The 72,089-nt window shown below is 37.7% G+C and overlaps 1 long non-coding RNA gene across 2 annotated transcripts; it reads right to left on the minus strand.

Annotated features, from left to right (window-relative positions):
* Window positions 1-673: 673 nt before the first annotated feature.
* On the minus strand, window positions 674-24,034 carry LOC116993354. Of its 2 annotated transcripts, none has more exons than XR_004417274.1 (4): window positions 23,952-24,034; window positions 19,754-19,895; window positions 7,099-7,175; window positions 674-1,141 (listed from the first exon to the last, which is right to left on the minus strand). It is a non-coding gene; the product is annotated as an uncharacterized LOC116993354 (long non-coding RNA). The 2 variants fall into 2 exon arrangements; XR_004417275.1 differs by lacking the exon at window positions 674-1,141 and adding an exon at window positions 6,269-6,356.
* Between the last annotated feature and the right edge of the window lie 48,055 nt (window positions 24,035-72,089).

Genomic DNA, 72,089 nt, shown 5'->3' on the forward strand with positions numbered 1-72,089 from the left:
ACTATTAGCCATAATATTTTCAGATTGGTAAATCAACTTAGTATCAAGAAATATAAGTCAAAGTATTGTACAGGTGAATGAATTTAAGAGTTTAGGGATCTGTGAGAACAATACAGGTAATCTAAGCACTTGGAATGGCAGAACATTCTATTTTAAACTCAGCTAATTTTCACATAATTTGATGGGATCTGAAAGAAATGCACTTATGCTGGTATACCCAAGATTTTGGTGACAGGGAAGTAACCCCTGGATTATTTTGCATGATGCTGTACCATAATTCCTACTGAAGCATTTAGGATCAGCCCTTGGATCAGAGCAGCTGCTCACTGGAGCAGGGCATCTGAGCTGGAAGCTATGGAAGATTGGTGAAGGGTAGGCTGATATATTGCTTAGGTTTTACTGATAGTTCACAAGCTGTAGCAATGTTCTGTTTAGCTCTTTTGGTTTTTTTGGTTTTTTTTTTTTTTTTTTTTTCACTGTACTTTTGTCCATTCCCCTTGAAGAAGCTGATGTGTCCTGTTCTCTCTATTGATAAATGTGTGCACATATCACAAAATTCCTCACCATTCTTGTTTAATGAAGTTTGGCCATTTTATAGATGCTTTACATATTGCATCCCAGATGGTTGGTTTTCAAGGGCTATCAGAATGAGGCATTTTTGACATTGGCCAGATGTGCAAAGTAACAGTGACATTGCAAATATAAAACATATGCTAGCAGGAAATTTTCTGTTATTTGTGCAGTATGGCAGCTGTTAAATTCTACACAATCCTTGGAGCAAATGGCAGGTGTCCCTTATTTCCTAAAAGACCTCAAATAAAAAAGTGCAAACATATTTTTTGGCATTGTTACAAAGGTAAGGTGTTTCAATTGTGGAATCAAACCCTGTTTGGTTTCTCTTTCCCAAATAGCCTTCTTTATTTAAAAAACAATTAGAATTTCCTGCATGAACATCTGGAAATACATTTGGTAAAGGATGCTGGCAATTAGGCTTCTTTTAAAATTTCTGATGGATAGAATATGTCTTCTTTTTTTTTTTCTTCTTTGACCCTTTTCTTTTTCCTTAGGTTCTTGATGATGTATTTGTTGCTGTTTTAGGTTTTTTTGTTTGGTTTGGCTTTTTTTATATTCCACATGCTTCCTGAAGGAAAAGGAAGAGGATGTTAGGGACATAGAATAATTTGGCATGCTAATAAAAAGTAAGAATAGGCCCAGAGGTCAAATGACACAGACTTAGAAAAGGCAATAGAGTTTGCTGAGGAATGAGACTTTTTATATATATATGGTAGAAATTTCTTTGTTTAGGAAAGAGCTCATGCAAGACTGCCTCTGTTGCTTACAGCATCACTTCAGGAGTTCAACAATACCAGATACTTATTGCATAGATGTTCTTTGAGTTAATTGTGGCTATAGTGGTTGGGATTTCCAGTGAAAAAAGACCAGGTGGAAATGCTGTTCAAAACTTTCCTCAGAGTGTAAGAGGACTGAATGAGAAGAAAGGTTAGGTTATCTGGGAAACACATAGTTGACCAGATACATTTTTTTTTTTTTTACTGAAAACCAGAAAGAATTCCTTCTGTATGCAAGCCCAAATTCCTCCTTTACCCATTAGTGTTTCTGTGTTTGATGAGAAATAGTCAAGCAAATTCTTGCTTAGCTATTGCAAATACTTGCTAGCAGAAAGGTTTTTTCTTTACATACTGCACAGTCCAAATTTGTTAATTTTCTATCTTCACTTATGATAATACTCCTTGTACTGCACTTAATTCTCTCCTATATAAATATTATCTTGTAATTAGGTTTTTCTACAAAAATCTCAACTATGTTTAACTAGATATGGGCCAGCTGTATCATATTTGAGCTTTTTGGGTATTTCAAGTAAATGTTAATCTATCAACCTTAACTAAATAGGTGAATATTTTGTTTTTCTGCTTTCATTTAAACTAGCTAACTTTGTTTTGAATTGACTGCACTAAGCAAAACAATAATTATTTGAAGAGCAAGATTAACTTAAGCAAAAATTTTACCACTGAATGTCTTTATGATCCGTGAATTAAGTCTTTGCCAAAAAAGCTGGTTCAGTTCGATTTAGAGGCTTACTACATGTGGGAATAAAAATGCTAAATAAAACCAAAAGATCTCTGGACTTCAGAAAAGCTTCAGAGGACATGAAGAAAAGAGTGCATGATATTTGAGGCAAAAAGTATGGCATTGTGAAAAGTAAGATCAAAGTTAAAATTCTTTCTCTCTCTCTTTTCAAGCCTTTTTCCTAAGCCAGGAAAAATAAAATGTATCTAAAATGGCAGAAAATTTAACATAACTAAAGAGATTGCGTCTAACCAATGTGAGGTTGAGTGCAGTGGTCAAGAATATAAACAAAACAAGGCATTTATGTTCTTTTCATAGTTTTCTATCTAGATTTATTAGTATTAGTACCTAACACATTTTTATTCTGCTGTCAGCTTTTGACAGTACTGAAATAAATAAAGCTACACTGATCTCACTACTGGAAGATTCTGAGCACTTTTTGACTTGGAAAGTGAAAGGCACAGTCATATATTTCAGAAAATGTATGCATTTTTTACAACGTAAGATAAAATAACTTTTAAACTATGAGTTTCTCACCAAAATGTGTATACTCTTGGCTTGAAAATACTGAAGATAATTTAAACCCTTGAACAACAAGATATAAATAGATTTTCCAGATATCATTCATTTTCAATGCTGGCAATGACACTGTCTCTTCTTTTTGCACATCTTTCTCTCTTCTTTCTGTTTTCTTTTTAGAGGCACTATTTCTTCTGTCATTTTTTTATCTTCAGTGTGCACCATGCAAAGTAGGAAAAAATCTAATTAACCAAGTATTGAAACACATTGCTCAAGGGAGAAAAAAAAAATTACCCATTACTGCTAAGAAGAAATCATCAAGTTCCAAAAGTTTTGTAAAGGAAAAGCAAATACTGCAAAGAAGGCATCCAAAACAATGCAACCCTGTTCTTCAGTGTTCACCTGATGCCAATCACCTGCCTTGCCTGTGAATGTCTCTGTCAGCAGCTCTCCTCTGCTGCCTGCCAGCTCATGCCCTGCCAGCCCTCTGCCATTTCTCACCCCCTACCTGCAGTCACTGCAGCCCCTGCCTCTGCTGGGACACGTGCTCTGGGCTTGCCATGGTCAGACTCACCAAGAGATGCTGAACATGCAGCAGAGCAGTCTGATGTATTTTGTGCAAATACGTCTATGTATGTTCCTCTACCTATGATGATCTTTGGCACACAAACCACTGATTTCCCACCACCTTTCTCTTTATAATAGTATTTCTTTCTATTTTTCATAAATAGTAGTTTTTTGATAAATACTATTGCTTTAGATTATGTGATACCTTATATTAAAGTTTCATTTATATACATATATATGAATTTATAGTCTCATCTTTACAGATTTGAAGAACGTAGAAAGTAGATCTGATGCCTGGCCTAGCAGATTAGATCACTTGGGACCTGAACTATGTCTTACTTTCTTAGTTCTTCTGGTATACATGTCAACTTGGTTGGTGAAGGCTTAGTGAAACATTTTGCCATAGCAATGCAAGAAAAGTAGATGTTTTTTGACTTTCAGATCTACAGCACTAGCAAATATGGCAGAACTGTCACATTTCTTTTTAATTCCTTGTAAAAAAAGTTTCATAAGTTAGATCTGTGAAAGATTTAAAAAAAAAAAAATTAGGTCTTAATTCAGATCTTAAAAAGACCCAGCAGCCAGAATAGGCTTTTTAGATTTAAAAAAACCAAAAATACAACTCTGTAATTTTCAAACTTACTTTCTGTTTTGTTTGTTGTCATGCAGGTTTTTTATAACAAGTTAGAAGCAATATTATCTGTATAAAATCAAACATTTGTGATGAAAGTTAGGGATAAGGGAGAGAAGAGATTTGTACAGTTTTGCAGTCATTTACACAAGCAGATGTCACAGAAACTAGTTCTGGAGTTTCTCCCAGTCCAAAATGTGCTCAAGAATCCGAAATAAACATTCTAAGACTGGTCCAAAGTGTACAAACTTCTTCCTTTCATAATTCTTCACTGTCAAGAATTTATTGTACAACATGGTATTTAAGTTTTTGGACATTCAAGTTCACAGCCAAGCCTGCAGTAAAGGGCAAGGCTATATCCTGCTGGCTTGTATTATGGTATGTCTTTGCAACATTTGCAAAGGCTGGGTGATCAGGTAAGTCTGAACATGAATAAAATAAGCCAAGAAGTAGTAAAAAACCCTCCAATTATTTCTACAGAATTTAGATGTGTGTCTTTTCTAGGTGTGTATGCTTAAGAATAAACAGAATTAGTGGTAAAAGTTCTTGGGAAATGTAACATACAATCCATGGTTGAAAGAATTCTACCAAGTGTTACAAGCTTTAGATGGATATATTTTGAAAGCTGGGAATGAAAATGGTAATTAAGCTTTACTTAGCCTCATTGCTTCTATCCTTATCCTGGTTTTAGGTGGATTGCTGCCTGGGAAGAAGAAGGGAAAGTTGGTTATTTGGGAATGATTCAGCTCTTTTTTACCTCTTTGGTTATCTGCTGGTGCCAGAGGTGCTGCCAGACACCTCCTGAGAGCAGCTGAATTGTCAGTGCAGACACAGGCTTAGCTGGGCTGGGGCAGGCAGAGCAGGTCCAGTGCTCCATGGGAATCTGGCATTTACCACCTGTTCTTTTCCATGGTGTACCTGCTCCTATTTCTGCCCAGGAGATCACGCTAAGGTGGGAGCCTGGATACAGTTTATCACTTAGTCCAAAAAAGGCATATCCCCAGGTTCAGAGTGCTCTCAGCTTTATCTTGCTTTGGATCTGTCTTTGAAACATCCCCAATTTCAGCCCTCAGGAAAGCCTGGTGAAAACAGATCCCCTTGGCTTTGCCTCAAGACAGAAACAGTGTGCTGCAGTCTTAGCTGGTGAAAACAACTTTTTTTTTTTTTTTAAACTCTGGGCTTTATTATTAGAAAGGACCTTTTCTTTGCTGTCTCTTCTCCATTCTCTGAGTCTACTAAGGAACTCTTTAGTTTTTATTCCTCTTTTCTGAACTTGGCAATTTTCTGTTCAAGCAAATCATAACCCAGCTGACTTGAAAGAAAAAGCAATTTATAGGCTTGAAACTGTGACTCTCTCCAGCCCTCAGGTGCTTGCAAAACAGCCAGGAGGTATATTGGGACATGTGATGAAATAGAAAATGCTCTAATAAATTTAGTGGTGATTACTAAAAAGAAATCCTGTGCTTATGCCTGCAGAGGCATTTTGTTTTCAGAGATAGTTCTCTATTAAAAAAAGGAGACATTTTCTTTGTCTGAAAGAATGGGATTTGCCCAAGTAAGAGGATTTGCTAAAGACTATGTTAATTTATTTGTTTTCACTCAGTGGTGGCATTGTATTGCCTGCCATATTTGCATATTTCTGTTGCATACCTTTCAGGGAATTTTGCACAGATTAAAGGGGAGCTATGTGTATGCTATTATTTTGGAAGTTCTGGGAATGAGAACACTGTATAAATTGGAATTCATTTGGATATGAGCGGATATTGTTATTATATTCTCCAGTATGAATACAGCAAACTGTGGCCATCCACCTGTAATCCTTCTCAGTTAAAGCTGGGACTGCAGAATGAACACAAACTGGATTTAGCATATCATTAAAAATGAGCTGGGATAGGGGTTTGTGGCCCTGCTTCATTCCACTAATTCAAAACCAAACTACTTCCCCCCTCAAAATCTTCATGCAGAAACTCCTGAAACTGAAATTAAAACAAGTCTCTAACTCTTAAAGTTTTGTGTAGCATATGTTGTAGATGTATCTCTAACTCTGCAGGATTGCCCCTGGAGTAATTTTTGAGTTTGGGAACTATGGGAGTTTCCCAGCAGTAAGGTGAGGCCATATGGGGCTAGGGTGTACGCAGAGATCTTCAGGCTAGAGTATTTTACTTCTGCTTTTTGTATTTTATTTCTTTTTTTCATTCAGGAGAAAATTTTCTCTCTCTGGCATGATTGTTCCCACCAAGTATCTGGGATACTGAGGAGAAATTCACTGTAGGAACTCTAAATACTTTCAGTGTACCCCTGGAATTACCTGAGGCTCTCCAGCAACTGCGGGAAAACCCAGGAGACACCAGCAAGGTAATAAGTTCATGGCTTTTCTTTGTTCTCCCATCTTGTACTGCATCCCCAGGGGCTCACCTTCATGTCTGAATATCACCTTTACATTTCTGTTTACCTCTTAATAATTTATAGGTTCCAACCTGTTCCCAATCAAGAAAGATGCTTGGCTTCTGATCATTACCTCAGATTTCTGCAAAACAAGGTGCCATAGAAACTACAGCAAAAAAGAAAGGAGAAAACAAGTCACCCAGAGCTGAGAAATACCTGTGAAATACCTGGGATTTTTCAGAGTTCATTGGGTTTTTTTGGTTTTTTTGGTTTGTGGTTTATTTTATTTTATTTTGTTTGTTTTGTTTGTTTTTTTCGGTTTTTGGGGGTTTTTTGTGTGTTGGTTTGTGGCTTTTAAATTTGTCTTTTTGGTGGTGGTTTTTTGTTGTTGGTTTTGGGGTTTTTTAAAAAACTTTGCCTCTGTATCTTGGCGTGATAGTGTCTAATCACTATAGCTCATAGTTTATGTGAAATCTATCCCAACGAGCAGTGCTGAAATGCTTGCTCCAATTTAAGACCACTATTGGTTGCTACTTTCTGCCAGTGGTAGAAGTAATTTTCTGTGCACAGGAACACATAGCATTTTTCTATCAGCTTTCTTTATTTTTTTCTCCCTGTCTGGAAGCACCATTATGCTAAGGAGGAGGTGATGCCTTATCTCACTTTGCAGCCTCAAAAGCTGTGCTCTTGTGGACCCACAGCCAGCAGCAGCCCCTATTCCAACCAATGAATCTCTCCTTCTACAGTGCATTGCAGTCACTGAGGGCTTGACTCTCATCCTGTGGTTATGAATATCATCATCCTTGGGTGTAGGGCGGGGAGTAATGGCTATCCTCCTGGAATTTTATGGACTTAAAAACCATGACAAAATAACTTTTGGTTATGGAAGACAAAGAATGGTGACTCACTTGGTCATTTGAAGGTCTATTTTCCCAGTTAATTCTCATGGTTTTCTAATTTCTGGTCAGCAGTGCAAAGAGATAACCTAAAAACAATGTATCAGTGAGTCAGAGAGGAGATAAAATAGTTTCTGAATTTAGAGGGGTTTATTCTCTTGCTGTTATTAGTCACTATGGTTTTCTGTTGTCTTGATATGGAGTCATTGACCTGTTCTGACATTGCTATTTTGATTTCATTCCCTTTTTGAGCAGAAAGTTTTTTTTAAAGTATAGAAAGCTCTGTCTGTTATGTTGTGGCTAATAGCAGAGCTGCCTTTGAGCTGTGAATGGCCATACAGTTGGTAGACAGAAGTATCATTAATTGAGGTTATATTTTGAATGCAAATATTAAGAAAAAAATCTGCCATCTGGTGAGCAGATATTTACCCTATCTCTCCTATCTCAATTGACTTTTAGGGAATGGATTTGGACCATTTTAATTCTGTACATTCCAATCAGTCTTCAGGCTGGTCATATGAAGTATAGCACAGGAGAGAAAGCTGGACCATCCTCCCACTCCAAAAAAAGAAATACCATTGAAGCAGAAAATTGCATCTGTAGAAAAATAGGTAAGAATTTAACTACTGGTTAAGTCATGAAATGGCAGTAAATATAACATTAGTTTATTCTTTTAAATACAAAGAGGCTTAACTAGCCTTCCGTATGTAAATCAGGGACAATCTTTTGGTATGTAACTTCCTAGGATGGAGGAGGTTGAAACCCACCCAAACTTGAAATCAGACTAAAGCACTTCCTCAGGATTGCTGCTTCATTTCGTGTGTGGGTGCTTGCTGTATCCAGGTCAAAACAATACAGCCCATTTTGTCTCTTGCCTCCCTCCTCTCCCTAATACACTCCTGCATTTCTGTGTCACCAAAGCACTCTGCAGCGATGAAATTCTTCCACAGACAGGAAGGTCCTGTGCATATGCAATGAGGCACCTGGGGATGGGAAGGAATGGGGTCAGGGAGCGTAAGCATGCTGAGGAACTTCATCCCAAATGTACATTAAAGGGCAGAAAATATTTATGGTTTTGTTGATCCTTGAGAAAAATCAGGCATGGTAATGGTGTAAAAGCTTTTTAAAGTGGCAATAAATAATAATTATTATAAATAAGCCTTGGAGTCATAAAAATCCCTCCTTGGCCACCTGAAATATTTCTATATAAATAACAGTGCTTTTCTTAGACCAAAATAAATCATACAAATGAGTGCTTTCATCCAAGTCCTCTTATTTTCCTAAAGGGTAATGAGTGATACATTATTTATTGCAGGAATCAGGTTAATCCAAGTTTTTCCCAGTTTCTGAAGAGAAGTTTAGGTCAATCTCCAGCTTTTAGCAGATGCTTATAAGCACAAAGAAATACTAGTGCAATCAATGGCATTAGAATGTGTATCAAGTTTTTAAAATCAGACTTTTTTTTTTTTCCCAGAAAGTAGGTAGACACTGTGAAACACTTCAAAGCAGAACAGAGTTGTCCATGAAAGGACAGGGTGTCTGTCCCTCTCTAGCAGAACAATTGATACTGAATAGTGCGGAAAACAGCTACCAGAGAGCAAAGCCTTTCAAGGCTTAAAGCTTTGATGAGGAGGAGCAAAATTGTAGCTCTTATATGTACATATACACTGCAGCATACTCCAGCCTTTTATCAATATTTATCAAAATACCTCTAAAGATATTCATTTAGATGTGGCAGCATCAGGCCACAGCTACTCCTATCATTACTGGTGGTTGTAGTTGGTCAACAACTGTATAAAAGGGTGCATGTATTAGAAGCAAGTATTGCAGTGACCTGGTAGGCATTTCTAGCTTAGTAGAGCATGAGGGTTTATTGTGACCTGACTCTTGGGAGGTGCCTCTGCATCCTTTTTCCCATCTTTGTAAACCTCCTCCTAGGCCTGAGATAACATCTGGACAATAATACCACCTTTACCTTATCTCAAGTTCCCACTGGGGATGAGCTTCAGTGGTGCTCACAGATGCCCTCTGTCCTATAATTTGGGGTGATCTTTCTTTGACTGGTGATATGCACATGAGCAGTTGCCTCTTTACACAGATTTCCATGGGGGAATTTTTGTAGGGATGCATTACACAGGATGTACTGACCAGATCTCACCTCTGCCAGGCCAGGGCTAGTGCCATCCTGTTGCTCCATTCTGTGCTTGTCTTACTGCAAAGTTCTTCTAGCCTTAAGAGTGTTTGAGATGGGCAGCTGTGCTCTTTAAATCCTTACAGGACTGTGTCTCCATGTTGACAGAAAAGACAACAGCAAACTTTGAGTCATATGCTGGCTGCCAGCACAAACACTTTCAGGATTCAGTTTTCAAATCTCCTGTTTTCTTTTGGCATCTCAGTGCATGAAAAGCTTCCAGGAGTTTCTCAGTCCTTAAGATCATTTTTCCTAGGAACATTCTTGACAAGTGAAATCCCCAGCATACTGCCTGTCCATGTGACTGTCAGTATAGGGAAAGAGAGTAAAACACACACTAAATTGTACCATAATTTTCTAGGCAAAGCTAAATGATATAGTGTATTTTTCTCTCAACATATTTATGTATGCATTACAGTATTTACAGAACTGCAACACGTCAGCTGTTGAGCAACTGAATGTATCATATTACTACCCACATCACATTTCAAAATGACAACTTTAGCCACCAGTAGGAAGTTTGCCTACTTTAGACTTCTGTTAAGAAAAAGCAAAATTGCTAGTAGCAAGACTGCTATTCATCCCAGAATGGATACATCTGGAATAGAATGCCGAACAGCATCAGAACCCATTCTTCGCCATTGAAACCAACCAGAATGTTTTGACTGTGCCTATATCTTTGAAAGATTCAAAACAGAGGGGCTGGAAATGGTCCCTGACTCATCAGAAATCCCAGATTTTCTTCCAGTGGTTATGCAGTGATTATATATGAAGATGCTGACATTAATGAACTTGCTCATTTGATATGAGTATGACTCTGAAAATTCAGTTTTGTAGATGAATAAAACATGCAAATCATATCTGAGTGTAACAGCACTTGTGTGCTGTTATGTGACAAAGAGTGACCATTTGCTGTGATTATACGTTTTTCCTGGTTTGACTGCTCCTATAAAGGACAGAATAGCTTCCCAGGCTCTTTTCTAGTTGTCAGATCCTGCTGGCTGGACTACTGTAACAGACATTGTGGCCTTCCTCTACAGTCCTTCAGATAATGATTGAGTAGAGGGACTCTCAACCCATTTCTCATTGACTCTTTGGGGTTCCAGGAAGCTTCTGTGATCTTGGTGTTGCAGGACTGCAGCACGTTGACCACACATGCTTGGCCAAGGGGGCATCTTGAAGGAATTTAGCACCCGCTATTGACTCCTGAGCTTGGATTGGACTGAAGCTGTGACTTGCCAGCACATCACTAGGACAGGGACAATCAGTGTGTTACTGGGGTGGTTCTCCATCCAGACACCTTTAGATAGCTTTCTCTGTGTCCCTTTTCTGACTGTTGGATGTTCATCCTGGATGATCTGGAAAATAAACTGCAGGCTTCCCTCCCAGCTGGCAATGTCTGGGAGACTGTCTATTTTGAATATACAGGTATTTAGGTATCTAAGTTTAGACAGATGAATTTCAGGATGTGTGCTCGCCTCTACTTTCTGGTGATCCAGCTTAGTGGTGTATAACCATAATCAAGAGTACCTGGTCTCCTTAACCCTTCCTTCTACTTCCTTTCTGCTCACTGAGAACAGCACCACATTTCTTGGATATCAGAATTGTCTTCAACAGAGCCCCTGCCCAGGGCTGACTTGAACTTCAGTTTCCTCTTACCTAGTAGCTTTAAAACACAGATACTGCTCCATACCTTCCACTAGCTCTATCCTTCAGTCTTTTGTAACTTGGTTATTGCAGCCTCCTCTCTTCTTGCGTCCCACATTACTCACATTTATTTACAGCACTGCTAGCTCTCTTCTTTCCCAGCTAAGAATTTTGGCCCTATCTTCCTTCCATCTCCATGTGCCATTCTTCTTTGTTCATCCTTTGTCCATTCTTTGTTTGCCCATTACACCTGATAAGCAGGTTTTTTTTTTTTATTTTTTTTTTTTTTTCCTAGGAGGTCATTATTTGCTCTGTTTTATCTGCTAAATAGTGCCTGGGAGAGGCACAGAATTAGGCTGCCTGCACAGTTAAACTGTTCAAAAGTCCCATGCACAGCCATGGTGCATAAGCGGTCTTCCAGGTAATTCCTGAAATAGTTTGAGAATTAATACAGGACAAACTACTAATTCTGGGCAGTTTGGATACTATTTCCAGGGCAAGTTTACCATTCCAGGGTGGACATGATTATAGTGTGCCACCTGGTCTCAGGACCAGAGAAGAGCCTCAGAACATCCACGGAGTGCTTCAGACTTCAGGTCTGAAATAGTGGTAGATTTCTGCTGCAAAAAGCTCAAGTGTATAGTAAGAAGTAATTGAGATATATAATAAAAATTGTAATAGGTTTTCTCTTGGGATTCCCACTCCCACTGTGTTGCTTAATTACTGCTGTTTAATATCCCTGCTCTAAACAAGCTCTTGGTTCCCCTGACATTATTTCAGTCACCTTTGCCAAAGTTTAATAGTCCAGGCAGTGACTATACTTTTGTTATCTAGTAATTACTCTGTAAAGAAATTGAATGTCCAGGCTTTAAAAGTGAGTAGACATCTGCCTGCAAGTTACCTTCTAATGAAGAGAGGAAAGAAATTTTTCCAAAGGTTTCATCAGAGCTATATTCAAAATCATACTGCTGTTATAATCTCTTCTCGGAGAGTCTCAGATTTGCCTTCTCAATTTAATTTATATATTTCACACAGATGTTTCATTTGTCGAATCTGTTTTTGCACGTAAAGTATTATTGAATTAAAATGTTGCCTATGAAAGAATAGCTAGATAACTAAGCCTCATGAGAATAAGCCTCCAGAGTGCAAACATCAAAACCATATTAATATGTAGGAAAGCATCTGAGTGGCAAATTTTATTACAACTAATTATGGAGGCCAGCCATTTCTCTCTTGGTCATCACTAATTTTCATTAAAAATGTCTTTACAAACACTTGAAGTGTCAGACACTGCAGAGACCACAGAACTGTAACTACCTTGTGTTTTCCAGAGGGCCTTTGGTTTCAGAGACGTGTGAATGATTGGGTAAAGGTGTCCTTTGGCACCTAAAATATCCAGTCATTTACTGCTAATGACAGAACATTGGGCTGGGATTCAGGAAACTTGGATTTATTTCCAAATCTGTGTCGGCCTGATGGATCACTCTGGGCAGACACTCCACCTTTTGTGCCTTATTTTCTCCTCTGGAAAAGCAAGGCTGACCCTGAAACCTCTTGATGGAAAGTGAAATAAAATAAATAGCCATTTTTATTACTACTCAGAATATCTTACATAATCCTTTTCCTTTTTAATTTTTTTGATAAATAAGGAATTTTGTGTCTATTTCACAAAGTAAATGTGATGCCATAGTGAGAACAGCTGATTTTCTTCTGTTCCTTATTCTGCTTTAGAGAAAGCCTGTGCCTTTGAAGACAAGCATATGGAACAAATCCTTCATTAGTATGGGTTAGTTTATGTATGAAAATTTGTAACAATTACTATTTCATTACAGATTTCAGTTACTTAGTACTTTTCCATTCTCTTTAGTCATCTACCTTAGAAATAGCACTTATATCTAAGGACTGCTCACTGTATTCAAAAAGAAAGTACTTATACTATATATAGCATTAATTAAGCTACAGAAGTAAAGTTAGAAGGTTATTGATTACTGAAAATTATTTGCACTTGTATGGAGAGGAAGGGGGAGAGGAATCTGGGAAGTCTGTTGCAGTCTGGGCTCTCTGTATGGTCCATCTTCCTCTTCCTTCTGAAGCTGCAGAAATGGAAAACAAAGGGAACTCTGGATTGTGACTGCTGAAGTGAGTTGTGCAAACAATGGGGCAGATATTGTCACCTTCTCACCTCCTCACAGTACATAGGGCTGTTTCACTTGAAAAAGACCATCATATACAACCACCGACCCAGCAATGACAAGTCCCCAAGTGCCACACCTACACACCTTTTAAGTACCTTCAGAGATGATGATTCAACCACTTCCCTGGGCAGCCTGTTTTAATGCTTGATAACTCTTTTGGTGAAGGAATATTTCTAATATCCAATATATACCTCTTCCGGTGCAACCTGGGGGAAAGGGACTCTGTCAACCAGTTTCTTACACAGACCAGTCTGCTCTATAGAAGTCCAAGTGAGCAGTTCTGCTGACTCTTCTTTCTTTTCCAAGAATCTCTTACCATTTCATGGTAGCTGTGCCCAAGACAGCCTCCAACTGTCCCGTCTCCTGCCAGTCCTTCTCTCCTCACAAGCAACAGGTCCAGTGGGACACCTTCTCTTGTCTCACTCACTGGCTGTGCCAAGGATGTTGTCTTTCACTCACTCCAGGAATGCCCTAAGCTGTTTCCTCTCTGCTGTGTGATATTCCACCACACATCTGGTAAGTCCCCCACAAGAAAAATGGCAATTGTGAGACTTATTGCAGCTTCTTAGAGAGCATTTCATCTACCTGTTGACCTGGTTGAGTGGTCTATGACAGACTCTTACCATGACATCTGCATTGCTGCCTTGCTCCTATCTGTAAACAATGATATAAAGTTCCAGCTTTCTAACAAACAGGGCTAACCTGCCACTTCTCCTTCCTTGCATATCTCTTCTGAAATGTTTATAGTAATTTGTTGCGGAATCCTTAGGAGCTGGATCCTTCAGAGGCTGTGTCCCAAAACCTGAAGGACATCTTTTTAAGTGGAAATGATCTGCAGATTTCTTGTGATGACTCACAGATGAGAACTGGAAGGGAGGAGAGAATATATTTTTCATGTCCTGGCTCTAACACATAAAAACTTTGAGGCTCAGGAGAGGAATGTGTCTCATTCAAAATGCACAAGTTGAAAGTTGTTTTTAGTTTCTAAATGCATTTTTTTCTCTCCCACTTAGGATCTTTCCCCTTTATCTTCATGACCTTACCCTAGAATATTTTCTTAGCCAGCAGCAAATCCTTAAGGCTTAGGCAGTGGAACGATTGATGGAATTTTTCAGAGAAATGTGAGAAGTGCCGGCACTGTTGTGTTTCCTATGTTTTGCTGTTTTCCAGATTAGTGTAGGTTCTGCACTGCTCTGAAAGATACAGCTGAGTTTGCCATGGGAAAATCCACAGCCACGTTTTGGCTTTGTGCTGAGATTCAGTTTGCTGGAGTGCGGATTTTGTGTGTGTTACAGTGGTGTCTAGGAGCCCTTGTTGCTGACCCAGGTGCTGCTGTAGTTGGTGTTGCAGAGACTCAGCTCTTGTAGTCACCTGGCTCTTCTCTGGTGGCTGTGAAACATCTTTTACAGGTTACACAAAACCTCGTGTAGCAAAATCTTTCCTTCCCTGGGTGCATCCATGGGTGAAGCTCGTTTGGCACCATGCAGGGCTACAGAGGGATCTGCAGAGCCTTGGAACTTCATTGCTTTTTCCCACGCATGTGGTATCTCGTTTTGAGTCAGGAACCCTTCTGAGAGAGAAGGATAGGAGTTCAAATATGTATCCTTTACCTCCTGTTTCCTCCTGGCTGTGCCTAAGAGCCGTGGATTCATCCTTGCCAGCTGAGAAGGCAATGTCTATGTACTTCCAAGCATGAAGTCACAACTCCTGAATTCTCAGGGCACTCACATAGCTATTTATATCTTCCAGTAGTTCCTTTAGACCCAGACAATGGCTTGTGCTCAAAGTTATGCTTGTGCTTAAATGATCTGCTATCTATTTAATGTTCCATAAGAGTAGTAAGTTGCAATTACTCAGAAAAACAAACAAACAAACAAACAGGACTTCTAAACTCCTTAATAATTTGTTAAAGTTAGGTCATTGTGGTGTTTTAAAGAGCAAATAACATGGAAGATAAGGAGTAAAGTCTCTTCCCATGGAGGAGATCTGAGAAAAGAAATCTGGAAACTACTGATCCAAGACTGGCTGCCTGGGTCTTGACTCATTGTGAAGGCACAGATACAAGTTGCAGCAGTGACTGAAGAGTGAGCATTCTCCTCAGGTGCTGGCTTCAGTACATTGGCTATTTCCCTAATAGATTGATCCAGATTTTTCTCAGGATATACATATAAGGTATTCATGTGAGAGAACTCCATTTCAGTTAGAATAAACACCACAGGAAATCTTGTAACACTCCAACAAAGTACTACAAGTGACTAGTTAAGAAAAATGAAACCAAAACAAAACCAAATGAAAAAACTATAAAATTATGTATTTGAAACTTCTGTATTTAGCTATATTTTTGTGATAGCCAACTACCTTCTCTCTTTGTGTCTTTAGCCTTGCTAACATATCTGTCAAAAGACACTGAAGACCCTATTGATTGATCCTTCTAACACAGTTGTCCATGAAAACAAGACAATCAAGTAGCCTTTAATTCACACCACTCAAGTTCAAATGAGATGTCCATTACAGCATATGAGGAAACAAAAATAAAAGAAGACTGAAGGCTCCTTTGACTAATATTTCTACTCTAACAGCTCTGGAAAATTCTATAGGGAACTACATGTTTCCATAGCATAGCAAAGTCATCAGGCATTACATGTTAGAGCAGATGAAGCATGTTTCAGTGAGTCAGAAGCCAGTTGACATGAAATAAATTCAGTCTGAGACTAAAGAAAAGATTTGGTTCTCTTGTTGGAAAGTGAAGGTTATTATTATTATCATTTTATCTAAGACCTTTTAAGAACTCAATATATTGTGAGTCACTTTCCCTATTTTGTGTTACTTTTCATTTTCATAGTACCACCCTTCCTGGTTTTAGCAAAGCGAGTTCCTAAGTACTGTGAGAAAGGCTGTGCTCCTAATGATAACACTGATGATGTTTTCAGAGCTGGGAACTGAATGAGGAAACTTGTTATGCAGATTCAGGAGGATCAGATAAGCTTCTCCTTCAATGAGATCAAAAGTGGGGTTGTATTTTAAGAAAGCATTCAAGGTGTGTTTTCAGATTTTTGAGTCTGTTTTAAGCGCACATGAAGAGAGGGTCAGCTGAGATGAATCATGGTGGGGAGCTCTGCCAGTCTACATCTGCTTAATACCCGCTGCTGCAAACTTCTCCCAGAGCTTTTTAGATAATAATCCAGCATATGAATAAACTTGGGACTAATTCAGTGGAATGGCTTAAATGATATATATAAAGGTGACTTAACAAATATATCTGTTTCCTATTTGGTGTGAAGTCGTTAGAGGGTATAAAGGCAAACAAGTGAGGTAAAAACAACACATTGCCTAGAAGCATATTTGAGAAATAAAATTAATGGGATTTTGTAGAATTCACAGTTCAGGACTTGTTTAATCAAGAATGACATGTTTAATCAAGTTGTGATGGATACCTAATCAAGAGGGATTTCAAAATTATCTAACAATTTTGGTGTAGCTTTTGCTTTATAATAGACAGCATGACACACACAATGCACATTCCCCTTCCTTGTTTTTTTATTTTTTTACCCCATTACATATAAGACTGTTTCAGCAGTTTTAAAATCAGAATGGATAGCATTTGCCAGCAAAAGAGATTATAGATTTTCCCCTTTAGTGTTTTAGACTGAATACTTTCAATTCTTCTAGCCATTAATTTCCTCTGTTAATGGGCTTTGCAGCAGATGGACAAGTCTATTATTTAGTGAACATGTTTGATTAGCAGCTAAGTAATTTCTGTCATTTTCTTAACACTCATGATGTCTGCTTTCAGTACTATATATATACCCTTAAGTCATTTTTTAGTATATATGCCAGATTTCCTGCTTTTTGTGGTAACCTATTTATTGCACAGTAATTTAGTTTATGATGGAAACACAGGAATCCCAACCAGGGTTGATAACAAGATGGGTGCCCTGATTTACAGTGTTCTGACTATTTGCATTCCTGTAGGCTTTTCATGGGCAGCAAATCCAAAACTCCACATGGTCCATGAAGTTAGGCTGCATACCCCTGAGCCAAAGAAGGTACTTTTTAATTCTGTTATTCTGTGATACTGTGTAATCCTATGTATTATTAATAACGTTTGCTTATATAATAAGCTCTGCTTAATGAGCTATTATTTATGATTACATAGAGAGTTGTGATAATTCTATGGGGCTTTCACTGTAGTTCTTATCAACTGCAATTTCCTGAGCCTAACAGACGTTTTGATGCCGTATCTTACCTGTGAACACACTTTATATTATTCCTGTTTTCATTCTGGGCTTCACATTCTAGTGCTTTTACTGAAGCAAAGTTCATGTATACTATTGTGTTGCAGTTCTATACCATAAGTTTTTGCTTTGCTTACACATCAGAACAAAACACACAGGAAGGAACTCAAAACTGTTCTCCTTTTAACTGTAACTATAGAATTTTTCCTTCTTTCAGGAAGTACTTTGTGGTCATCTCATGGAAGGTACTATCTGTGTCACAACAGTAGGCAGTAGGTAAGTAAGGAGCATTTGATACATCTTTTGAAATTCTTGAGCCATTCTTAAAAGCGGACATGTACCCAGTTTTTCAAAAGTGTTAAAGACAGAGGGAAGTATAATAAGCCTTTGTAATTCTTTTTGTAACAAATTCAGTGTTCTGTACATTATCAAATATATGCTGAAGACTAAGTACAGAATAAACCTAAAGGAAAGGATCAGAGAGGGGATGGGGCAAGTGTCTCAAGTGGCTTTTGAAGCTCATTGTTTGGAGCTCTGAGGCAGGAAGGGCTGTCTGAGCGCTGGGGATAGGGTTGTAGGTGCTTGGAGGAGGTGGGAGCCCTTGGCTCTGTCTGTCCCTTCGTTGTCAGGTGGAAATTGTGGTGATTATTCACTAAGGAGGAACCTGCAGCTTGCATGGCCTCCCTCACATGCTGCTTTCTGTTACACCCAGGCCCTTTCCAGCCATAACAAATCCAACCTATGACCATCCCAGCTCCTCCTACTGTGTTTTGCCCCAATATATTTTACAGTATTGTAATTTTTCCTATCTACTGATGGACTCTGATCTCCTGGTTATATATTGGAGTGAGATGCAGGGTGATCTAAACCAAAGCAAGCTTCCCTGATGCTCAGGAAGGTATATTTGGAGTCCAGAGCCAATGGAGCTGGTTTTATTTATCTTTTTGAAATAATAAGAAGCCAATCACACAGAAAAGCACATCTACTGCTCCTTTGCTGCCAAAGACATTCAGGAGGTTGAGAAGACATTCAATGTAGAAATGTGTGTTCTCTTGTGGAACTTACTGAGTTATTTTCATAAATATATTAATTTACCATAATGGTAACACAACACCTTGGGGAAATGGCAGTACACATACATTAGTCCTGCTAACTTGGCTGGACATATCTAAGGGGAGAGTAGCTGAGGAATGCAACCCAGCCAGTAGAAGATCACAGGTATTGGTATGAATCAATATTTTTTTATAATATAAAGCCATCAGATTGCATTTTACTGTTAATGAAACATGTTCAGATATGTTTGATAGAGTAATAGAAACCCAAATTTTAGTTCAGGGCCATTTAAAAAATTGCCATGTTCTTGTGTTGCCCTCATTTTACTGCTGTGCCCTACTTTTGTCCTTTTATCACTTTGATTTATTATTATTCTACACCCACTCTAATCTAAATAGAGACAAAAAATACTGAATCTGTGTAAAAATTCCCATTTTTAAATTTTTCTACCAGAAAAGTTGGCAATAACTGCAAGAACATTCATCAATTTTGTAACTTCTTTTGTAATTTGAAATGTCATCCAAAATAGTTTATTTTTAGAAGCGTGAGGAATTTGGAGAAAACTTCTGTTATTTTCTTCTCTCAAATGTAGGAAATTGAAAAGTGAAACAGAAAAAAAAAGTTATTTTTGTTCAGTATAAAAATTAACTGTTGCAACTGTCTTAACTACTTGGCAATGCATGTGGATATAAGCTAGAAGTCATTAAAATGTAGAAGTACTTTTAGCAATTTCATAAAAATAACATTTTTTAAACAAACAAGTTTTTTAAAATAACACATTTGTATGACTTTAGGCAGGAAATGACAGGGAGTAAGAATTTGTACCAGAGGAAGTTGAGGGCCATAAATGTACTTCTGTTGTTAACAGGTGAAGATTAAGTTTTATTGCAATGTCTCCAACTGGAAAAACAGAATATCAAGTCCACACATAATTTGAAGAGCTTAAAGATCACAAATAGCACTGCCTAAATGATTAAAGGATGTTTGCAATACTATACATCTTACAATGTGTGTTCTAGGGTGAGAACATGCAGTGAAATTCTCCTTCCAAATTTCATCTGTTGAAGTTAGATCTAGCAGAGGACCAGTATTGTGAAAAGACAGGTCTGATCTAGAAACCCAGGTGTTAGTTGATGTGTTGTTAAGTTGCGTAAGCTGTTTTGAGATATCTACTTTCCTTCTGACTCTGTCTGAAAACTGGCACATAGTCCTAATTTCTCATTCTCACAGAAAGCTAAATTTGTAAGGTGAATCACCCGATTCAGGAACAAGTAATTGTTTATTAGAGACTGTGAATATTTCTTGAGATAGAGCTGGATGCTTCATATTAATTTAAAAGCATTTACCCATGAAAGTATCTGCAGTGCTTCTGCCTGTCAGAATGTAGTGGAAAGTACCTTTCCTTCTTCAAGCTCAATAATGTTCCATGGGAAGTGGTAGAAACTTCCTGTAATTTCTGTTTTCCCCAGTGGGAAGGATTTGCTGAACCTGGTGAAAAGTGAGACTCAGAAACCACAACAGCAACATGTGATGATGATGAACAAACACGACACCAAGTATTCTGCATCTAACAGATACATGCACTAAAAAAATGGTAATGGACAATACAGGAGAAATTAAAATGGAACAACAACAAAAAATCAACTTGCTTTTTATCTAGTCAAAAACTCCCTACCTAGAGCAGTCAAAGCTTTCAAGTGCAGCTTGGAGTTTGGGGACTGACAGGTTGTTTGTAGACCTCTCACTGACTGGAGCAGGTGCCCTCAGATTTAAGCCTTTCTTTTGTTTTTGCTCACAACACAGGAAATAACTGGTATATTCATAGGCACAATAACAATAGTCATTAAAATGGTGAAAAAAATAGAATTGTGCTCTAAAAATATGGTTAATGGAGGTGAATGAGCTCTTTATCACAGAGACCAAATTTTTCTAGCACATTGTTTGTACAAACACTTCTGGATGAAGCTGAATGCTTAACTTACATTGCTTTTTCATGGCACTTTTTAAGATGTCAAATGAGAAAATAAAGGGCAATTTTAAAATATGTTAGTCTTTAAATGTTCTACTGCAGGGTTCTACTCCTCCTAACGAAATTGAATGTCCAAATATAGGTAGAAAGAAAGTAAAGATTGTTACTCTATCTCTTAAAAATAAAGACAGAAAATGAAGCTACTGTTTTGCTAAAGTCTAGGCCTTTATACTGAGAAAATAAAAAGACTTGTTTTGTTTCAACCCAGTTCCAAAAGCTTTGAATTGGTTAGCTAATTGGAAATGCTTAAATTAAATGGTATTTCCTAGCAATTGCCAGGGTGTTGTTTGGGAGTCCATTCTTCCCTGTGAGCTGAATTGCTCAAGGGACTACACAGCCCAGAACATAATGAAGAATTCCCCGCTGAACAATGTTGTGCTATATGCTCTGAGATGAGCATAAAAATGGAGAGTTTGATGAGCTGGCTTGCACTTCATCTCCTGAAAACCATTGCAATTTAACATACTTAAAATGAAATCCTCTGCATCTGCCCTAGACTGAATTGGAAGCTTTCTTTTGCTCAGCACTTTTGAAATGAAAATTTTCAACATATTTGAAATAAAACTATTGGATTTTTTTTATTGTGTGCAAACATTTGGTATTCTAGATCCTGTCCATGCAAAGAGCAAGTGCTGAAATACAGGTTTCCTGGACTGGAAATTTGAAATTTGTTGATGTAAGGTTGGCATGTAGTCTGAGCTATAGTGATCCTATAGGGGGAGTAAAATGTCTGCTGAAATATGTGTTTATTTCTACTTCTCACTGTTGTACAGGGCAAGGGAGACTGCATTCCTCTGGAAAAGGAATTGCTAGCTAAATGATGGGACTAAATGAGCATTTCTTTAGGCCCATCCACAGAAGGGCAAAAAGTCAAGTTTTCAGTATCAACAATTAGACTTGTAATGAATATTCCCTGCGATATGCAGGACATCCCTCAGATCTCTCCTTTGGGGCAACCCTGAGAGGACAAGGTAGTTTCAGAAATGAAAAATCTGAGCCAGCACCTGAATGAAGGACTCACCCCTTGGGCATCAGACTCCTGTTGGCTGCAGCTGCTGCTAAACTGTGCACTTGCCTTGTTAGAAGATTATAGGAAGTGTATACTCTGTGTAACCAGGTGGTGCAATAGAAATGAGCTCAACTAAACACTCACTAAATGTTGAAACAAGCAGAGCCATCCCAATGAATGCTGAGTATTGACAGAGTCACAGGCACTACAGGAACTGAGATTATGGCAAACATTTTCTTGCCTCTATAAACGTAAGCAATTATATTTAAACTGCCAAGAAAATTAAACTTATTTAAGTTTACCTCAGTAAACCACTGTATTCTTGATTTGTGTTCCATATAACCAAGAAGGAGTGTTCTGATTTATGTGAAGAAAACATATGAATAAAATTATTCTTTTCCTGCATACTTAGCTGCTTCCAATGCATTGCCAGCTTCTTCAGTCTCAAATGATGCAATGAGCATAAGAACATTAATTTCAATGAAGTTATGATAATTTATATCAGTTTAGTACTTTAAACCCCTATGTTCCATAATCAGAGAAAAACCTCACAGATTCGTGGAATTATTTTCTTTCACATCTCCTCAATTTCTCATTGCTGGATTTATGAGTACAGTAATTTCACGACCATAAGGCACGCAGGATGTAAGGCGCACCCCCGAGAGTCAGCAAATTTTTCAACTTTGTACATTATGTAAGGCACACTGGACTATAAGGCGTACTTTTTTTTTGCCATGAAGATCCATGCCGCGCACAACAAAGTAACAAATTAGTAGTGGAATCCCACGATCGTGGAGTTTACTGGCTGGTGCTCAATTTGCAAACATTTTTCATGGATTGGTGTAGCCTTTAAACGCAGCCCCAAGTGCCCTCCCCATGCACAGGGCCCGGCACTCCCGCTCGCCCCCGGCTGGCGAGGTGGGGCTTGGGGCTGCTGTGGTTCAGGGCGGCTCAGGGCCACCACGGCTCCCGGTGGTTTGGGGCGGCTCGGGGCCGCCTGCGGCTCGAGACCATCTGTGGCTCGGGGCGGCGCGGCACTGCCTGCTCCCTCTCTCCCTGTGCGGCTCCGGCTGGCCAGGGGCCAGCCGGTGCCCCCCCTTCCCTCATGGCTTGGCACTCCTGTGGCACCTCCCGGCCTTGTGGCTCTGCTCACGGCTTGCAATTTTTTTTGCAGCGAGAAGCTGCGCCGCGTGCAGCAAAGTAACAAATTACTGGCAGGTGCTCAATTTGCAAACATTTTTCACAGATTGGTGTAGCCTTTAAACGCAGCCCCAGGTGCTCTCCCCGTGTGTGTGCCCCTGCACTCCCGTCTGCCCTTGGTGCCGGCTGGTGAGGCAGGGCTCAGGGCTGCCGCGGCTCGCCCCCTCCCTCCCCATGCCTCCCCGGCGCTCCAGCAGCCCTTTGCAGCTCTGGGAGTCCCGCGCTGCCCTGGCGCTCCGGGTACCCCGTGCCGAGCCAGGAGCCCCGCTCCCCCCAGGGCTTTTCTCCGCGCCGTTGCAGCCTTGATGTTGGCGGGCTCGCCCTGGCCTGGCGCTGCTCCGATGCCGCTGCCAGGCAGGCTCTGCTCAGCTCGGGACTGTTGCGGGCTCGCACTTCCAGGTTGGCAAATTTCGCAACTTTGTACATTATATAAGGTGCACCGGACTATAAGGTGCATTTCCAGGTTCGGGGGAAAATTTTAGTCAAAAGGGTGCGCCTTGTAGTCGTGAAATTACTGTAATTGACTCATTAACCTGTCTGAATTGAATTAAATGTAATTATGAGTCCTACCTTTACATCTCCAGCTCAGAGATTGCTTTAAGGGAATCCTCCACTGGGCTTTTGTTCAGTGTAAATCTACCAGATGCATCATCATCTGTAAATCTCCCTGTTTCTTCACACACATGAGCGAAAGGAATTGGGAACACTTTGTTGTATTATGTGGCCCTTAAACCCTCAAATTCTCCACTGCAAGACATGTACAACCAGCTACACTGTTCACCAGGAAAATTATTGGAACTTTCTATAACTGACTTAGAAAGAACTGCCCCAAAATGAGTAGAAGGAATAATCCTGTTCTGGTAAACACAAACTTCAAATGCAATAACTATTATTTATTTGCGATAATTGCTTTCTCTTTTCCTTCTGTGCATATAAAAACCACTGTAATCAGAAGCTGAATCTTGGATACAGGCTGAAGTAATTTTTTTTTATTATATGTTCACTGCAAAAAAAGGCTATAAAAAAGATTAGACACTATAAATCTCTGCCAAGAACTTTTTTTCACGAGCTATATATTCAGTCATTCACTATTTGGAAAACTTCAGAATAGACTTCATCCTATCTTATTTAGTTAAAATATGCCATAAGGCAGACCTGCATTCTCCAAGCTTCATCCTAATTTTTTGGTTTATAATTACAAATATTGAAATCTTAAATATTTGATTACAACTCAGATTTTAAAACTAAAATGAAAATAGGATAAATAACTGAATTTAAAAATATGAGGTTCTGAAAATGTACTTACGTTTTTTCATGATTGGATCTTAGATATTCAAGGACTCAAATCAGTTTTTTACAGGTTTTCTCCCTGTGTTACCATGGTAGCTTGTCATACTCTATGCTGCAGAGTTTTACCTTTCCTTCTTTGTGAGCTGGGCTGCACTTTCAAGCCCCTACAGAATTTGTATCCTAGTATAAAAACTAGGCTACACTTAAATTATAGTATCATTTGGACTGACCAAGAGTAGCCTATCAAATAATTGCCTTTAAGCCAACAAGATTTGTACAATGATATTGTAAAAATCTACAGCAAACAAAAGGCTTATGGCATTTTTTAAATGGATAAGCTGTTCAGCAGAACCATTTATTTGGGTAAAGAGTCTGACCTCTATGAGTTTCTGAGCTTCAGAAAATAATTGCTTTATTTACTATGATACAGCAGTGGGCAAAGCAAGGGAAAAACAAAATTACATCAAAGGAGAACATTTAAAATAGAAGGCAGCTGTTGTATTAGAAGTTACTTTCATTTCCTTTTGCTTAATAATTCTTTTGTGATGATTATGTACAGAGGCAGCCCAATGCACTAAATTTTACGAACTGTAGAAGCTGCACAAATGTTATAACTTGACACTAACTAATTCCCAGAGAATATACCATGACAAAATAACTCACATCTCTACAGTTTTGAACTTTTTACTTAAAGGTATTTCATACTTTACATTTGCATAGTGAATATACATAGCTAATTTCAATTCACTTTTGTCTTACTAATTTAAAAAAAAGAATTTTTAGAAAGCTAGACAGATAAAGGTTTTATACACACTGGAGGAGAAAATAGTGACAGAATAAGAAAATAAATTGGCTACTTTATAGCACAATGAAGACAAATTACGTTCAGATTTTTGTTGATTCTTCTACTATTTTTTCTGCTAATCTCAACTTTTTTCTCTGTGATGAAAAGGCTATCACAAACTGTTCAAACGAGCATGCCAGAAACAAGCAGCAACAAGGGAAGTGATCCTAGTTCTACTTTCCCTAACCTGCCAAAGCATTGAAAGATACTGAAAAAAAAAAAAACAAACCCAAAAAAAAGAAAAAAAGCATGTTTATTTTGCTTTCTTTTTTTTTTTTTTTTATAAGTTTCACAGTTGTGTTTTTTGTCAGAAACTCAAGCCAGATTTTGGAAAAGCTTAGAAGGTATGTGATAGAATATAGTTTGGAATAAATACAGCACATTCAGGGACTGTGTTCATACAGACTGGTATGATAAGAAAATGCTTCTTCATTTTTCAGACAGGTTAAACAAATAAATTTTACTGAATGTCAATGGCTAATCATATAAATGAGGAAGAACAGTCCAGATTTATTTTACTCTTAGGGCAATATGGCAAAATTTCTTTTGTATGCATGTCCATGAAAACACGTCATGGGCAAAATAAGATTAAATAGATACCAGTGCATTTCTTGAAGATTGTATTGTGTCTGGATTTAAATTTTTTTTTTCTGACAGATGCATGTTGAAAATCTGCACTGGTGTCAGGAGCTCAGGGAAGCAGTTATCTCTGGAGGCAGTCAGCTATATATCAGCTCATACTTCGGCTGTCTCTATTAAAGGCTGGTTTTTTGCACTGTTTAATGACAAAAGAAAGGTCACACAAAACATAAATATGAATAAAAATAATATGAATAGGTTTTGTAGGAGTAGTATTTTTGTATTGAATAAAATTTACACAAAGGCTGCCCCACCTCATTTAGTACCTTTGGTGAAAGGTTTTTCTGAAGGTTTTTCTTGATTGCATTTTCTTTACTGACATTTGAAATTTTGGATTTATCTGTAGCATTTCAGGAGAAGTAAACTTGTCTGAACAGCTTGTTTTTTGGGAATACCATACAACAGATCACGATACCACAGTAACAGTCTCGTCTTTCTAGTGCAAGACCACACAGGAGCTGTATTGAATGGCTCACTAAGATGTTTATTAATTTGTCTTTATCAAAAAAATCACTGAGATATAATCCATCACTAAATCTCACTATTGAATACTGGATGTAAAAGGGTTTTAACTGGAGAACACTCTAAAGCATCCACTAGTAAGGACTGTCTGGTCTTAACTGGTGAAGCGTGCCCATTAATTTATCTGAGTTAGGATTCGATCTCTGTGAGCAGAAACAGTATTGCAACACTCTGTGATTAATTACAAGTAATTGGGGTAATCATAACCTTTACATAAGATTTTTGCTTGCTCTCTGAACATTAAACTTCTTGCATAGGCCTTATTTTATCCCCTTCATGAGAACCCCACCCCTCCTAGCTCTTCTAGCTTGTCTGTCTCAGGAAACCAAATACTTAAAGATTTTTGAGAATGCCCTGTACTCTGGATTGCCTTTCTTGTGCATCCACAAACAATCTTTTACATGATGACCAAGGGGAAAGGTGATCAAAGACATCTTTACAAATACCAAATGTGGGCACATTTGAGCAAACTGAGATCCCAGCTATGCTCTTTCTGATAGCAGAGACACCATGAAAAACCAAGCATAATGTATATCTTCCTAAGATACATAAATACTGGGATGTGAAGCTTGTTAAGTTATTGAAACTTGATTAGGCGATTGGTACATATAATTGAAGGGAAGAAACTTACAAGAACTTTGTGTTATTAAGTGATACAGAATGTATTTAATGCAACAAAATGTATTTTATCAAATGTCTGTGATTCTGAGTCCAGATCACTGGATTAAGGTTGACAGCAATAAGAAATATTAATTGTTTTGTCAAAAGATGTGTCTGATAGTGGGGAAAATGTGCATCAGGCAACTTTAAAGAAATGGGATTCTTCAGAGAAAGCAGACATATTTTCTTAATTTTTATTGGCAATTGCTGTAATTAATATTTTAATTTTCTTATTTTATTTCTGCTTGCTTTTCACAGAAATATTAATTGTGAAAAGAATTCCCACCTTTACAGATTTGCAGTAGGTATAACAGAGGTAGGATCTAGAAAGACTTTTGGAATGAAGGAAATGCCACTCACCTCCTCTATGACTATGTTGATGGTCTCCAGAGAGGATAAATGAGAAAAAAGGGAGCTAATTGCACTTGCTGGTCATGGCTGCCAGATGGCCAGATGTCTCAGGCACTGTTTGCTGTGGACAGTTAATTTGAATCAGTGACGTGCTGTGCTAGATCTGGGTAGGATTCAAGAGTCTTATTTCCATAGGGAAAAGGGATCTATGACCCCATCTCTTTGTGTGCCAGGGTCTAGTAGAGGAAGAGCTGTGGCTGAGTATGGAAGTGGTCTGGTATCATAAGCAAAAAAATGGTAAAGAGATAATTATTTTCAGTAGTAACTTATCAGAAGCTCTATGAATCATATTCACAATATCAAGAGACCCCTGAGCTAAGAACGACTTCTTTCCTGCTAGAAAGTGTGTCTGTGCTGCTTCCCAGCTGGTCATGTTAAAATGGTAAGTATCCCTAAACTTAGCTCCTCGATTTAAAAGCACAGTTTATTTAATATGGAAACAGTGCAAGCAAATTTAGCTGTTTTCAGTTATGCTTGGGCTCCTTCACAATTAATGTCTTTTCTGTGCAGAGCCAGGGCTGGATTCTGCTGCTCCATGGATAAGCCATTTTATGGCTGGCAGCAAAACCACACTGGAGCAGGCTGGTTCTCCCAGCCAGCTGTGTGTTTCTCTGTTTCTATAAGTTTAAGATCTTTAAATTATTTACTTGGCTTTTTGCTTTGCTAATAGAAAATGATGAAGCAGTTTGTTTCAAGTATTTTACAGGGTCTCTTCAGCTTTTGAGTTTACCTTTCCTGAAATGACTAAGCATGACCTATACAGTGAGGGTTGAACAAGAGGTCATGCCACTGTAAGGCTGAGCCAGAACGCAGGTCAAACAACCCCTGTGTTGCTGTTGAAGGCATGGGACCATCCCACAGGATTTTCAAAGGGGTTCTGAGGAGTGACATTCTTAAACCCATTGCACATTAGCAGCCCTTTTAAAGAGCTGTCTTTCCACAGCATTTTGGAAACTAGTGTCACCCAGCAAGAAAGGGAGCTGTTTCCTTCCTGGGGGAAATGTAGGGACAGGCAGGATTAATGGAAACAAGCAGGGAGAAGTTGTCCAGCACCACCACAGCTGAAATCTTGCCTCATAGAAGAAGGTTGCTTCTTTGGGAAAAGGGATATGGTGTCCTGAGCCCCCAAGAAGAGGAGAAGCACAGATATAGATGGAAAGAAAGGGCAGAGATGATAGCGAGGTGAGATGGTCACTGAAATAGTAGGAAAGAGGGAGGAGAGAAGGGCAGAGGTGTCTGAAATGGATGGTGACCAAGTGAAGCATGTGTAATTAAGTTGGATGCTTTCTGTCAGAAGAAAACATTTGTTGATTGCTTTGTTAGAGCTATGTTAGAGCAGCTGTCAGTCATTACTGGAAAAGGTCTGAAGACTACAGGTAAACAAAATATTAATGCTAATTTTTTGGGTATTAGAATATTTTATAATAATAATAAATATATATGTATGTATTGAAATACAAGAGCTGAAGAATACTTAGAGCTGTTTGCCAGATCTTTATGCTTCAAAAATGCAGTCATGCAATGGAAACCTTGATATCCTTGATATCCCCATTAACTGAAAAATGCTTCAGCTATGATTTTTTAGTCTTTGTTCATTATACTGATGTCAAGTGTGTCTTCAGTAATCACATTACTATGTGGCAGATGGGGGAATTCAGTCATATGGAGTTCAACAATTACTGTGAAGAAAAGAAAATAGTTTTCCTGGTGCAGATGTGCTCAAAATTAAAAAGTACCACAGGACATGCAGAAAGATTATGTTCTGTATTTATGGCTGAGTTAGTCTTGGCAAATAGCAAGTAATACCTTACAGGGAGCAGGCAAAGTCCTGGGATCAGATTCATTGATGTGGTCTGGCTGCTCGGTGCTCCATCAGAGGGTACAGCTGGTTTATGTTGTCAGAGCAACAGCACTGCCAGGAGTTACAAGAGAAACTGCACCAGCATGGGAGTTTTTATGATCATTATTTTTTAAAGTAGAATAAAGAAAAGCAAACATTGTCAAGCATCACAAAGCTGATACTAGCTCTGTAGTTAATTTGATATGACAGACTGATTCTTCAGAGGCTGCTACAGTTACTTAAAACCCAAACTACTCTCAAATATAATTGCTGTAACAAGTGTCCAGCCACTAGCCATGTGCAGGGATGTCCTTCACCATTTCTCTGCAAGCGACTAGAAGCCTGATGTACAGCCAGGAGTTTCATCCTGGATTTGGAAAGGTATTTTCAGGCCACAATTCCTGCCCTTTCTGTGCTGTGTGAGTGAGTTCTCCTAGCATGGGACAATTCAGATATCAAAGTGCTGTGCCAGTCCCTGAAATTCTGATTTAATGGGTACTAAAAAATGGGTTTAATGGATAATGGGAAAGTTCTCATTTAATGGGTACTATGTGGGAAAGAGTTAGCTGCTTTGAAAGTACTGATCTCTGTGACTTGTTGAGGTGAAGGTGTCACCTCAGTCACAGCTTCAGTCTCCTTCACCCTTTAAACTTTAAAGGTAATTTGTGATTATTTGTGGTTATTTGCAACTGATTTTATGAATAAAATTTTATGAATTATGATTTTATGAATTTTGTTATTACCTTAGATTTTCTCTTCAGAAATCTCTATTACCTCACCTGCCAGTAGTGATTCTTGTGCGCTTGCTTCAGTTTGCTCCAATTCAAATGATTTCACTTGCAGACATGCTGTGTTTTGACTGCTTAAAGCAACTTAAGTAATTTTGACAAAAACAAATTACGGACTGATTGCCTCAGAGAGGTTGGTCAGCAGATGTGACTGAGAAGTGTCTTCCAACTGAGGTCAGTCAAGAGCTTTAGCCTCTTTACCTGGCACAGGGGCCTGAGGACTGTGTGTATGCGCTGGCTCATCAAACCTTCTGGTCATCTGCCCTGTGCCAGCTGCTGGCCTCTGCTTGGGATTCAAAGCCCTGCTGAAAGAGAAATAGAGGCAAACAATGTGGTTTCAATCATCATGCAAAAGTCTGCCTGCAATTATTTCTTAATTTGTCATCCCTTTGATATTAACTTATCTCTACACAGGGAAGACCCAACAATGACAACATTGCCAAATTTTGCAGAAAAAATGTAATGGGTTGTAACTGTATTAGGTGCAGGTGAGCAGAAGAGCCTAGAACTGTTGCAAAGCAAATCCCCACAAGAGGAATTTTGCATAACACTATCACTCAGAGCAGTATTGTCATCTTCTGTATCAGATACCTGAATAATAGAAGAGAATTTATGATTATTTTTTCAGTTAGTTGGATCATTTTGTTTAGTTCTTAGATTTACAGGAAGTACATGCTTAAGAGTTCCCTTTTCTCTACACCTGAAAATTTCCTAGCCTCAATTTTATAATGTAGTCAGTACCATGCTGGTTAGATGAGTCCTACCATGGACATTTAGGAAGCAGTCACACTCTTAAACAGGCCCTGTAAAGCTGGCAAACAGAGAAAATCTGGTTGACACTAGGATAACAAAGATACAGATATGGGTTGCTATTTTTATAGGCATGCAGACAAGAAATTAAATCCCTTGCTTTATTTTTTGTTTTGTTCTCGCTGATTAGTGACAACAGAGGGTGAGATGACCTAGTGAGGCTTGAGATCAGATCAGTAATTGAGACAAATTCCAGACATGAAAGGACTGCCTGATGCTTAGAAATCATTAAGGACTGAAAATTACTCTCCGTGAAAAGAGGACTGCAATGAAACAGTTCTTTGGAAAATAAGCAAAAACTTTAGACACTGTTTTCAGAAGTTCTGCTGTGAGGTTGATTGTGCAACTGCTGGATTTGTAAACATTTAAGTTGTATGAATTAATGTCTTGACAGCAGCCAACAGGCAGCAAAGGGTGACTGATCTTGCTTTTAGCTTGGTGATGACCACTGACTCATTAATTGGCTTTGCAAAATGAACATCTGGTGCTTGTTTTCACTAAACAGAGTGGAGTTACTGCTGTATTACTATGTAATATATGCAAATAAACAAACATTACCTTTTGCTATATACAATTTTGTTGACATTTTATGATTCATTATCCTGATGCCAGTGTATGCAAAAAGTCATGCCTAAGAGGGGACCATTTGTTTTGGGTTTTGCTTCCTTTTTTCTTTTGGTTTTCCATAGTTAAACTGAGTGAGGCCTTTACACTAAACCCTGGTTAAAATGAGTTGTAGTGTGTTTGTTTTATGCATTTCAGAAAAATATCAACAGGAACATTTTTCCTGGAGAGAGCAGCTTATGAGATCTCCTGCAGAACAAAAGTGTTGAAGTTCTCAAGAGAGCTGATTAAATGGAGGGCATCAATCTCTTTCAGAAATAGAGAGCACTTGATATACTGCAGGACCTAATGTTGTGGAGCATTGCTGCCTCTTTCCTGCTGCAGGCTTTTTCCTTAGGTCACTTAATAGTTCATGTAGCAAAAACACTCGCCAACTTATGGTAGGTTCTACTGGACTGGGAGACCTAGTAATTAATTTGTGTTGGCTGTACAGAGTGCTGGTAATCTGTGATGGCCAAGCTGACCATCTGGTTGGTAGCCACCTGCAATCCACACTGGTAAGGCAGTGTTGAGCCTGTCTGTGGAGCATGGGATGCTGCAGCAAGCTAAACTCTTGTGCTTTGTCTCTTGATGGGTGTTACCTGGGGAAGGGTTGGGACAGCAGTTGTCAGTGCATGCACTGACTGCCTCTCTGTTGCCACATAACAGGTGAACCTCATTGTTCACCTTATAGTGTGTTCATTTTTATTTCTCTGGAAGTAACTTTCTTCTGGAATCAGGAGAGAAAGCACTGATAACAGAACATAGTTTCTTTATCCTTCCACTTTCTCATTCACTTGTCCTACCTTCAGGGTCTCTTTATAACTTCAGAGGATAAGCAAATTCCTACATAATGTTGTCCCTATTTCCCTAAATCAGAAATCTTCAAGACTTCCCGACGCTACTATCCAAATCTAATTCATAATTACAGGGACTTCCAAAACTATTAGTTCTCCTGCTGTATTATGTCAGGTTATAATGATATAAGGAGTATAGAAGTCTTTTTGCACAGGAATTTTATGAGCTGTAGAAGGTACATGAGCTAAATTAAACCGTCATTATCTGCTTCTTTTCCAGCAGAGCTCTGAGAGATATTGTCAAGGGGGGATTCTTTAGGAGATATGCCACCATAAATTTTGCCACAGTAAAATTCAGTTCATTTCTCAGCATGTTAGTGCTTTGGACTGGGGCAAAGACCCACACCTTGTGTTCCAGAACAGAGGGAAAGGCAGATAAAAGCCTTAAGCCATTTGGCTGAGGGGTCAGCCAAATCAGTTTTCTTGGTGCACAGTCATCATAAGCTTATCATTCTATTTCAATGGATACATTAATACCTCCCTAAAATAATTAGTAATTAACCTGAAAACTTCATCCAAGAGTGGAAAGTCATGCAAAAAGGTATTTTAGATTCTTTCTTGCTGTGAAACTGCAATGTTATAGAAACAAGCAAACTGTGTAGCACAGCCAGCTACTGGCAACCATGCTCAGCTTGTGCTGTTGGAAGTTGTCTAAAGCAACAGTTGCCTGGTAGGGCAAAATGGTCATACATGTGGATTCAAATACCCTAAATTGATCCTACTAAATTAGATACTTCAGAGCCTAAGGAAGTTTATGGATATGAATTGAGTATCAGACCATAAATGAAAACATCATGTAATATTGGCCTCAAGCTAGTGTGGACTGTCAAACACGTTTTCCTTCTTTGGAGGTTTTAAAATTGGCTTGTTTTTATTCAATTGGCATGATGATTGACAGATAGAGTGAATGTAGCCAAAATACTTGCACAATTACTAGATTTCAATGAATTCTGTTCATCCACCTTCACTTTAATTTTGGGGTTGTTTCTCACAGACATTCAGCTTCTGCAGTTGCCAGAGAAACCATTTCCAGACAATGGATTTCAAAACAATTTCCCTGAAATTGCCCAGCACTTTCCTCCCTGGGTATCCAGGCAGCACCTGCACACCTTGCTCAGGGCCAGTCTGTCCGGGAGGAAAAGGAGACCCCATGTGTGAAAAAGAGATCCAGGAGCCAGACTGGATAATCAGCCTGGTATTGTAATATAATGTCCATTTAGTGTGGGAAAGAAATATAATAGGTCTCTCTAGTCTGTAAAGAGGCAAAGTAAGTCTGTAAAGCAAAGCAAAGGGTGTAACTGTGCAACAGTGACTTTACTGTTGCTAAACTTGTGCAACTGGGTGAATTTCAAGATGTTGTGATCAATCCATATTGTAAAGATCTAAAGGATAACCAAATGAAAATAATTTTGATGCTGTCACATTGTGAGTGGAAGAAAGAGCTAAACTGAGGAGTACCTTCGTGTGTTCGTGGTGCATTATTATTCACCTCTTGTTTTGCTTGCAGGAATTCAGTCTATTATCTCTGCTTGTAAGCATATTTCCACAGTTTTGAAGTGAAACCTAAAAAATCTAAAATGGCTAAATAAAAAAAAAAGTGTGATAGAGATACTTACTACATATTTTTATTTATTTTCTGGTATTCATCTGTGCTTTGACAAGCAGAGATTTGACATTTAAAAGCAGCAATGGCCAATCCCATTTCCTTGAAAATCAATTCCCCAAGTCCTGTTGCAGTAACATGAATTCAGGTGAGGTTTTTAATTTCTGTAAGCCCCAGAAGGGCTATGTTTAAATGGATGAATGGCAGGATTTAAAGTTTTTATTTCTTTTAGCATACCAATTTCTGATTAGACATTATAAAATGTCTGTAAAACCCTGGTTAGATGTTTGCCCATAAATTTAGGTATGCTTCTATTTTCTCTTCAGAGGTGTTTGTCACCTTCCTTTCAAATTCCCTGCTGAAACAAATTTTTTACTTCATACAGAGAGAATGAGTGAAAGTATATATATTACACTATTTATATTTTTATTAAACATAGAAAATATTTTAAGAGGAAGAAAGCCTAGGCATTATCTTGCTATCTCAAATGGTGCCACTTTTTCTTTCAAAAGTGCCTGGCATCCTCCAGGCACTAAATGGCTGAGTCCTTTGGTGACAGTCTAGGGATGTCTTGGTCCATGAGTGCTTTAGGGAGAATCTGACTAAAGAAATTCTTTTGCCAAAAGTGACACAGGTGGTTCCCATTGCAAAGCTTTTCAGAACTATAGCAGATTTCATATACAGCCCAAGTGGTAGTGGATAGAAAAAAAAAGAAGTTTAGAATGAACCAGGAAAGCACACCAGGCTAATGGTTGCAGTGAGGGTAGGAAAAGAAAGTTCTTTTACTTCAGGTCATCCTTAAACCTCACATGAACTTCCTGGACCATCTCTGTGAATCATGCAAGCATAACTTGTAAGCAATTAGTAATTTTAGAATATACCAAAAATAATGAATTTAGAATGCCTAACAGCAAAGACTTGCATAATTTAAAAGTAAAAACACTGTAAAATTCATATTTGTTCTTTCCTCTATACATCTATTTCACCTGATTTCATAAATTCTGCTGCTTGTCTAGGGGTCAAAAAACATTAAAATTCCAGCTCACTGCATGTAGGACAATGTATACTCACACAATCACAGTTGTGTATGAGGATGTAATCCCATTCTGATACTGTCCAATATCTTTAAAAGTTGTATTAATTAACTTTTTCTTACTTTTTTTTTCATATTCAGGCTCTTTTAAATCAGTTTATGTAAGTCACCTGGAAATCAAGTATGTTGAATTATTTAGCTCCATCCTTTAAATCTGTTTTAGTCTGGATGCATTTATTAATCACTCTTAATCCCTATGAAATGCTTGACAGTCTCAGCAAATAATCATATATTGTAGAAATAATTGAAACTGAAGTAAAAAATACTGTTTTCTTCTGTAACAATTATATTAAGGGGTGACTAACTGTTAACCTCATAACTAAAGGAAGATGGTTATTTTTTTATGTCAAAATTATGCTGAAGTTGTTTTGCTATAGCTCTTCATTGCCATAGTCATATCTGTCTTCTTTTCTGTCTTACCATCCAGTTACTAGGTAACTGGGGAATAACAACTAGAGAAATAGAGCATCATCCTGCCACACTACTCTTTAGCTCTTACTGAGGAAACAATGAAATGGGAAAATATTAGAGCATGGCAAAATTTTTTCTCTCCAATTAGTTCAGTGGAACTGTTCTTACTTTTTGGCTCATGTTCCACCACAAGGCCAAGAAAACTCTGTTGTGTTTTCATTTCTAATTGGAAGTCTTTTCTCTACCTGCCTTGTCCCTGTGGTCTCCATTGAATTTTACAAGCCTTTCCTCCCAATCCTACTTTTATTTTCAACCCTGCCACTGCTCTTGATGCAGCAGATCTGTGCTGGGATTGTTACCAGAGTACCAGGTTCAGCCACAGGACTGAAACACAAGTTAAAGGAGAGGCACTGGGCATGTGGAGTCATTTTTACTGTCTTGGTACACTTGCTGCAATGACTTTATATAATTGTCCTCAGGTAGAGCATGAGAGATCTGTGGAAGCTGTTGTTTTTATGAGGCAATTTACAATTTTTTCATTTGAGGAAAATTCTTTAAGTTTATACTTTCTATCCTTGGATTGCAGTAACATATGGTGAAGAAAAGAAATATTGCAGTTCTTAGTATGCTGAGCTAAGGTTGATTTTGGCACTGTTCAGCTTGCTTTATTTCAAAATCAACTGAAAAGTGGCAGTAAGGAAAGGAAATAATGAATATGTACATACTGAAGTATTTTTATATCACAGCCTGGGACATGGAGTCAGAAATAATGCTGGTATACAAAATACTGACTCATGTACAGACACTGATACCAAAACATGTAAGAAAGCATGGATTGCAACATGAAACTTTTCCCCTGAGCCTTTCTTTGAGGCTCAAGCTACTTCCAAAGAGCACCTTTGAATTTTTACAACAGGAAAGCAATCCTGTTAAAGCAAATTCCTTTCATCTATGGAATCTGTAAAACCTCTTGGTTTTCTGTCTCACTATCACTCACTTCTTCAAGTTGCATGTTGTTACCTGCAGGAGAAGGGTGAGAAGGAAGGGCAGCACTGTCCAAGAGGAGGGGTGGAGAGATGGTCTCTGGGTAGAGCTTAAGAGTGGTCACTCCTCTCTTGTAACAAAGGAAGACCACAAAAGGGAATCGGTATAAGTCAAAAAAGCAGGGAAGAAAACTGAGGAGGCCTTCTGTTTCTCTTGTAAATTCTCTTACAGAATGAGAAACTACAAAAAAGCCAAGCTCTTGTGGCATGCATTACAGATACCTGTCCTGTTTTGGAGGTCTAATATATATTCAGGGAGCACAACAAAAGTCTTTATCTATTGCTATTCAACATGGTTTTTTTCCCAACTTCCCTACTGTATCTCACAAGTAGATTCTTAAAATTGGTTCAGTCAAAAAAAATTTCCCTAAAATCAAGAGAACAGCATGGTATTTATTTCATGCTAATAATTTCTCTGACTTGCACAAGGAGATAACCAATTTATTTGCACAGAGAAACCTGTCCTTAAAGCTGTTTTGATTACAAACAATGTGGATAAAAGGTTATGTTTGTGGCAAGAAAAAATTCTATAAATATTTCAGTGAAAGTATGTGGCAAGGAAGGCATTTCTTGTGCTGTTTAAAATAATTGTAAACTGATAGTCTTCCTTATAAATCTCTTGAATGAGACTATTTATATACATGAACTTGTTAAAATACAGTGTACAGTATCAGCAAATTTGAAGACACAGGACAAAATTTGCTCTAGGGTGTATTGTCATCTACTATAAATTGCTATCAGGATGGAGTGGTCTTTTATTATTGATATAACTATGCTGCAGTCAAAGCTACCTTTTGTCCCTCTTAATATGGGGTTGATATCTGTTGAAATCAAACTGTCGTGTGCTCCCTCATGCTTGGGGCTTCGTGTTGTGTTTAGCAGTATTTTCCTGGAGTAAAATGAGCTTTTCTCAGCTGGGCAAAGGCATTACTAGTGGAATTGACTGTAGCACTGGATTTTGCACACAGAGGTAACTCACCAAGATCAGACAAACTAATTTAGCGTCTGTGTCTGTGCCTTTAGCCCCTGGTTAAGACGGACCCTTAGGGTCTCAGTCTCAGCCATAGCTTGCTTTCCTATGCAGTCCACACTTCCCTGTGTCTCATGGGGAGTGGGAAAAAGGTGCAGCTGTGGACTGTGGGATTTTTTTGTTGTTGATGTAGCAGTTTTTCCACTTGTGGAGTATTTTGAGCCATGTCTCTGTCAAAAGAATGTGGCCATAGATGCTGTTGACTATCTCTCTGCACCAAGGCATTGGTCAGGCTCTGAGGCTCTGCCTTAGGCTGTATCCTCTGCCTCGTGCCTCCAAAGGGCTCCTCGTGCAGCACTCCAACATGTGCAAGCATAACTAACATTTTTAGATGAAAATATTTGCATCTGCATTAAAAATAGCATCTCTTTGGCTCAAATCAGAAAGGTTTTTCCTAACTCATAGGGGATTGTGGTAAGGTTAATGCCATGTGACAGTCAGCAATACAGCAGGGGTAAAACCGGAGTTGCTGCATCTGCACTTGGAAAAATGGTGAGTCCAAAATTTTTTCTTATTTTCCTAGAAAGAGGAAAAAATATCATGACCTTTCTGTTGCCTGTTGATATACTAATTTTCACAACCTGCTGGCTGCTTTCCTTCTGGATTTTCTGGTCTCCCTATTATGTCTACCACCATCTTGAAGGCGCTCTGTTTGGGGGTGGGGTTGTACCTTAAATAAAGCCATCTCTACTGGAGTGTTCTTAACTCCTAGTGCAATGCAGAATAAATAATTGACAGAACTAAGTTTATGATATGCACCAGGAAACACAGATGCTCTGTGTTGATTTCTGAGGAAGCATTAAAAGATCCTACCAGGCTTTCCAAATTCTACCTTAAGCCTCAGATTGCAAACTGGACTCCGCTTTTGAAGATGTGTGTTTGTTTGTTCTCCTTCCAAGTCAAACAACCCCTGGCCCAGCTTTCATAGCTGATAGCAGATGTTGCACCTTTCTAACATGTGCCCTGATATGTCAGAAGAAATAGAATTTGTGAAATTCTGCCACGTGAGATCAGGCTTTAGGAAATCCAATGGGGATGGAAGTGAAAGGAATTATACAGCTTTAATTATGGAACCTGCTGTCTCTGGTGTCTGGCCTGCTGTGAGGCAGTACCAGGGCAGCATATTCCTTTGAGAGAAAAAAATTTTCTGTTTAAGCTGGTGTCAGAAATTAGGTGAAGATGGATGCTGCTTCCATCTGCTTCAAACTTTTCAGATTGGACAGGCAAAATTTCAAATTACACCACGTGTTTTAGCTGTCAAAAGAATATTTAAAATTATGAATTATACCACATAACCAGAATCACAAAAACTAACATGAAATGATACAGATCTTTAAATCAGCCATCATTAACCATAAAGACATGTGCTTCTTCCTTAGATGACTTGTCCCATAAAATATAGAGAAATTCTCCATTTCATGAATTACAGCATCACTGGTATACAAACTCTCTTTCTGATGGTTTTTGTGAAAATTCCTATTCAACTTTTTCCTCATTGTATTCTGATTTTTCTAGCCCAGCTAAGTCAGATTTGGCTTTCTGGGGTATGAAGTAAGCTATTGTTCACATGCTGGCTTTATGCCTTAAAGTTTAATTTTCTGAGCTTTTACAGACTTATTTTGTGGTGTTACTATATTGGTATGCGCAGGTATTAAATTGAAGTTTCACAAAATCCCCAGGAATGCATGCTAGATGGATTTCAAATCATTCTGTTTCCTCCTTTACTGTCTTTATTAGTTTTTTTATATCCTTCAGTTTGGCTTCAATTCAGAGAAGCACTCAAGCAAGTGCTTAACTTTGAGTATGTGTTTAAATTCAGCTTTTTTAAATTTTTTTTTTTTAAGTGGAAATTCAGGCTCACACTAAGTGCTTTGCAAAGCAAGAAGTGTTGCCATTTTCCTACAGGATGTCCCCCATATTTAAGTCATATGCTTGCCACTTACTTTAAGTTAAGATTTCTGTATACTTCTACGTGGAATACAGAAAATAACCTTATAAGGGGATTGGATGAATTCAAACCTGTTTTCCTATCTTTACTCATAATTTTTAATTGGGTCTTATTCCTGCAAAGGGAATAAATTTATTTGAAATAAAGCCAAACCGAGCTTGAATACTTTACATCTACCTTTACAAATGGAATTACTATGCAGTTCTAACAATGACACTTTCTCAAAGGATACTATCTTGCTGGGAATAATTGATCATCACTGAATTCACAAGATTGGACAACTTCTGTATTATTCAAATTTGTTCACATACAATTTACATGAGAAAGTTGAAAGGAGGTTGCATATTTTCTTCATCACAGCTTACCGGTAAGCTGGAAAAAAAATCCTCAAAACTGAATATAGAATATTTTATGTCTGGATTCATGCTTTCTCTGGAAGCCTATCTTGAACATGATTTTAAGCCTTCAGTTAGGGGAATTATCTATCCAAAGTTTGTTCAAGGGATTCATAATTAAGAAATTTTACTGTAGTAAATAAGAATTTTTTCCATTATTAAAAGCCTAACTACCAAAAAGAAGGAAAGACAGCAGCTGTTTAATTCTTTTCACTCAACAAGATATGGTGGTAAACAGAACATTTATATTTTCTGTATTTAAAAGGATCTGAAGTTCTGAATAACAGTTTTATTTCTTTAATCAGTTGTGATAGGACTTATTTGGAAGCCCTGAAAAACCAGAATTATTAGAAGTTATTTTTCTGCTATATTTGAAATTTTCGGTCTTAAATTGTCTGTTCTTAAAATGCTTAAGTTATGTAGATGATCAACAGAATTGTTGTTTCATAAAATAGTATCTGGGGGTAGTTCTAGAGGTAAGATGCAAACATTGAAAAGAAACTCTGAGAAAATAAAATTAACACAAATATGTCACTTATTTTAGTAATACAAATATTTTAAGCACCAACATTAACACCTCAAAAATGAGTTGTTAGAACAAAGCAAGCAGACTGATTTTATAAGTATTTAATGGATGAAGGCCTGCACATTGCATGGATGATTTTCATACAATGACTGGTTAGTCCATCACATGATCATTAGAGATTTTCTTTAGTGGGGCATCAGAAATGGGCATTTGAGGCGTGATATCACTTGTATTTCTTGCAGTTGATGCAAAAGCATATGCAAAAACTGATGAATGGACTGGAAAGCACATAGGTAATACACGAGTAGGAAAAAAGCAAATCTTTTTCCAGGTCTTCTAGAATAAATCATGACTGAAAAAATTTTAGAAATACAGATTACAGACTTAAAAAAAGAAAAGTAGAAATGCAATTTACAGATGTAGAGTACAATTCCTGACTAAAGTTTCCAATCAGAGACAGGGTTTGTTTTGTTTTATTTTATTGTTTTTTTGTTTTTCTTTCATTCATGAACTACAATGTTATATATATGTAGCCCCTTGTTTGATTGAGTGACTGTGGGAAGATTTTTAATAGCAATTAAGAACGTTTTATGAATCTGCACACTTACTTTTTTTCTGTGCAGTTTTGAGTGGGTGACAGAGCTAGGTTGGTTGTATTCTTACTGATGATTATGGAAACCAGTTCTGCAGTTGGATTGCATGTCCCTGTGGGCAGGAATATGCTCACTGCTCTCCTTCTGTACAGCCAAAGCATTTCTGGATACAGAGAAATGAACAAAGACATTGTCCTTCAGCCTCGTTCTGCCCTGATTTAGACTCCAATTAACCTGCATGTAGCCTCAGGAGAGGGATAATTATTTCTACACTGCAATTCCTGTAGCCTGCTCTGGGACCTACTTGAGACGAGTTGCTCTGTCTCTCTCCTAGCTGAAGATGCTCCTGATGATTTCAGCAGATGTTGGACAAGATGACATTCAAAGATCCAACCCAAACTATTCTATGCTTCTATAATTAGTAAAGGTGAATATCCAATTTTCAAGCACCTATAGTTATGGGAGAAAAATTCTACTGTTTAGGTGCATCTAGTTACAAAAGAGAGTGAGCAAATGTGAATACGAAATTATTCCTTAGTTTTGGGGAATAACTTGCATTCTGAGAAAATTCTGTAATTAATGACAAACACAATCCCCAGTGAATGATTTACCTCCTCATACCACTGAGGGCTGTCTTTAAAAGTTTTGCCTTCTCTTCTTCTCGCCCCCAATTAGAAGATACAGTGGTACAGTAAACGGGATTTGTTAGTTTTATTTTTAAACCCTGAATAGTTTGTTTGAACATCACTCTAGTGTAAACATTTCCAAGTAATCAATTGTGTGTAGATCTCTTACCCTCCAGGCAGAACTTGTGAAGATAATACTATGTATATATACATATTGCAAATATATTTCTACTGCAAACATGGATGATAACTGTTTCTAAATGAGAAGTAAAAGGACCATCCTTGTTCCAAATACTCATGGGTATAGAACTGAAGTGTTGTGCAGGGAAAAGCAATTTCAGGCTCAAAAAGAGATGATGAGGTAAAAAAGTTGTAGCTGAATAGGATATCGAATATTGATTATAGAATATTGAACAATATACAATATAGAACAATGCCTGAAGCTTTATCCACTTTTTCAGTTGATGAATGATAGTATTACTTCCTATAAATGTTACTTCAGACACCCTCCAACCATTATGGAGGCAAAGGAATTTGTGCTAATGAACCTCAGAAACTGCTGTGAGAAATATTCCTTCAAGTCTTAAAGGATGCATGGTGCTTGACTGAATTTTCTCGTGTTTACTTCAACCATGTTGTATCATGCTGAACAAATGCAAGTAGAAGGGCCTCTGACAACAAATAGTGTTTGACTACTGCTGCAGGAGGTTATTTGGAGACATATTGGCATTCATACATCCCTAAAGGCAGCTCCTGAAAGGTGTTTGTTTCTGTTTTCCAGAATTCAGAATGATCGATGGTGTGGTCCACAGAGCCAGAAGGAGGAAGTTACATCTTAAAGACAGAAAGCAGTGTGGAAGCAAATTGCATTACACATCTTTCTTCCAAATAAACTTTATGTCCCTCTGGTATCAAAAGGTATGTTTGCTCAGTGCTACAGAAAATGGTAATTTGCTTTCTGAAGTGTGTTCTCTGTTATATTCCAGAGAACCCAATGGTGATTTTAACTGTCAGAAACTGGAGAAAGACATTGGGTCTCCTGACGGTTACAGCAACTATTCTTCTCTCCTTCTGAATTAAGACTTTTATCTTATCTCTAGTTTTTTAAATTATTACTATAATATGAAAAAACATTATAGATTTCAGGGTTAATGCTTTAGGTTCTGCAAAATACTGCAAACTAAGATAAGTGTGGTTGAATAGGTCCTGTGGGGATGGGTTAGAAACAAAAGGGACTTGTGCAAAAGGATTAATCATTAGAGCCACAGCCAGGACAATGCTACTGAGAGTGACTCCTGCTTCGCTTGAGGTGGCAGAGAAAAATGAGAGGAACGAGAGAAGCATCCCTGTCTGCCTAATCAGTTCATCTACAAATCTGCTGTCCCTTGCAGGACACGAGGAGAAAGTAAATTGCAGCCAGCCAAAACTTTCTCAAAGAAGAAGAGACAAAAAGCAAGTGTGGTGTATGTTTTCAGGTGGATTTTTTTCTTTTTGTTTTATGAGGCTCTTCATCATTCCATTGACAACGTGCAAAGTGTTTCTACTTTGAAAGTCATCTTTATTGAAGGTTTCAGAAAAGTAAAGGAGATTCATTTATTTAGATACAGTGATGCTTAGAAATCCTTTAGTTTTATGTCAGAGGCTGTGTCTTGCATACTTGTCTCTTAGATTTACATACAATGATAAGGGATGTCCAGACCACAACCCTTCCCCTTCCCCTTCCCCTTCCCCTTCCCCTTCCCCTTCCCCTTCCCCTTCCCCTTCCCCTTCCCCTTCCCCTTCCCCTTCCCCTTCCCCTTCCCCTTCCCCTTCCCCTTCCCCTTCCCCTTCCCTTTCCCCTTCCCCTTCTCCTTCCCCTCTCTTTCTTTCTTCTTCTAACTTTCTTTTCTTAAAATCTACATTAACTTAAAGCTGGATGAGTTTGAGTTTGCTAAGTTAGTGCTTTGTGAAGTGCCTTGCTCAATTGGATGTTGATTTTTTGAAAATTTGCCGAGAACTTTACTCTCTAAAGTTTGCAAGCAAAAGTTTGTAATTCAGCCTCCTGAGAAATTTGTTGTCTTCTGTGCTCCACCCAGGGGTGTCAAAGTACTTAAACCCCTTTAAAACACTCTCTGGGTGAGCTTGGGGTGTAACAAGGCAGGACACAAGTGTTTTGAGAACATTTTGAGTCTTGTACACCCCAAATTCTTTCTGTTGGCTAATTAATCTCCTTTAGGTTCGTCCAGAGTGGAAACTGTGTGACTGGGAGAGACTCTATCATGGCCAAGGAAGTGATACAAAAGTGTAATCAGATGTAACTCCTTTCTGTTAATTTAAGGACAGTGTCTGATAGTCTAAATGAGTTTTTGCTAATCTGTTTTGCACTTCTGTGGCATGCATTCATTTGCAGAAAATGGTTAGGAGCATGTTTAATTTACTAGTCTTGGCTAGCAAGAACATAGAGAAGCTCTGTCAGGTGGGGACATGAGACCCATCTCCTGACTGTGCAGTATCCCACATCCTTAGGGATCTGTACTTTTCCTTAATTTGAAAAGCCTGCTGGAGCAGGAGGAAAAACAGCACACGTACCTGCAATGTCAAACAGCTCTTCTGACAAGTTTGAATAGGCTGCATTGAAAGTTGTAAATGAAGTGAATATCACAACTGTTATGTTTCAATTTTAAGATAACACAAAACACAGCATTTACCATGGTGGTTTTTTTCTGTGTGGGTTTTTTATGCTAAAAGTTTTTAGACGAATTTGGACTCCATCACATGAAAGTCAAACCTATAAGTAAATTATGGAGACATTACAAGCGAATTAAAGCCAGACTTCCTAGTATAAACTGTTGAACACATTTAACAAGACACAGTTTTCCAATGTACGTCTATCTTAATCATCAATGTCTTTCAGGTCAACTTTTAGAAATAAACTATTCAGCCCTTTGTATCTTCTATTCTAATGCTCACCTATTCATATAGCTAATTACTAAATAAAGTCATTTGGGTTTCAGCAGGATGGCATAGGGCTTTCTGAGTAGTTAAAATATTTATTAAAAAAGTATTTCTAAAAAAATATGAATATTAAGATTTTTCTTTAAAATCGCAGGAGCTATTTTTCTACTAACATCAAGAACACTTTGGTGTATTGTAATTTTATTCATAATAACCTAAATTATTATTATTTTTTGGTCTGAAATTGATGTATCTGAGACTACTTGAGTGAATTAGTGTAGAAGCCAAAATATGGCAAATATAATCTGTGCAAGGTTACCAGACTTGCTAATTAATTCATTACATGTTTTAAGAAAAAGTGACAATTTGCAATGTTTAAGATGAATAATAAAAACTTAACCAATGGCATGATTTATTACTATTTCCCGTAGCCCCCTTTTAGGAAGAAGTCAATTGGTGCTGCCAGCAAATCTGAATGGAGTAGCTGACCTACTGAAAATTCAAAGGCTTAAGGAGTTTAAGGATTACTGCGAAGTTCCTATGAATATTTAACCAACCAACCTGTCTGACTGATAGATGCCACTGACACTTTTAGAAATTCATTTATTCAAAGAAATGCCATTTCATTATGTGAGAAGTATATCTGATAGACGTGTCCTTCTTTTAAGCTGGAACTGATCCGTAATTTTAAAGTAAGTGGAATCACTTTGCTGGTTGGAAGACACCATGCTGTTTACTGGATTTCTCAGCATGAAACTGCAACCAAAAGGTGTGTCATAATCTTGCAAATGGTTACAACAAATTTGAATATGGTTTTCTTTGACTAGACAATGACTTCACTGAATTTGTGGATGGTTATGGTTGTTTTAGAACATGGTATATGAAACATTTGGAATTTGTTATCCAGCAGTAAACTGTCTTTGCAAACATTCCTCTCAACATGTTCACTCTTCAGCTGTTAAGTGGTAAACTGAATGAGCCTGAATAATTTCTTTTCCTGTCACAGACATTTGATGCATATCCTATATATGAGAAGTTCCTGGAAGAAAAAAAATAGGAGCTGTCTAAAAGCCAAAATAAGAAAAACAAAAAAAGTTCTCTAGGGCTGATGTAGTTTTCATTATGACTGCTGAATCTGTGTTTTTTGAATCACAGAAGCAGGCGTACCTCTTAACCTTTGTGAGAGTTTTGATGTTTTGTCTTCCTCAATGCTCTCAAGATTGAAATGGAGAGGTAGGGCCGAAGTGGAAAGATAACTGGGGAGATGCAGATCTTATGAAATAACTGCACTGGGGACATAGGAAAGTAGGACAAAGTAGTTATATTATTTATTTAATCATACACTGCTTTTTCTTTTGTTCCCTTACATTTTTATCATATTTGCTAAAGAAAAGTTAGACTTTCCACTTGGAATTTGTAAAGTCTTCAAAAAGAAGAAAAGAAATACTTTCTCATTTGCTTGTATCTAAAGTATGGTTTATTTGAAATACATTTAGTTAAAAGCCTACTATTTTTAAAGATAATTATTCTCGTTGTGACTTGCAATAGTATATTTAAATCTAAATCAGACCTGACCTGGAACACAGTCTTGTCTGCTGAAGGCCTAAATTTGGTTCTGTGTTTCAAACTCAGCTGTAGCAGTTCTATGTCTACATTATCCCTGACTAGGGTAGATATTGAGACATTTATTAATAAATAAGCCAAGAAGAAAAGGAAGACATTATAGGCAAAAATCAAACCTTAATGAATTTATGACTCTTCAGTTTGCAGTCACTGTATGGCATAGTAGTCAAGTGGACAAAACCAAAACATTTAAAATATAATCAACCTGTGTTAATATCACCCATGTGTGCTATTCCAAATAATTTTATAATATATTTCTGCTTGTGACAAAATCTGAGACCAAGCTAGACTCTTTATTGATAAAATCAATCCAATGAATAAAAGAATGCTAAAAGCAAATTTAGAACTTATTGAAAAAAAATTGATGTTAAAACTTTTAAGGGTATTTACCTGTTTTATACTTGAAAAAGTTAAAATGTGTAAATGGTTCTACCAGTACAGAGTTGGTTAAAGAATGTGCTTTTCTGATGGAGAGGTTTATGCAGAACAGGCAAGGGGGGAAAAAAAGCCCTTCAGACATTTAATTAACTGCTACTCTTATAAATGTGTACTTGTGAAGTAAGACACTCTTTTAGGTAGCTAGAAGGTACTTTAAATTCGTTTCCTAGTGAGCTGGAAGGAAACAAAAATTAGTCCCACAGTATTACAATGGTCTGTCAAGAACCTGAAGGACAATATGAAACTTAAAGTAACAGATGTTTTGCATTAAAAAACATACTTTTAAATCAACATGGTATTTGGTATAAATTTAAGGTACTAATAGAAATATCTCTCACAGAACAAATGACATTTCTGATGGGGCATAGCTGATGCCTAAAAGTATTGCTAGACTTATCAGACAGGCAGCCTGAAGGTCAGAAATACTTAATTCTCGCTCTGTCAGCAAAATGTTCAACTCTGGTTTTGGCTGTAGCTTTGTTAGAGGCTCATTCTTTACACATGATTTTTTTTTTTTTTTTTTTTTTTTTCTGTAGGAGGAACATATGAGAGCTCAGAAAGCTTGGGAATACATCAGGTGGGGAGGAAAAAATCTCACCTGTTTTCCTCAACTCAGAAATACAAAGAAAATAAGGTGATTATTCAGTTGCTTAAATTAAACAGACTTAAGCCAGAGGGAAAGTGGAACAAAACCAAACAAGAATATTCAAGGAACTATTAGTATTTCTTAATATCTCCTAGATTTTTACTGTGAATTTTCTCTTTGTTAGAAATTTGTTTATCTTATGCCAAATAAGGCAATTTTTCTTCATTTGGCAGCAAGTTTCTGTAAAGTTTTATGGCATCAATCCATGTCAATACTTTTTTATGTCCTTGTCCTCTTAAAATGAGTATGAAAGCAATCCATCTTTTTTGGGGTTTTCGTTTGAAATTCAAAATAATTTCCGTATTTCACAAGGATTATAGGAAAATAAGAAAATACATTAGCTTGCTTTATTTTCCTCTTCTTCATGCAAAACTGTTTTGTCAGCAGTCAGAGCTACCTTAAAGTTCTGCAGAAATATGGATGCTATTTAATTTTCCTGTCTTGGACTGCGTTCAGTTTGCTATTTGTAAGCAGTGAGACAGCACAGCTGAGAGAAGTAAGTGGGAGCAGTATGGGTAGCTGAAAAGGTGGTAAGGGAGAGGTGAGATGAGTCAATGTTTTACTGACTGCACTGCTTTTTATACTTCCTATCAAATATTGGAAAGACAATGGCAAGGGTTAGAAGTTGCAGGGGAAAAATATTCTTATCCCTTTTTAAAGTTGTTCCTCCTCTTACACATTTCTCAAGTATGAGACCTCCTTCACTCCTGTAGTCACCTTTCATTATTCCTCATTTTCATTAAGTAGAGGACTCCTCCAACTCTTCATAAATCAGTTACTGAGACTTGTTTGCCTCAGTAACTGTCACTGGTGTGAACAATTCTGGGAACTTGTTGGGCTGGATCAGCTCCTAGGACTCAGTAACCTCTGCTGGTTAGAGAACCACCTGGCATATCCTTTTGAACGCATGCTACAGTCAGAGCTCTGACATTTTAAGGATGAAGTAAACCCTTGGCCAAGATCTGTGTGCAAAGATGGAAGTTTAATTTCTGCAGCTTAAATCTTGTGGCACTACTGTGCTGAGATCTGAAGCTGCAGACAAGAACACAACTGAGAGTTTCTGCCAAATATGGAAATAAGTTATTACACATAAAGACAACATTTAGATATATTGCTGGGACTGCATCAGGGCATGGCATCTTAATCTGAGTTATTGATGCAAATTTAAAGGAAAGAAGAAAGTTTCATAACTCTTCCTTATGGCCTTCAACATTGGTAATAATGCATTTCCTTAGGGAGTTTCATTCTTGTCCAACCTAATGCATGGTTGTAATAATACTTATCAAAATTTTAATGGCAGTCTTTCGCCTCATGTCTGTCTGTATGAGGGATCATAAAGCTGTTTTTGCATTAATTTATGGGCTTTTGCATTAATTTATTTCATTTTTTAAATGCTAAGTCATCCTGAAGGTTTGACTGTTAATATCAATGGAAAGAGAATGACATGATGCACATAATTCCTCAGAATTTAGCTACTGAAATATTTTAGTATATTTGGACTTAAATTCCTCCCCTTATCTTCATTAGTCTTAATTTCATTTAAAAAGAGCTCAGAAAGGCATTTCCCAGAGGAAGAATTAAAAGCTAATTTGGAAACTAACCTTCTAGAAAATTAATCTGACATAAAAAATGTAACTTTTTGCAGAAACTGGCAAGAAGCTGCAGTATTCTTGTCTGAACAAAATCAGCCAACAATATTGTTATTTCTTTTAGTAACACAATAATGCTTGTTAAGTGGAAAAAAACTAATGATTCATATGTTGCTTCCTAAATTTAAAAAAGGCATAAAAATGCCCTTCTTAGGTGGGAGTAAATTACTCTACTTACCTTTTTTCTATTTCTCTTTAAGATTAATAATTTTCTCTAATAATTCTGATTTAGATTAAATTCTGCAGACTTCACATCCACAATTCAAAATCTTTATCATGTACTAAGAAAATCCCATTGTCCTAGCCCACAGAAATAGCGTGATACTATGCAACAGTATCTAGGCAAAGAAGAAAGGAGCATTCAGGATGCTTTGTGGGAAAAAAAATGAGTTTTAATATATCAAAACTTTTGTACTTTGGAAATAGAAAACTTAACAAATAATTGTTGCAAAGAGAATATTTGATACCTGACAGAAGACAAAGCTCACATGCCATGCCTTGTGTCTCCCAATAAGAAATGCAGTCATAGTACGGCAACTTGACTGTTGGATTATTTGATTCCTCAGTGTTTTTTAACAATAATAGTGTATTTTATGTTCCTGTCTTTTACCAGATAATTGTAAAAGAGATTCCTTTAAACATTTTGAAGGCATCACACATTAGATTATTTGCAAATAAAATAGATACCAAGCATTTGTTATGCAAACACAGTTGGTCAGGTTTTTCATAATGCATGTTTAAGTTTGTTTGATTTCTCCACTGAGAATCAAACACAGTGGGTTTTATGCACTCCTAGTGACAATTATCTCTTTAGTACAAACAGCACTGGACTGCAATGGAAATGCAATAATAGCTTTAAGTCATTTATATCTTCTGTCATTTATCAAAAAGCTCTTGAACTTCAAAATGCTTTCCTTTGCATTGGCACTTAAATGCTTCATTTTCCTAGCTAGAAAAACAATTTAAAAAACTGAAACAATTCTGTAAAGTTCTTTAAGTTCCAGCAAGTGCAGCAAACAGATTTCAGTGTCAGCTTTCTGCTTTCAAATTCATAATTTGAACTGTGTGATCTCTTTGAGAAGCTCTGCAATATGAAATTATTACCATGTGATGCAATGGAAATGAACTAAAGGGGAATACTGAGAATAAACAGCACAGTTTAATTTCTCAAAATGACACATGTTTGGAGAAAGCAAATGCAAATATTGTTCAAAACCAGCATCAGGTTTAAGCTCCCCTTTTCAGCCACGTTGCTGGACTTGTTCTCCACAAGAGTGGCTTCCTTCTTCCAACACATCATTTATCAGTTGCCTTCATTTAGTGCTTGACACTTTACTTTGTCCATGCTGAGTGATTGATTTATTCCACTGGCTTAAATGAAGGACTAGCCAGGTTAGCAAATAGCTAAACATGGCCATGCTTCAGTCAGGGATTTTTTTCTCTGTATTTATGATCAGTCTTCACACTCTCTTGGAAGTCTCAGCCCAAAGGCTTCCAAGGGATCAACCGATGTCTCTTGAAGGAGATGCAGGATCTGAAGCAGGACCCTCCTATTTTCCTTCTACTGGCTCAGTGGTCTGTCTTAGGCTCTTGCATCCTTCTCTGGGAAATCTGTGTCTCTCATCAGCACTCAAGAAGCACAAGATATTTCTACCAAGCTGAACTACTGTGTCAGGAGGGCAGAGAAGAACTTGCTGCATAACAAAATGCTTTAAAAAAGAGTGCAGGGACTTTTTGACAGTTGTGCCTCTGTGCTTCTTTATGGGCTTGCAGATGAGCTTTTATCACATAACCTATCAGGAATTACTCCAACCATGAATTTCATTCCATAAAATGATGAATTCTTATTAGTCAAAAGCGCAAATGACATTGCCATGCGCATGCATTTCCTATTGTTTTGCTACCTCGCTGAAATTAATTTCCATACTTACACTGCCCTCACTAAACTTTAAACATGCAAAAATTAACCTTTCATCTGGTGCTACTCAGTGCCAAGAGCAGGAGGACTGTTTTAGTAGATAAATAATGGATTCCACAGCAATGAGCACTAATGCCTGGAAATGTATGAAGAAATTAGGTTCAATTAGCCCTGTGTGCAAGTCATTGCTATTTTTAAGCTGTGTAAAAGATACATCTTTAGTAATCAGTTTATGTACTTATAGTCTAGTGGTGTCTCTGTGGGTGTTGGGAGGGCTGGCAGCAGAGCATCATGCTCCTGGTACATTGGCCAGGGTGCAGATTTGCCTGGGTTGTCTTGGGTCAGAGAACACAGAAAGTGCTGTGTATCACTAAGCGAGGTATTTGAGTACAGATTCCTTCCTCCCCTTGATGGACACCAGCAGTGAAAAATTCTGTAAAACCATTCGTGTGGACTCCTCTTTTGATATGCATGTCCTGGCACTGACCCAGGTAGCCACACTGCTGCCTTAGGGTAGCAGAGTGTGGAAGGTGATATTCTGACTCAAGTTCAGGAAGGCAAAAAGCTACTGTGACTTAAAACAATTCTTTTCCTCTAGTAGCTCACTTTGCTCCTCACCACCTGTTAGGGACATTTGGGATAGTAAGGCAGAAGCAGATGTTTTAGTGTGCCTTGTTCACTGCAGTTCAACCTGTTGTACTGTTGTGATTCCAGCCTTGCTTGTGGTTAAAAATCACATGGAAGCTGATTACATATTTTCATTTTTCCTGCCACTGTTATGGCAGGGGTGCTTGGCAGGAACACAGTGTGGACAGATGGGCCAGCAACCTCCTGAATTGCCCTGTCTGAATTCACAGCACCATGACTGTGATTACTAACAGAATAAATGGCTTGAGATCACTCAGAAGTTCAAAATATTCTGCACAGGATGCAGCTGATTATTTTCCCACCTCCTCCTTCTACTGGCAGTCATCAATATGTGTTGCAACCAAATATAAATTACTTGCTTTTCTAAACTGTTTGATTTAAACTGCTCTGCGAAAGAGAAGCCTAGCTGGCCTATTTCTCATAGACACATGTCCTAATTTTTCTGTAGTTTTTGTCTTGGTGATTGTCAAATTTAAGAACTTCCTTCAGTACACAGTTTGAGAGGGCCAACACAGAGGTCTGTTTGCACAATGATAAAAATCCTATATCATATATCAGAGATAGAATTCGAGTGGGATTCTTGAGTCTTTTGTTTGTGGTTTGTTTTCTGATCTTGGTTTTTGGGGTTCTTTTTGTATTTGGTCATTATAAGACTTAACTATAGAAGTAGAAGAGGTGGAAAAACAGAAACTGTCAATGAAAATGATAGCAAGATAGAGGAGGATTTTTAAAGGCTGTGCCAAAGAAACAGTTGGAGAGAGAAGAAGGGAATGAAAATCAGTAGATGGTGTCATGGGCACCAACAGAGAATATTATAAGAAAGAATGTTTCTGGTAGTACTAAGACAGCTGACAGGTCCAGATGGATGAAGCTGATCAGGTTCTGTGGTTTGGTGAAGAGAAATCCATGCAGATTTGAAGAAAAATTTTAAAAAGGCTTTTGATAATTATGAACTGTATTGTAAAGCGCCTACATGAAACTGGAAAATAAAGTCTCCAGGGGAAGCAACTACAGCAAATTTACATGTGTGAGAAAGAAGGTGGAATGACAGCTATAGATAAACTGGATCTGTGCTAATATAGGTTATTACAAATGGTGAAAAATATCCTGTGATGAGAGAAAGACTGGAAGGTGTTCAGTGCAGTTTAGAATGGGTTAGCCTGTAGTAAGGCAAGCTGTTCTTGTTATAAAATCTATGTGGAACAGTCCTTAGAGCAAGACCTTCAGAGTGAAAAACTAGCACATCAGTGAATGAGGGAAATATGTATCAGATGTCTAAATATGTGTCAGTTGGCTTCCTTGTTTCTCATGCATAGCCTGTTTATCTGTAAGAGATTATCACAGTGTAGTAATAATGATTGCAGAACACCACAGTGTACTCCTGTTTTACATTTGGGGCCTGGTGTGTCTGTTAATGCATCCATACATGGAGAAATTAGAGAAAAAGAGTGCAAAGGAGACCAGGAGAGCAGCTGGGTCTCTGAGGCAAACGGAAAGTGAGAAGAGTTAGGGCATTTCTTGTCTGTGAAAAGAGAAAAAAAATATATACAAGAAATGTGATATAAAGTAAAGGAAGCCTGAGGAGACATAAAAATCCCCAGATAATGTTGGAGGTGTGCTTTACAAAAGTAGCAGTGAGGATAGGGGAGGTGGCTCAGTCCAAGGCAGAGGTGCAGGAGCAGCTGCATGCTGACTACCAGGCTGGGGGAGCTGTGCAACCCAGGGATCAGCACGACTAAGAGTGATGGGGTGTGTGCTAGAGGCAGACCAGTGCAGGATTTCACACTCTGATACTCTAAAGTGTTATTGTTTTCTATAGATATTTATATGCATACATTATTATCATCATTAATAAAAATAATAATAATAATAACAGTAGTAACAGACACTACATTGAGAAACTATAAAATTCAGTGCATCTCAGTTCCAACTTTAGAAAATTAAAGGTAAAACACAGTCATGTTGAAAATGTAATAAAAATTTGGCAATAAACCTTCCTTGACCTTTTGACCACATGTCAGGTGGTGTTTAGAATACTGTCAGCAAAGGGTAGACTCACACCACTTCTTCTGTGTCTGCAGGTCAAGACAGAACCAGCACAGGCATGTACTTAAGGGGAATACTTTTCACTGTATTAATTAGAATAGTTGATTAGACTGCATCTCAACTCCCATGTCCAGTTTTGGGTCCCTCACAAGAAGGACATTGAGGTGCTGGAACAAGTCCAGAGAAGGGCATCAAAGCTGGGGAAGGGTATGGAGCACAGGGCTGATGAGAAGTGACTGAGGAATTTGGGACTGTTTAGCCTGAAGGCAAAGAGGCTCAGGGGTGACCTTATGGCTTCCTAAAACTCCCTGAAAGTTGACTGTAGCCAGGTGAGTGTCATTCTCTTTTCCCAGGTAACAAGTGACAAGATGAGAGAAAGTGCCTTAGATTGTACCAGAGGTTTAGAATGGATAATAGGATTTTTTTTTTTTTTACAAAAAAGGTTGTACAGCATTGGAACAGGCTACCCAGGGAAGTGATGGAGTCGCCATCCCTGGAAGTATACGAAATGTGTGTGGCTGTGGCACTTGAGGACATGGTTTGATGGTGAACGTGGTAGCTCGTTGGATGATCATCTCTTTCAAACCTTAAAGATTTTATGACTTCAGAGTATAGGAATCCATACTTCATAAACATCAGCTGAAACTCACAATACCCTAGAATCATAGAATAATAAAATAGTGAAATGTTTAGGGTTGGAAGGAGATCATCTAGTTCCAACCCCTCTGCCATGCAAAGGGGTGCCAGTCACTAGCTGAGGTTGCTCAGGGCCCCATCCAGGTCTCAAACACTTCCACGGGTGGAGCATCTACAACTTCTCCGGGCAACCTGTTCCACTGTCTCACCACTCCCCGAGTAAGGAATTTCTTCCTGACATCTAAACTAAACCTTCTTCTTTCAGTTTAAAACCATTGCCCCTTTTCCTGTCACTATTTTCCTGTATAAAAGTCCTTTGCCTCCTTTTCATAAGCCCCCTTAAGGTACTGGAAGGCCACAATGAGGTCTCCCCAAAGCCTTCTTCCCCCAAGCTGAACAGAAGCTGATAAAAAGTACCATCTGAATAGATATGTAATAAATCAGGCTCCAGGGAAGACAGGACATAAGGGTTTTGAGAATTTTAAGTACTGGATGATACAAGTACAGTTACTGTGATGTAATTAATGACTCTTTTGCAGGAACATTCTTCCTGTAGTCCTGGATGCTTCCAAATGCACAGGTAATGTTGTATTTGTTTGCATAATATATTACGTCAAAAAAGCTTCTGAAGCAGAGCATTCCTTCTTCTTCAGTGTTTTCCTACTATTCTGTTACTTTCAGTAACATATCTCATTTTTTCTTTTATTTATTGTCATCTCTAAAATTATTTCAGTCCACATTTTGAAGTTATTCCAGCGTGCTCAATCATTTTGTTTTGCAACTGATTATATGGCTCAGAAAACATGAATGTATTAGAAAACAGAATTTTTCAGAGCTCTTCAATTTGTCTAAAATATTTGCTCAAAATCTACTAGAAATTAAAATTCTGTGTCCAGAAGACACATTTAGAAGTCTTCTGTAACATTTGTCAAACACTTTGACTTGGTGAAAGTGGGAGCAGTTTAATTAAGCCAGACCAACGAACACAGAAGCACTCAAAACCAGGCCTAATAACTTCAAATTGCTGTTTTGCTTGTGTCCATTCACATGCTCAACTTTCTTAGAACAAGCTCAATGTCAATGCACAAAAAGCCAAAGTACTGATTTTTCATTCAAGGAAAAGCTAACACATCCCATGCCTAACAGGTATCAAAGAGAGTCCAGCAGTTTTTGCTTATATTTCTCTGCTTGATTCCATTTAGATAACATTTTGTTTTAAATTAATTACTTGATTTATACCTTGCCAAATACTTACTTCAGAGACCCAGCATGACATGACTTCAACATACAGAAGTATCCTTTAATAATGTTTTCATACCTGTAAATAGCGAACGCAAACCCAGCCTTCAGAATTCTGCTTCAATTCAGAGAAGAGGTGAGAAAAGGGTGAATTTGTAATTAGCAATTTTTGGGCCCACTTACATCTTATACCATCCTGATTGCGTGACATTTCAGAAAAGCAGAAGGGCTGGACCCATTTATCATAGCCTTCACTACATGACCAGATGGTAAATCTTGCATTTATAGAGATCAGAGGCCATTTTGATAGCTAATATCAATGAAATAAAAAAATATCCAACTCTCCCTCCTTTCTCCCTTCAGTCTTCTAATTCCACCTCCTACACATATGAAGAAAGAAAAGTGATGCAGGAGCTGGTGGTTTTCAGACCGAATGCTCTATTTGACTGTCGTTTTTTCTGTGCTTTCAATGACTTGACAAGCTTGACAAATGCTAAATTTTGGGAGTAAAATTCATTTTTTGTCATGATTTACAAAAAACATATGCCCTTTTTATATCAAAATCAGAATATTTCAGGGAGAATTTGGATTACTAAGTTTCGTTTCCAGATAAATTAATTCAAAAATTTATCCTGAATTTTCATTAACTCAATAAATTAATGATTTTGCACTTGTTCTCTTATGCATGGCAGTGCAAAGCAAGTCTTCTTCATTGTGTGATACTATAATTAATCATTTTAATTAATCTCTTTGCTACAAAAAAAAGAGAAATATTTTGATATTAAATATATTTTGATATGTAATTTGATATTAAATATCTATCCTTAATCCTGATTTTCTCAACTTTTGACTGGGTTTTTTTGCACATTATTAATATTCCTGTTAGATAATGCAATGCTCACACATAGAAGAGATATTTGTTTTCCATCAATTTTCTTGCAGAATAAAATCTTTTAATGCAGTCTATAGGAGGATACAATCACTAGACAGTAAAACAAGAAAGTAGTTTTATTATTTTGAATGACATCCACAATGAGCTTGCTGTTGAAAACACAGTGAATAGCCCCATATTTTTGACACAGAAACATTCAAAAAGAAGTACTATAAAAATAATTTTCCCAGCATTTATATATGAAAAATATCGTAACTCCAGCCCAAGTTCCTGCCAGTGAATCAAGACAATGAAAAATACATTAAAGAAATGCCATATGTAAATGAAACAGATTGTCAGTGTTTCTTAACAATGTGTTGAGAATAACTGGAGCATTTGTTCCTATATTGCTCATTGTATCCAATGTCATTTAAATGTGACTGAAATTTCTTTCTAGGTGATGTAAATCTCCTCATGTTGTATAATTTGAAGTGAGCATTTACACATACTGCAAATATTGGGGCAGATTTTCCTTAGTCCAAATCTATAAATTCTGAAAAGCTGATAATCAGTTAAACTGAAAAACCCTATAATTACAGATGGTGTTGTTAAGAATAGGATTAAACTATTCTTGAAAGAAAATTTGAGTGGCTGATTGGATAGTCAACGTCAGGGGCCATTTGGTTTTCTAAAATTCACGCTATAGTTGCTGTGCCTCTTCCCTGGACTGCTGTCTCTGGTAAGGATGCGCATATATTAGCTTGTCATCTATAGCAACTGCACAATATATTAATTTGAGTGGTTTAAAATTTGCCCTTACATGTACTGGATTTTCATTAAAATGTTGATACAGTGAAAATTCCTCTTTGAACACAATCTTGTACCAATCCAAGAGCTGTAGCTTCAAGAGAATCATACGCATATATACATATCAAATATTAGAGTCAGTTTTAAGACTCATGAAACTGTATGAAATATACATCAATATAAAGGATCTTTGAACGTAGGTGGTTATAGATGGTATATAGGCTATAGTTGTATATAATTTGAGGAATTTGAATGTTTATATTACTAACTTTACTAGTTGTAGTCAGCCATATATTTGGCATTAGAGACTTCAGGGAACTGGTTGCTTCACCTATGCCAATTCTAAACTAATGACTGTGCTGATTCTGCCTATTTGTTCATACTTCTAACTGGAAAATAGGCTCGTTTCTTTTCTGTCCTTCTTCCTGGAAGGAAGGAAAATTTTTTACTTTTTTCTGAATAGTATCAACCATAGCAGAAACTGAATAACAGGATAGAATGTCTAGATCATTTTGATATTACTTTTTTACCCTTTTCTTGATTTGTATGAGGCCTGACTATACAGATTTTAATACATATACAACATGAAATAGTAATTGTAAGATAATATTACAACTAAAACAATTTCAGATGGTATCTATTGAGTACTTTATACTGCATTCTTCCTTTAATCTTTCAAATCAAATTAAATTTAGAAATATCACTCATTTGGCAGCAATTATTTGCTGAAGTTTCTTTTCCTTTTTCTGCCATCAAGATGTGTTTTGTTAACTGTCTCATATTGAGCAATATTGCTAATAGCGCATACCTTGTGCCAACAACCAGTTAAGAAATGAAATATTAATTTGAAATTCACACAACTTAGCAGTGGTAGCTGAAAAGCATCAGCAGTAAGCACAGACAGAGTGATTGAATTAATTAGAATTGTAGCCTTTGGGTTTTGTATGTGCTATTGAAATTATAGGAATGACTTTGTTTCATCCTAAATATCAAATGTAAGTGTGAAATTTTATTTCCTTTTCTATTAAAAGTGGTGTATTTTTATGACCTTTGTTACATATTTTGCTGCTTTTTTTCAAGTATTTCAGTTTACCATGGACTGATTTCAGGGCAACTGTCAGCTGATAACCCACACACTTCTTTTACCTGTATGACAAACTGTCTTGGTTTAGGAGTCATAAAAAGAGATGCAGAGATTTTATCAAACCAGAATTTCACCTTTAGGTATTGTGTTAGAAATAATGACAATGATAATGAGTGACTAATGGCTCCAAACTAGACATACAATGATGACAGGACTTAAAAGTGGTAAACAAGAGTGAAATTCCAAATGTTTTTCTCTGTTATATCCTATTCATTTATATAGACACCAGGAAGCATTATGGAACTAGGGGAAGATCTGTTCTAATGCAGGCAGGATCCAGTTAAAAAAGGAAAAATATTTATTCTACAGAAATCTTCTGTTGCAAATCCAAAAACTGCCAGCATATCAGACTGGAACTGTATGCTCTGAGAATGGTGCTCTGAAATTTGAAAGGTCGGGTTTCAGTTTCTGGCTTGGCTACAGATTTCCTCTAGGCAAATCACTCACATCTTGCTGTGTCTCAGTTCTCCATCTGTAAAAGAGAGATAATGATTCCCTGCCTTGCAAAGGGTTTGTGAAGATGAGTTCATTAATGTTTGATAGATGTAGTGCTGGAGACCATATCACTGTCAAGCAAGTGTGGAATACAGCCTCAGCAGTACCTCCTGAAGCTTGTGAAGTGCACTCTTTCGGGGAAATATACTCTTTTCCCGCAGGCTGGTGAATGGCTGCTGCTTTCCCACTTCACACACTGAAGCACAAGCTGGGGAGAACTGAAGTGAACTGGCCAAACATCCATGTGAAGACTCAAGATATATGAGGAGTAATCTTTCTGGTTTTCTCAGTCTTGTTTTTATCCATCTTGCTATTGAGACTTGCTGATATATGCAATCGTCTGACACAGTGAGAGGCTTGTCTGTTTTTTCTGACTTCTCTCTATCCATTGCAGAATGCAGCGACTATTGCTTGCTCTCAATGAACAAGAAATAGATGGAATTTATTCACTTCTCCCTTGCATTGCTGCTATTCAAACAATGTTTAAATGACACAATTTTTTAAAATCTGTAAAATGGGAGAACTACAAGACTTAACATAATTACTATATTATCTAGGTCTGACAGCTCTCATTGTATATTCTAAAGGAGATGGCCCAGGAAGATGTTACATGTGTTATCTATCAGAGATGAATTTTCAAACCCTTCCTCTGTAAGTTTTAGTCTTCTGACCTCAAAAGCAGCTGAGAGGAGTTGGTGGATTCTCTTAAGAAAATCCAACCAGAGTCAGGGGAAGGGCATAAGGCTTTGGACCCTTGCAGTGCTTTACCCCAGAGTTATCATACCGAGGTGTAGTCATAAATCCTCTATAAATAATATTTTTCAGAAAAGGACAAACAATAGAATGAACGGCCTTCAGTAACTATACTATTTTAGACAAAAAACCCTTCACACTCTCTCTGATGAGACAATAGTAGCTGCAACATTTTAACCATGGACAGTTTCATCTGAAAATGTTGTGAGAAGGCAGCACTGAAATAGAGAAACTAAACAAGATTCAGATTCATGTGTCTGTCATTGTTTCCTCAGTAAATTAAGCTGCGGGAAAAATTAATGCCTTTCTCAGAGAGAATTGTTCTGTTCCAAATGGTGATCGTCCTGCACATATAGTTTTTCATTGCAGACTTTCTTCAAACTTCTGACTTAAATAATAATAATAATAAAAAAAATCAGGTAAGTCAAGAGACAAAGGCAAATACATCTTGACTAAGGTGTTAATTAGCTTGAAGAAAAAATTGCTAGCAGCATGTTGACAGCTTGTGGGTGGCTTCAAAGATAGCTGGCAGCTTCTCTGGGAATATTACCCATTTCCCCTCTAAAGGATGCCCCCAATATCCATTTTTGGAAGGGTATGGGTTTGTGAATATTGCATCTGTAGTTCATACAAAAAAATAATTTAGGGAAATGTAAGAATAAAATTCAGTTTTTGTACCTGAATTGTAAAAAACCCTCCCTAATTGGTGCTATTACATAACCAGTCCTATAAGATTATTTGAGGACATCTTCTGTTTATTTCTTTAATCACCTGCCAGAGGAACAAAATCTTGCAAATCATCATTCTCCCAATCTTGAAAAACTATTCCCTTGCATATGATTCTTGCATGTCACTGATTATCAATAAAGTATCAGAGTGCTTTCTACTCAAATAACAAGATTAACATCTACCAGCTGCAGTTCTTTTTCCTCGTCCCCCTCCCTTAACTTCAGTGTTTCTCTAAAATGGTTTCATTGATATCAAAGGGAAGAGTTGCAGAATGAATCATGGTGTCTCTCAGAATGGGTCAGGTTGGGAGGGCCCACAGGGGCTCATCTGGTCCAAACTCCCTGCCCAAGCAGGCTCATCCCAGAGCGCCTGGCACAGGATTGTGTCCAGATGGTTTTTTAACTTCTTCAGTGATGGAGATTCCACAACCTCCCCTGAAAATTTGTTCAGTGTACAGTTGCTCATACAGTAAAGAAGTTTTTCCTCATATCCAGGTAGAACTTCCTGTGCAGCAGTTTCTGCCTGTTGTCTCTTGTTGTATTGCTCAGCCTCACAGAGAAGAGCCTGGCTCCATCCTCTTGGCACCCTCCCTTTAGATACTGATAGACATTCATGAGGTCCCTTCTCAGTCATGTCTTCTTGAGGCTGAACAGGCCCAGCTCCCTCAGCCTTTCCTCGTAAGAGAAGATCCAGTCCCTTGATGAACTCTGCAGCCCTCTGCTGGATCTGCTCCAGAAGCTCCATGTCTCTTCTGTACTGAGGAGTCCAAAACTGGACAAAACACTCCAAATATGGCCTCAGCAGGGCTGAGGAGAGGGGCAAGATCACTTTCCTTGACCTGCTGGCAATACTTTTCCTACTGTACTCCAGGATACCATTGGCCTTCTTGGCCACAAGGACACTGCTGGCTCTTGGGTGAGGTGCAATTCACTGCAATGTGAGAATTGGGGTTGATATAATAAGGAATGAGAGAGATAAAATAAGAAGAACAAGTGAGTTTGCCCATCTCTGCACTAGAGTGCAAAAAGAGATGTGTTTCTCCCATTTCTCTCTCTCCTGTAGCCACTAACCAAAAATATGAATGCAAACACAATGAAAACAAGTTGGATCTGATGGCAATAACACAGTCTTACCCTGAAGCCTGGCTTCTGTTCAGCACACTATTTAGCCATAGCCTGTGGAATGGGAGACAGGCAAGACATTGATGTTTTTCATGTGTTTAGGAAGAAAGAACAAAGACCCTGCTGTTATACTGTTTAGGCTTCCTAGAATCCCTGGAATGGGATTCCATAAAAGCACTGGCTGGGACAGTATTCAACCAACTGCTTAGTCTTTTTTGCTAGGAATACACTTTTCTATGTTTGGAATTGTTGCTGGTTAATCTTTTTTAAGCAAAGAAAAAAGGATCAGCTGATACAAAGATTTTATATAAAATGTGTTAGAGAATATGATGAAAAGCTGTTTATATATATATATATATATATATATGTATATATAAAAGAGTGTATTTGGCATGCATATATGTATATTTGCCAAGTGTATGACTTCCAGAAAATATCAAAATATCAGTTACTTATTCACAGATGAAAATAGTGGATCAAACAGGCACAGATTGTCCTGCAGCAATGTGAGCAAGGCATTGCTGAAGCATTGCATTGCTGAAGTAAGGCATTACTAAAGGCAAGTAGGGTGAAATTTTTCTCCTTGGTAGTTGCCCTTCGAATTATATCTTTAAAACTGCACTGTCAAGGTGTTTAATGTTAGCTTGTCTAGGCAAAATACTTATTTTTTCTCCCAGTAGTCACTGAAGTTCACTATAATGCCCTATTCTGCAGTAAGAAAAGGAAGTGAAAGCTGCCTGTATTTAGGTCTCAGGCAGAGGAATGAGCAGAGGGCAAGACCACCATCTGGACAGGGGCAGGAGGAACAACTGAAGTTTTCTAGAATATAATACAATAGATACTGTCAATCCTTTTCACTGGGATATTCCCCAGATGCTAAAATTCATCTCGCCCACCTAAAGGAGTCTAACAGGTCTTTTCTGAGTAAGTTTTGACAGTTTGGGAATTTATCCTCATTACATTATAAATGTCATTTTGCTTGGTGAATAACAGCCCAGCCTTTCTGACAGGAAAGAAAAGCATAAATCACAGATGAGAGGAACTATCCTGGAAAGGTGATGCTAAGGGCAGGGGAGGGAGATCTTCCTCAACTCCAATCACAAACAGAGGGTCCAGAGGGATTTTCTGCTAGTGTGACACAGAGCCCAAGGGACTGTTTTCACAGAAATCCACATTAGCTGATGGGAAGGGGAAACATCTACTGCAAACCAGTAGATGGAAAACTGATTGGTCTTTCAGTGATAATGTGCACTCCAGATGGGAGAGAAGCAGCTACTGCATGAGCAAAAGGGCACTGAGATGTTTGTTCACAGCTGGGATCCAGCTGTGTATCTGGAGGCTGGGACTCCAGTGGCGCAGGGGCTCTTGTCCCATGTCATGGGTGCTGCTGGACAGGGAGGCTGTGGGAAGCAGGGCCTTGGGCAAGGGGTTGCTCTGGCTGTGGGGAAGGGTACCATCAAGGTTAAATGCACTCATGTCCTTTTCTGTCATGCTTACTGGTCTCAGGGCCAAGGTTTGCTGGAGCTGGATCATGGAGGTCCAATCACTGTTTTCTGAAGTTTCTCTAAGTCCCTGAGAAGAAAGTAACAGGACTTACTGCCAGTTTTGAAGTTCAGACAACACTGTCATGAAGTGATGTCTGTTAACAGGGAACTCAAATGTATCAGTAACCTCATGTTGAAGAGGAAGAAATAGAAATGCCTGGTTGGAAGAGAGAAGCAATATGTATTGAGTAAATGGGCCCAAACCAAATAACAGCAATCAGATATAAGGAGACTACTCTGATAAGCTCTATTCTATTCCTTAGGCTAAACAGCCTCATTTTGCCAGAGAAAATAAATATGCTTTCTTCATGTGTTTTCTTCAGGAAGTGGTTTCTTTGCAAAAGACCCTTCGGCATGGTTGAGGTATAAATAATTGCAACTAATGCTCAATTATTACATTTGCAGTAGAAGTTATTAAATAATAGAAATATAATATTTATATAAATTAACTACCCAATATTCCAGCAAGGACTTGTATAACTTCAAACTGTGAGATCCATCTGAATTTTCTTTGGAATTTTTGTTAGGTGAATATTACAAAAAGGTAGAACCAGTAGCTGGTTTTCAGACAACAGGAATTTCTATATATTTAATACTGTACCTTACTATTCTAGAAAATAACAGAATTTAATTATATGCTACAAATTGATGTGCTCTTTTGATATCAATCACCTGTAAAGCCTGTAGCTGGACCTAGACTCCATATTCCCAAGACTCATGCAACTTCTCAAATAGGAAGAATTGTGTATTTAGCTATATTTTGACCCAATATAAAAAGCAGTACAAATTTAGAGGAAAGTGGAGCGGATTGGTGAAAAGTTAGCAGCATAGGACAGCTGAAATTCCCACCTGTATGAAGTAGCAGTACAAGAGGCTGTTATTTACCATCATTCAGAGTACAGAAGGTCAGCCCTTGCCCTCACTGTGACCTGCCATACAAACAAATAGACCTTTGCTTCCAATAGTGGAAACAGGCTTATCTCTTCACAAACTCCGTGGACATTCATCTCTCTCTGTCTATGATTCATTCTTTATAGTTACCCAAAATGCTTTAATCATCTAGTGGGGAAGACTAGCTAATGCTCCATAATTTAAGTGACCTGTCACACTACATGGAAAAAGCCAAAGCAGTTTGCTGATGCTTGTTTTTCAAGGCCATTTATAGACACTAGGTTTCCAAGCGGTGAGCCAAGCGCTTCTGGGAGGAAAAAAAAAAAAATGACAACAGCAACAAAACCAAGAAGACAGAGGCCAGAATTCAGATCAATCTATGCATGAAAAATTTCAGTATGGCAAAATATGCTGAACATTTTTGAGATTTATCTGGAATAAAAAGAGAAGTAATGGCTGCTTGACAAGTTAAGATGCAAATTTGTAAATATGAGAGTCGGCTCCAAACCCTGAGCTTGGCACCAGCAAAAAGAGGTAGTTTGACTGCAGCAGTCATGAAGGCAATTAACTATGTAGTTATGAATTAATTACAGCTTTCACTGGTACTTTTGCGGCACATTAGAAAACATACTGGTACTTCTCGATGTCCTTGGATTGGAATTTAGGAAATCTGCATCTTTGCATTAGAGCAATTTTGTTTCAAATGTGTTCTTATCCCTGCAAAAGGTGAATTACAGGCACAATGAATGTACTGAGTTCAGCTCAGGATCAACAATATAATTGGATGCTCTGCATTACAGAGTGGTTTGTCTTGTTGCCTAATGGGCCACTGAGTAGGCTTTTCATCCTTTTGTCCATAATTGCTATTTCAAGAAATGAGGATTAAGTTGTGTGTCTGTTTTACCCTGTCAACAGTTTCACTTGGTGTAAAATAACATATCATCGGAGGTGTTATTTTATGCTACTATTGTACTAACTAGTTACTAACCCTAGTTGCTGACTGGGACTTTCTGACACTAGCTCAGTTGCTGTGTGATGCCCACAATAAATATTTTTACAGAACTATAGTAACTGAGCAGATTGCCTAGATCACAGTCAATAATTTATATTGCTGCTAGAAGCTGAACCCTATTTAACCATCACACAATGGACGTTTGAAAGTGGGGTGCTCCAGTCTATAGTGATTGTGATGGTTTTGACCGAAGACAGAAGTTTAACTGGAAAAATACACACCAGTCTTTCAGCCTGAACAAACTGCTATGTTTACAATTAAACTGCAAAGGAATAATTCAACCTAAAGAAGTTTGTGATTTAGTTTGTGTTTTATGCCATTCTAGTAAATTCCTTCCTCTTCTCCTGGTGCTCTGTTATATTTTGAGTGGGATTAGGTACCTTGTAGTGGAGAGATTCCTGTCAGGTAGTGTGAGATATGCTGTGAAGCACAGTAAGTTTTCGCTCGGGGAAAAAAAAAAAAAGAAAAAGAGGGGCCTATAGGCTGTTGATGAGTTTTGCTTTTTGTTTTTGACAGTTTGTTTGCTTTCAAAACTGCAGTTTCTCTCATGGGAAAGTTTCTTAGACATGTACCTTTAAAGCTCTGTGGCAAATGAAAACCCTGAAAACAGAGCAGATGACTGCTATCGAGGAAAGGAAGTAGGAATCAATTATTAGCTGCACAGTAATAGTGAATTTTTCTACCTCTGTACCTGAAAATAAAATAAAACATCAGTGAAAGAAGTTTTTCTGTAACTGTTATGAAACTGATTTTAGGAGATTAAATTTAATTTTTCAGAGAAATGCTGTACCTTCCTTGCAGTTAATGGAACTGAAAAGTTTTGTGTTTGAAGCAGTGTTCAGATCTTCCCTTGTCAGATGTACAGAATAGAAAAGCTATAGAGTTAAAAGGCAGAGGTTACTTATTTTTCTGAATTGCCTCAGTTTCTGTTTGATCAGTAAGAATATCAAAACCATGTGTTTTATGCTCTGTAGCAAAGTCAGCCAGAGTTATCGGGGATAAAGGGCCAAGATCCATAAGTTCATAAGGGCAGACAGTAATTTTCCTTAACCAAAGATCTAAAAGACCTAAATAAATCAATATTATTTTGGGGATGCAGTTTAGAACTTCTACAAGAATATTTGAAAGGATCTATTTTCTCCTATTAAGAATTATGCATATTCATCTCTCACATAAAAACCATCCTCTAATAGGTTGTTCTGAAGTACTTATTCCTGTACAGCTTTTCAGATCATCTTCTGTCTGACAAGACCATGACCTTCAAAGGTGTGAGATATCTGGGGCTACAGAGACAGACGTTTGTGGTACGAGGAACAAGCACAGATTCATGTTTCCCTGACAATATTAAAAATGTAGTTGGGGAAGACAACTTGAGAGAAAAATCTTTAAAACATGTGAACAATGGAAAACCAGCAGCAAATGAGACAGGATGCTAACCAAAGAAAAGACTGATCTTGAAAAATAGGAAGGGAAAATACTTAGGCAAGTTTGTGAAGGTTATTCAGGGATTTTGTATAGATTCATTGTTAAACTTTGAATAAAATATTTTAGTACCAATAATCAAATATATACTGTATGCACAGAGGTAGATCTATTGATCTTGGAATTGAAAAGGAAGATATCACTTTCTCATTCAATTAGTGAAAGCATCCTTCAAAAGCACAATTTTATCTGGTTCAGTAAACTCAAGGTTACATTAGGGAATTCTTTTTGTTTTGGTTAGAGGTTTTTTGAACTTTCAATTTGCTTTTATATGGAGATGCTATAAAGCCTTTGTGTAGAGGATTATCCTCTAAAAAGTTACTTTCTGAAAACATCCATAGTCTTAGTCCTTAGACATAAGCCCTCCAAAGGTAATTTGATTTTCTGCCTCCCTAAGAGTCTTCTGTTTTCTGATCTGATTAATGAAGAAAAATACTGAAAGAAAAGTGAAGTTTTCTCACTGAATTACATACATAATGAGACTGGAAACTCTTGATCCTATGGATATGTATGAGAAGATAGATATACTAGAAATGATGGGAGGTGGGAACCCCCAAAGAAAGATGCCAAGTTATGGAGTCAGTAATTTTACATTCTCATAATGAACTAGTAGATAGAGAAGGTATATGATTCAGATACCAAAAATTTCCACTTTTGTCTAGATTGAATGTCTTACTCTGATTTTTTGTGACACATTAAAAGTTGGCATACTGAATTACAGGGACGAAGGCATGTTTCTTTTTTTATTTCCATTTAAAATGCTGTTTTTATTTCCTTTTTAAATGCTGCTTTTCAGCATTCAGTGTATTTTAATGGACCAAAAACGTCTTAAGACTGTTTGGTATACTTTAAGTGACTGACTGTATTTCTGATGCAAGACTAAAATCTGTATGCCTCTTGTGAGCTGATCTTCAGCATGTCCAATCTTGGGGAAAACTGCCATCCTTGTCCTTGCTGACAGGAGCTGTCAGATCAAGAGCAAGGACGAGCTCCTAAGGAAACACAATGAAATTGCAAGGTAGGGCTCATCTGTACGTTTTATACTCTGAGACCAGTCCTGGTTTAGGTAAACAGAGAGTCTGTTCCTGTTAAACCCAGGAAGGATTGAGGAGGAAGCTTAAGAGCTGCTGTGACCTGGTATGAACCAGTACTCTCAGTTCAAAGGAGTGCTCAGCCAAAAGAGGGTCTTAAGCAGAGCAATTTATACATTACAAATATTGGATGATGAGTTATCCAGAACTGCTATGTCTGAACATTAAACCTATTTAGCAAGCCCTAGTAAAGTTTGCCTTTGTCATTTTTCTCCCCTTCCAATATTCTCAAACCTGCTTTCTGTACCTCTTGAAAAGACATTTGTAAGCAGATTTCACATGCCAAACAGAGGGATTTCCTCTGAACAGTGTTAAACCAGACCAGGCAGATGCTGCCCCTGGTTGAAGGTGGATTCCAAGGCAGTATTCCAAGAACAAGTCTCATGACAGTAATGAAATCATCCTGCAGTTACTGCTATGGTCTCACAGAAGCCTTCTCTCTGTAGGCGCTGAAATTTCTCTTTCACCTGAGTTTACAAGGAGGATGTCAAGGAGGGGATCTTTTTGACTGTAAATTCATATTCATATTCATGCTCAAACACTCCTCTGAGTTTTTAGGGATGCCAGACTATAGATGTGAGAAATGCAGCTGACCTCTGGAGTGCTGCCCCTGACCCTGCAGTGCTCTACTGTTTTCTTTCTCTTTTGGTCTTCAAAAGCCTGTGGAAGACCAGAATTTAGAGATATAAGGAGATCAATCATAGAAGCACTGGGCAGGTCATGGCTGAACAATGGATACAGGTTCAAAATGTTACAGTGCAAATCATTCAAGACACAGTGAAAAGACGAGAGATAAAAATGTTAGAAAATCTGTTCCTTTCCTAGGACACAGACAAAAGATTTTTTCCTTTTAGTGCAAAATCCTCTTGCAGAAACTGAAGACCAATTTTATTTAATGCAAACAGTGAAACCTGTATCCATCTCCATCATCATGAAGTACACCCAAATTAGATCAATAGAAGTCATCTAGTCACAGTGGACTAATTTGCTTTTTGAAGGTTTTGAACTGTGTCTGAATACTCTCCAGAGATTTTTGTCTTTCAGCTATGTTATTAAAAACTATTTTCTTTTTCTGTTAAAAACAGCTCTTTGTAAAGTTTTTTTTTTTTTGTATTTTTCTTTATGCCATAGCCTTATATTTTTCACAATGTGTTTTCTTGCTACAAAGGGAGATTTCATGATTACAGATGAAGATGAAGCAGCAGGAATATAAAAACTGAGAAACAAAAATAGTACTGTTACTTAGCTGATTTTAGGGAAATAGCAGATGAATAAAAATAGACAGAGTTACCTGAATCGACATTTGTTTCACGTATTCTATTTATTTTTAACATATTTTTCAAACAAGAACAAGATTATTAACACATGTCCACTTCTTGCTGAAAATTATATTAAATATTTTTCATTTTTTCAGTTGGAAGCTTCCAAAGGTACATCAAATATTTCAATCTACTTGTGGTTGTTATTAAAATTGGCAAGGAAATTTACATTGAAAGAATTTTAATCACAATTATTTTATAGGATAATAAGAAAAAAGTTTTTATTGCAGTCTTTTCTGAAGTTTTAATAGAGTGAAACAGCAGCACAAGTCTTGCACATAAGCAGTTTATAGATACTCATATGATTCTCTCCTAAATATTGAGCTCTAGATATAAACCATACTGTGTTCCAATCTAATGGCTGTGTACGTATGTAATCCACAGAATGTGGATTTGTGGGTTTATGCCTATGCCAGTGAGAATTTATAATATGCTGTATTGAGGACAAGAATGCTAACAAAGTTCTCCTTGGAAGGCTGTTTGCTTTGCTGCATGACACAGGTTTTAAGTGACCACAAAAGCTAACCAAGAACCCAGTACCACTCAATGCATCCAAGCCTCTCTGTGAGAGAAAACGTGGATACAAGCAGCCCAAACCCACCAACTCATTTTTGCCATTTTTAAATCAGAAAGTTTCATAGCCTACACCACAGCTTTCCTTGCCTCAAGGAGAGCAGACCAAATCTCTCCTTTTGTGGAGACCCTGATTATCTCTGTGTGTCTTCCTTCTGTTTTTGAAGCCTATTTACATGTTCATCATCGCTCAGTAGTGAATGTGATGTTGCCCAAAGCTAACTATCCGGAAATTTCCACACCATCAGCTTAATGTAACACTGACAACTGGCAAAGGAGCAGAAAAAACAAAGAAATGACAGATACATAAATATGTAATGGGCAAGATTTTAAGCAAATCATGTCGATTAAGTAGAAAAATGGTGAACAGAACATTTTGTATTTACTCAAGGAATACCTGCCAATAGAACAAAATGGGGGAATAACATGAATTATTATCTTTCGTTTAATTCTGTCAGTATTTCATCTTAGAGATCTTGGGAATGTTTTTGAGAGGAAGATCCAAAGTATTTCCCCAATATCAGCCCTTCTCTGATATTCTGCTCTCATTTGATGACTTTTGATACCTTTTCTGCATATGATTTTGTCCAAATCCATAGCCAGCATGTAGAATGGAGAAGGAGCTGATTTTAATTCATTCAGACATGTAATATTTGCTTTGCATTGAAAGGGTTTTTTGGGATGTGGTGGGGCAATAATGGGGGTGGGTCCTGTAGGACACCAGGAGCTGCCCCTGCAGTGGGCAATGGCAGATGGAAATGGCTCCAGAATGAACATGCCACTGGCCACAGCTGAGGCAGTGACTGCTGCTGGCAGCAGTGCTTCTGCGATAACATATTTAGGAAAGAAGAATGCACTGCACAGCATCCGTAAGAAAGGAATGAGAATATTTGAGCAAAAAGCCCTGCAGATATCAAGGTTAAAGTAGGAGGAGGCAGTGGAGGGGCTCCTGGGCACTGGAGTAGAGATTCACTTGCAGTCCAGTGGAGAAGACCATGGTGATTCAGGTTATCTCCCTGCTACCCATGGAGGTTCCAAACTGATTAGGGCTGGGAGGTATAGGATTGGGGAAAATAATTTTTTCGTTTGTTTGTTGGGTTTTTTGTTTGGTTGGGTTTTTTTTATTTTTTTTATTTTTTTTAAATACGTGTTCTGTAAATAACTTCAATTTTCTTTCTTAAAGGGAAAAAAAAACCCCAGAGCTAGATGCAATCATGTGGACATCTGTGTTACAAAGATCAGCTATGCCTCAGTGTACCCTTGTATAAGCCAAAACATCACTGTTTCTGGTGTGTCACCTTCCTAACAAAAAGGGCAGAAACACTGAGCAGCAGCACAGTCACAAGGGCTTGTCTAGAGAAAGGAGCAGGAGGTGTTAACAGTGGTAACTTGAACCTTAAGTATTATGATTTTTGGAGAAAAGTATATGAGCTTTCAGTGGTTTTCCACCGATAACTCAACTTTTTCCATGGAAAAGAAAAAGTATTTCCTGTGTCCTTATAAACTGGATATTTACTGTTACGGAGTTATTGCAGCATTTTAAAATGAATACCCAGGAACTTTTCCCTGTGATTAGCTGAGAAGAAGGATAAAAAGAAATTGTCTTGGGACTACTTCAAATATAAGCTGTCACCACCACAATGATGAGAGCTGAGTTCCCATTTCTGAAGGTTGTGTAAGTGATGTCACTGTACTTTCATTTTGCTTTATTATAGGAAAAGGGTGTCCTAACTTATCCTTTTGGGACCAATGCATTCAATCCCCTCTCTTTGGTTAGGTTTTCATAGACGGTTGAAAGAAAGAGTAAAGAAATGGCTTTAGATAGCAGAGAATATCTTTAGGGATTCTTTTCAAATCACATTTGTAGGCTGCTAATACAATGTTAATTACTTAAATTCATACCTAAAGGCTTTATAAATTTCACCATTTTCCTTGACTGTTATCAGGCAGTAATGATCTGATTCACAGCACTAATCAACCAGAAAAAAAAAAAGCAGTTTATTACCTCTGGGAGATTAAGATGTGGATTGTAAACTGAAAAAAAGGGAAGCGTTGCAAGTACCTGAGCTGTGTTACATAGTCTTCAGTGGGCACATAACTCACATTTTTTTGTTTTCATTCTGTTCTCAGACTGTTGTGTAAATAACCATGATAACAAATACAAATTTCAGATTATGGCTAGTCTAGTATGTGATTAAAACACTATTTCTGCTAGTATTCATACCACTTCTCATTTCCTAAAATACCAGGAGGAAACAGAAAAAAGACAGGAATACTTGTCTTGTGGATTTGTTTACAAGTTGTAATTTTAATGTCTGTGGCATCTTTCTGCAGTGCTCTATTGTTTGCTAACAGTGTTTTCTTATCAAACCATACTGGTTGAATTATTAGCAGTGGACATGGGAAGGCCCTAAGGATAAGGAAATTGATGTCCTTTAGTGCCAGCAATTCTACTGGTGAGGAAAATGCACTGAAAAATTTAACAAGAAAGAAAAAGACTGCAAACTCAGGAACATAAAAAAACATAAAACTAAGGATTTTTTTAAAAGTCTATGGTGAATCTGAGAGTAATCAGCAAATATCTGTGGAAAGATGTGCTTAAAATCGAAACAGTTACAGAAAATTTTCATATGCATGCCAAATCATCTTGGGAATATCTTATTTTAAATAGGCATAAAACACATGCTGTATCAGAAAGCCTTCTTTTTCATGGAGTGTGTGTTGTAATCATGTGGGTGAATTATCTTAGGTGAAGAAACTGACACCATTTAGCAAAATTTAGAAGTATTAATGTATACTGAAATTGTTGAAAAATACTGCCATAGATTTCCAGGCCCTGAGATGTACTGATGTATCATGTCTCACATGGAGAAGTCCAACACATGTGAAGGCATCCTATGTCCTTTAGCTGAGAAAATGAGGCACAGCTTGTTTTAGCTCATTTTAGTGTTAGCAGGTGTCTTTAATGTGGGAGAAGAAAATGGCATTATTAGAGAATTCAATTTAATTGAACTTTATGCTTCCAAAGCTGCTGACATTAAAATCTAAGCTTAAATATGTTTTACAGTATATTTGAAAAAGGTATTGGCTTTGCTCTTCTTTTCAGAAAATTTAATGATGTTGTCTGGAGAGTTAATGCTCAAAGACAAAGCATTGTCTTTAATTTTCATTGTGACACCTTGCATCACTCAAAATTTAAGATCATGCTTGCTTTCTACCATCAATCGACGTGGTCTAAGAATGTTTTAATGCTGGCCCCCAAAAAAATCGGGCAATAATATGGAGTATCATTGGTTCTCAGAA

Source organism: Catharus ustulatus, chromosome 3, assembly GCF_009819885.2.
Source record: "Catharus ustulatus isolate bCatUst1 chromosome 3, bCatUst1.pri.v2, whole genome shotgun sequence".
Taxonomy (NCBI): Eukaryota; Metazoa; Chordata; class Aves; order Passeriformes; family Turdidae; genus Catharus; species Catharus ustulatus.